This window comes from Rattus rattus, chromosome 1 (genome assembly GCF_011064425.1).
Source record: "Rattus rattus isolate New Zealand chromosome 1, Rrattus_CSIRO_v1, whole genome shotgun sequence".
In the NCBI taxonomy this organism is placed as follows: Eukaryota; Metazoa; Chordata; class Mammalia; order Rodentia; family Muridae; genus Rattus; species Rattus rattus.
In genome coordinates, this window is record NC_046154.1 from 236,828,517 (window position 1) to 236,900,605 (window position 72,089).

At 40.4% G+C, this 72,089-nt stretch overlaps 1 protein-coding gene across 1 annotated transcript; it reads right to left on the reverse strand.

The window, feature by feature from the left end:
* Positions 1-5,663: 5,663 nt before the first annotated feature.
* LOC116889250 (chorion-specific transcription factor GCMa-like) lies at positions 5,664-57,386 on the reverse strand. Its single transcript, XM_032890419.1, is given in 2 exon segments — positions 5,664-5,879; positions 55,074-57,386. Coding segments are annotated over 2 exon segments (975 nt in total). The 5' UTR covers positions 55,833-57,386.
* Positions 57,387-72,089: the final 14,703 nt, after the last annotated feature.

Here is a 72,089-nt window from a genome sequence, read left to right on the forward strand (position 1 = left end):
ATCTGCAGGTCCTGCTTTGAGTCTACCCTACAGCCCTTTTAACCCACCTGTCCATTTCTTGTTACCTGGCAAATACATGTTCATCTCCATATTCAATTTATACAGGCCCTATTAATGGAGGGGGATTAGTGTGTATGGAGCTGTATTGCTCATCTTCACCCCCAACTTAGCACATGAACTGTGGAGGATAAACTTGGTCATTGTACCTGGTACTTTGTTTGCCTCATGAACAATGGTCAGGGGGTGGGAAGATAAAAAAAGATGCAATATCACCCTGAGTGAGGTAACCCAATCACAAAAGAACACACATGATATGTACTCACTGATAAGTGGATACTAGTCTAAAAGCTCCCTAAAAGACTACTCAAGGTACAGTTTACAGACCACATGAAGCTCAAGAAGAAGGAAGACCAAGCAGTGATGCTTCAGTCCTTCTTAGAAGGGAAAAGAAAAATATTCATAAAAGGAAATACGGAGAAAAAGTTTCGAGCAGAGACTGAAGGAAAGGCCATCCAGAGACTGCCACGCCTAGGCATCCATCCCACATACAGTCATCCAACCTAGAAAATATTGCAGATGCCAAGAAGTGCATGCTGACAGGAGACTGATATAGCTGTCTCCTGAGAGGCTCTTCCAGAGACTTACAAATACAGAGGTGGATGCTCACCGTCAACCATTGGATTAAGAACACAGTCCCCAATGGAGGAGTTAGAGAAAGGACTGAAGTAGCTGAAGAGGTTTACAACCCCACAGGAAGAACAACAATATCAACCAACCAGACCCCCCAGAGCTCTCAGGGAGTAAACCACCAACCAAAGAGTGCACATGGAACAACTCAGGGCTCCAGTTACATATGTAGCAGAGGATGCCCTTGTTGGACATCAATGGGAGGAGAGGCTCTTGGTCCTGTGAAGGCTCAATGCCCCAATGTAGAGGAATGGCAGGGCAGGGAGGTGGAAGGAGTGGGTGGGTGGGTGGGTGAGTACCTTCTTAGAATTTGGGAGAGGGGGATTAGGATATCAGGTTTTGGAAAGGAAACCAGGAAAAGGGATAACATTTGAAATGTAAATAAAGAAAATATCCAATAAAAATAAAATAAAATAAAAAAGAGAAGGCTAAGTCAGTGTCCTCTCTATTGAGGATCTTGACATCTTACTCTGCAAGAAGGAACGGACTCTGTAGAATGTGCACACTGACCCTGGAGTCAGAGAGATGCTTTATCATCTGTGCAACTCATCATGCCTAGACCCTCAGAGCCTCATCTACTTTCATTAAGCCTCAATTTCCACATACATAGAAAATGCATCCATGTAGCCCAGTGTCCCAGTGACATACAGTGAGGACTGTGCCACTACTGACCGTGTGTCACTTGTTGTCTGTGCTTTTCTCTGGGGACAGTCCTGATTCTCCTTCACTCACATACAGCATTGGAGGAAAGACCTCCCCAGTGATCTTTTGTTTCCTTTCTCACTCCATCACTGTGGGAACTCTCTCTTTCCTGATATTTCTTGCACATCATTGCGTGCAGCAGGGAATATCAGTGGGCTTGGCATACAGGTGCCTCCTCAGAAATGCCAAATGGTGTCTGGGACTTAATGATCTTCCCTTCGGAGAGCAGACCTCCATCAGTCTGTGTCTTGGGAGCTGCCCTGCACTGCCTAACCAACCACCTGTCGCTCATAGCCCACAGTGTAATCTGCACCACGGTTCCCACAGTTCCCAAATGGATAGCAGAGGCTCTGTTCTGGTGTTTGATGAATAAAGTTATTACTACAGAAAGGCTCCATCCAGGAATGCTAAAGGAACAGGAGAGAAGGGAAGCCCATCACGATTAAATATTCATTGAACAGTCACACTGCTAGTGTCAGAAAATGACAGCAATGCCACATAAAATAAAATGGATGCTGAGGTTCCTGGAGTTATAAGGGAATGCAGCTTCCTTCTGCCTCCTTCTCCACATCTTTCATCAGATGGGTATATTTCTCTATGTACTAAAATATTCTTGCTGTCTGAAGCAGCTTTTCCAAAGACCTACTCCTGACTTTTCAAATTATAGTCAAGTGACAGCTGAATATTCTTCATGTTTTAAGAAGCCACATTCACAGTATGGACAGATGGCTGAGCAAAGAGGTCACCCTGAGGCTTCCCATGATCAGAGGATCTGGTTTGGCCAGACCCTGTAGTGACACATTCACACTGCTGCTGCTCCATGCCCTCCTTGCTGAAGTTATGGATGGTCACCCACTCGAGATAGTGTCCTTCAACTCTTTCCCAAGTTCTGATCATTTGATTTTTTTGGTTGATAATTTTATACGTGGATTTATATCCTCTCCCCCATTCCTTCTTTTTCCTTCCTCAATTTTTTATTGCATATTTTTATTTACATTTTAAATGTTATTTCTTTTCCCAGTTTCCCCCATCACATCCCCCTCTCCTTTTTCTATAAGGGTGTCCCTCTCCCCCTCCTCCTCCCCTTCCCACCCCCCCGACATTCCCTTACACTGGGGGTCCAACCTTGGCAGGAACATGGGCTTCTCCTTTCATTGGTCCCCAACAAGGCCATCCTCTGCTACCTATGCAGTTGGAGCCACAGTTCAGTCCATGTATATTCGGTAGTGGTTTAGTCCCTGGGAACTCTGGTTGGTTGGCATTGTTGTTCTTATGGGGTTGCAATCTCCTTCAGCTCTTTCAATCCTTTCTCTAATTCCATCTACGGAGGTCCCATTCTCAGTTCAGTGGTTTGCTGCAAGAGTGCTGTAACTCTTATATGTACATGTATGTATATAACATATGTATATATCAAGTTCAACTGGTGTTGCTCTTCGCTACATTTCCAGGGTCTAATACTTAGCACTGGGAAACCCAAAAGGGGACTTATTGCTGGAGAAAACAAAGCTTTCCCTCCTCAGCATCTATTCATGGTTGTGGGTCTTTATCGATTGGTGGGGCTGTGTGAAATTCTTCTCCATTCCTTGTTGACATGTTGATAGATGTCATATTCTACAGACTTTGTGCAAGTGTTCACTCATGGCAGCAAGCTTGCACAGCACCTTCTCACACTGGAAGAACCAGTTCTCAGTGAGAAAGCTTCCAGGTCAGTTCCAGAGAGATGCTTCGAGAACTGTGACCAAATTGTGTAGTGTCTCAGCAATAGGTCTCACATTCAAGTTCTGGGAGGCAAGTAAGGTAAGAACTTATATTGTTTTGGGTTTTTTTTAGAAGCATATGATCAACAACTCTAAGGAAGGTATCTTTTGCCTAGCATTGGGGTTTTCTTAGATCGCCTATGACTGCTTGGAGAAACATTACCCTTCGTAGAATAACTCCATCTAAACTATATCTACATATCTATATCATCTACATGTACACACAGTATTTGCTTATAAAATAATATGTCTTAATATGTCCCTTTCCCCAAACTCCCAGTGTTATTTGTCCTTTTCTCCTCTCCTTTTGCTTTACCCCTCACACTCCTTCCATGCTTAACGCCTGTCACTTCTACCTTTTCCCTTCATAGCACATATGTCCTACTATCCCCTTGATGCTTGAGAGTGCTGCTAATTCCTGAATCTTGAAACGCGGTTATCTTGGTTTACTTAATTGGGCCCCAAAGGCTTCCTGTAAGAAGGAATCCATCATCTTCTTAATATAAAATCTGGATCCAAGATTCTTTTTCTCAGGTACTAAGAGAGAGGAGAAGCCATGAGAAAGGATGAAGCAGAGTGTGGGAGGTGAGCATGTGGAGAAGGTGGATGTGGGGAGAGGGCAGAGGTGCGGAGAATGCAGAGACAGAGTAAAATCCTGAGAAGGAAGAAGACAAGAGAAGAAATGTAGAAGGTGGAAAGGTACAAAAGGTATGGCAGGAAACTACAGTTCTCTTCACCAAGGGGTTGTTATTAATATGATGAAATGGAATTATGTATGTTGATGACTGAGAATATATCACAAAAATAATATTAGAGTCACTCCTTGGTATCTGGGGATTTGCTTCAAAACCCCACCCCCACAAGATGCTCAAGTCCGTGAAAACTTCTGCCCATGTATAAGATAGTAGAGTGCTTACATGTGACCATGGATGGTCTCTCATATACTCTCAGTATTCTCTGGGGGATATCAACACTAAACACAGTGTAAGTGCCATTAGGCAGTAGTTATCCTACACCGTGAGGGAAAATGATGGGAACAAAACATACATATTCAGTATTGACAGACCATACTAGTTCTAACTCCAATCTTGACTCATGGTTGATTGAAATTTTGGAGATAGAATCTAAGGATGCAGAGACTCAATCATGATATGTCTATTGAAAAAAATTTTATATGTATATTGTATATAAATCTTATTTAAGGTTTCTATTGTTGCAATAAGACATCTTTCCCAGCTAGTGGAGGAAATGTTTTATTTCAGTTTATACCTGTAGTCTATCACTAAGGACGTCAAGCAGAAACTCAAGACAGGAATCTGTAGTAGAGGCCTGGTGGGGGGGGGATGTTGATAATTAGCTTGCTCCTAATAGTTCATTCAACTTGACTTCTTATAGGGCCAGAACCACAAGCCCAGGTATTCCACCACCGATGATGGCCTGATCCCTTCTACTTAAATCATCATTCAAGAAAATGAACCACACACTTTCCCACATGCCATAGTGGGACCATTTTTCACATAAAGCTAGCCAGCACAATGTGTATGGGTGATTGGCCTGTATGCATATGTATGTGTGGCAGGTGTATGCTGGTGCCCATGGAGGGCAATTACATTATTTTTTCACAACTGCAATTATGGATGTTTGTAAGCTGCCATGTTGGTGCTGGGAATGGAATCTATGTCTTCAAGAACAAGCACACTTAACCACTGAGCCATCTCTCCAGCCTTAATCACCATATTTCTTAGATGTGACTGTAGCCTTTCTTTTCTTCTCTGTGCATATGTGTACAGATGTGCAGGAAAGTGCACATGTGTGTGTGTGTGTGTGTGTGTGTGTGTGTGTGTGTGTTTGGGAGGGGTGCACATGTACTCATGTTCTCACATACACAGAGACCAAAGATAAAGTTTGATTGATTTTCTCTTTGGCTTGATTTTCAAGAGAAGGTCTTTCACTGAACCCGGAGAATGTGAATTTAGAAAGGCTTGCCCCAGTGAGCCCCAGGAATGCCCACCTGTCTCTGTGCCCATAGCACTGGATTGCAAGCACATCAACACACCCAGACTTTCATGTGCGCTCTGAGGGATCAAACTTAGGTCCTCATGTTTATGCAGCAAGCACTCTACCGGTTAAGCTGTGTGTTCCCGATTCCTCTAAATTTCCTGTTTGATGTCAGTTTCCTGTATGTTTGGTCCAATTTTCTGTGCACACTTCACTAGCAGCACAAAGCCAAAATATTTTACTCATGAGTCATTCTTTTCCTGCCAAAGCAGCTCCTGTCTTCTCTGCTACCTCAGAGAATCAGTGTAATAGTAAAACCTCCTCTCCTTCATGCAGCACTTCCTCATCTCAAGCTCAGTTGGCTGTCAGATCCTGCTGTACCTTCCTCCACAGCAGCTGCCACCATGGGAAGCCCTGACATTTACCTCCTGTGCTCCAGAGGCGACCTCTTCCCGGTGACTCTTCTTCAATTCCAGCCTACGTGGTTGGAAGCTTGGTCTTGACAGGACATATGTTCTCTCACCTCGCGTTTGTGTTTAAGAGCATTTTCTGATAGGTTTCCTGCAGGACACAATGCAACCTGCACAGCACGATGCCGAGCTCCGGCAGGCTGTATCCTCGGCCGTTCTTCCATTCTCTATCTCCACACGTCTCCTTGTCCTTGGAGAACTTCATGCTGTTTCTTAGGTTCCTTATGCTCGTATCCTTCTTTTCTTTCGTGTCCGCTGAGCATTTCTGTGTTTTTTTCCCCCAGTCTGATTTTAGGAACGTGTGCTTAATAGTCTCCCTGTCCCTGTCTCTCCTTCCCTCCCTCCCTCCCTGCCTCCCTTCCTCTGGTCATTAACATAAAAACTTTTTTGACAATATAATGTAATTACAATATTGTTTCTCCCTTTCCATTTTTCAAATCCTCCTCCCCCACACATCCCACTATCTCTCAAAACCATGGCATCTCTTTTTTATTCATTTTTAATGCATGTGTGTGTGTGTATGTACACATACATATTTCTGAATATGACTTACTCAGCCTGTACAATGCTACTTGTATGTCTGTTTTCAGGGCTGACCCTTTGGCACTGAACAAACAGTTTTTGTGCTCTTCCTAGGGGAAGATCATCTCTCATGCTCCCAGCTTTCCTCAGTTGCCTGTAGTTCATTGTGTAGGCTTAAGGCTCCTGGGTTTCTCTTTGCAATATTCCTTACTTAACACTCTTGCTCATGGCTTCTGCTTTTCTTCTGGAAGTTAACTGACACCTTTGGTTATAATTATTTACTTTTCTTTCTATCCTTCAAGTGCAATAGATGCTCTTTAAAATGCATACTTCGTCGGCCTTGTTTTGTTTTATTTCCAGTGTTTAAAACAGGAAGAGACAGAGGCTACAGTACTTTGGATGAATAATGCAGACCATAGTTTCATGTTTAAACTAGACAGGTGACCTTGGAGTTGAGACACAGTCTTGGGCTGACAGGTACCCTGTGTTACCTGCTAGTGAAAAGGTACAGAGCAACGGTCCAGGCTTCAAAGACACAGCCAAAATTAACAATCTGCAGGACCAGGAAAGCAAATGTTCAGAGTTTTAGGTTACTTAAGACTTTCAAGGATAGTTTTACAACTATCTGTGTCAAGTTGATATATAAATAATAAACAAAGGAAAGAAACCTATATGATGAAGGACTTGTATTAAAATGCTAATGATAACCCCCTGCTCCCAAACTGCTTACATGAGTGTCTACATGTAGCTTCTGGGAACCTGATTCTAGTTGGTTCTGATTGGTAAATAAAGATGCCAACACCCAATAGCTTGGGAGGACAGAGGTGGGATTTTAGGATTTCCTGGGCTTGAGGCCAGGAGCAGGAAGTGAGAGATCCGCCATGCTTCCTCAAGAGTGTGGACAGGGGAAAGTCACAGAGGTTGCAATGGGATAGAAAAGCAAGGAGAGTGTCCTGGGCTCTGAACTAAGAAATTGTGGCTCAGAGGGTGCCATATGTAGGTCTAAAGTAGCCAAGATAGAATAATGGATTAGTAAGTAATAACTCGGGATTAACAGCATTGAGGTTAGGAAGTGGCCCAGCTATTGTGCTGTTTAAGTTTTATTAAAATATAAAGGTTGTGTCTGTGTCTTCCACTTGGGTATGTAAACCATTGGGGCAGGTAGCAAACCACACTGTTGGGATTTATTAATAATTATTTCTACATCCTTGTCATCCCCGTGCTTCTTGAATTTAATAGTCATGCTCTTTTCTTGTATTCCTCATGTTGGGAAGGATAAAACAGAGATATGCAGTGAGCTATTAAAGACTTTCTAAGTAAACTCTACTCTCCCAGGATAGGGACTGTCAGTATGTAAAAGACCCAAGAAAAGTGGATAAAAGCTTTATAGCAACATCCATCTGGTTCCTCTTCAAAGGAGATACATGGTCAACTTCACACCTGGGTCAAATTTGACCCTATCCATGGCGAGCCAGAATTCCATAGCGTCCCAGCACCAGGCCTGGTGACCTTCAGATTGCTTTTTAGTGTCGGTGTGGTGAATTCCCAAAAGTACTATTAGGGCTTCCCTAATTAGATAGTAAACTGACTAGCTCATTCCTAAACTGAAAGCAGAATTCATTGTGAGGTATGATGCTGGAATGGGCTCAGATGAGACAGTGATAAGGTCTGAAGATCTTCTCCTATCTCCCAATAGCTTAGGAAGATGCTTTGTCAGATCCAAGAAGGATTTCTTTTCTTACTTCCACTAGGTGAGGGAAAATACAACATTAAAAACTAAGGACTTGGCTTTCTTAAATCACATAGCCTGTGGCACATGACTTCCAACAGGAACATAGGATTCTCCCTGGTTGGGTTATCTTCCTGGAGATCAAAGTTTTGATGGTTCTGTTCCCTTTTCCCACTGGCATCTATGAAAGACAAGTAGGCCTTGTTAGTTCATTGTTCCTGATTGCTGAGCTAACAGGAGTTGACAGTCAGACAGTGTTCCAACCAATTATCAGATAATATTTTCTAAGTTCTCACTGCTTCTCTACGTGGTAGATGCTCTCAGGAAGACTACCCCAAAGATGAGCAAACTGAGTGTCGAAGATCACAGAGTTTTGGCATTCAGAACTTTGAGTTTGACTGTAATGCCTGTCTATGCTCTCTATTGTAGCTACAGATTTTATTTATCTACAGCTCTGAGATGAAACAGACCCAATGGGGGTGATGTCCTCAGCTACAAACCTCACTGCAAGAATAAGTTGTTTTCGCTCTATGTACTGAATGGCAGAACTGAGTATCTAGTGGCCAGACTGGTGAGCGGTATGTGTGAGGTTCAGTTAGGGAATTCCTACCCAAACACTAATCATACAGATGGGATATGAAACATATTTGGAGGTAATTCTCATGAGGTGTAACTTCTGTTTATTTCTTCCTCTGTCTATCTGTCTCCAAAGCACAGAAAAGCAAGTGTGATATAATATAAAATGGTTTTAAGGAAAATAGTTTGTCCAATGTACATACTGCTCATTAAATCACTACAGCCGAAAGTAAGATGCTAACGGTTTGAATGCTGTTGCTTGGCTTAGAAATTATTACTCTGAGCCTTACGTCTGAACATTTCCCGACAAATCAGGGGAAGAAAAACAGCTCAATGGCAGTTGCGAGCTCTTCACTTCAGTCTGATATTCATGATGGATTTAATTGGCTTCAGAATTCTTAGGAACACACTGGGTATTTTGTATAATTCACACTGCCACACTATCCTCCAGGGCAGAATTCTATCAACTCTAGAGAGCTTGGCACTTGAAATTGCTTCATGTCTCTTGGGTACTTCCCCTCCCCCTCAATAGTACCTGGAATTAAAGCTTTTAAAATTGTGATTTATCAAGCATGTGTTTGGTATATCATTTCAAAACATAGCAGATAGAGAAGAATAATTAACAGGTTGTAGAGATGAAGGAAATTAGACAATGTGAGAGCTCATATAATATAAAGTTTACACAACCATTAGTGTCTCTCATTTTGGAGCTCTTTGTGCCTTCGTTTGTCTTTCTCATATCCGACTAACTTGTTCCACTTCTTTCCCAGCTAAACATAGACACCTCAATGGGAAAAGCTACATTACCCTTACTTTATCCCCTTTGTTAATGTTGCTAGAATAGAGCTATTAGGTGTGATAGCCCATTAAAATAATGACGATAATAATAGCTACCACTTACATTGTTGAAAGCACATCGTATATGTATGAACTTGAATCAAACTTGCTACATACTCTAGGAGACAGGAATTATTATTTCACTTATTTTATAGTTGAAGAAATTCAGATACATAGTGCGTCCCGTATTCAAAGCCATATGACTAGTAAAGAAGCAGTATCGCCTGTTATAACAGATTATCTTAGTAACAAAGCTACCAATGAGCCAGCCTCTGTTCAGCTACCCAATCTGAGCCCCTGTCACTTCTCTTGCCACCTCATATACCGTTGTCAAGCACACAGTTTAGAATGTTTCCAAATTAGAGTCCTTCCCTGTTCTCTCTTTGACAGCCTGATGTCAACACTCCCGGTTACAGGAATAGCTCTTGGAAAGTTCCTGCAGCCACTGCAGAGAATTCTTCCCCTCCCTCCCTTACTGGCACGATTCCAACTCTTAGGTTATGTGTTTGGGAGTCTGAGCAGTGCGAGCCTGAGGGCTGGGACAGAACTTGGAGGTTCAATAGGGGGCTTTCCTCCAACATTTGGCATCAGAATGGAGCAGCCAGGATACCCGTGCCCCTCCGGAATTCCTTCCCTCAAAAGGATACAAGTGCTTATCAACATATCTTATTTTTTTTTTAAAGCAATGCCATTCAAAGATAAAGAGGAGGGTCTTACACCCGTAGAGGGATGTGTGCATAGCCTGTCCTCCAAAAGCTGCATATATTAAGTTAGGAAAGCCATGTGACTTCACTGGAACCTTAATGTCTTTATGAAATAAACCTAGATTTGCTTTCTTATAGTTGTTTCTGGCTGGTGTAGGGCCAGCAGCCAGCAAGTGCCCCTCAGCTCTGATGGTTCCTTTGTTTATCCTCTTCCCATAGGCCAAGCAATAGCCTTTCCTTAAATTGGATACATTATCACAAAAGAAAACAACTCTAGAAAAATGTATGCTGGGTGTATGCAGATGTATTTCCACAGATATTTCTCATGGTCTTAGAACTATTGTAACTTATCCAACATAGAGGCAAAAAAAGATGCAAAATGGGAATGAGAATTATTTTTTGAACATAAAGAGCTTATTCACATAAGAGCTAGGTACACATAAGGGCTATAATGAAAACAGTTTCCCAAGACTTTACTGTAGGTAGCTCTGCAAATTATGGGAATTATATTAATAAGCACTTGTTAGTGTCTTTTTCGCTTGGAAGCACCTTCCTTCAGCATAGACTCTTGAGGCTAGTCAAACACTTATCCTATTCTGACTTGTCTAGCATATGGGCTCCCAGTGCTTTTGTACCAAATAGGATAGTGCTACCCAATTGAATATCAATTTATTGCATATATCATTGTACATTTCCCAGCTGCCTTACTTAAACTTGTAAAGAGAAACAGATAAAATTGATTTCAATAATCTGTTTTTATTAATCACGATTTATTCGGATACAGTTTGCTCAATTGTCAATTAATATAACAACTAGAATAGCATTTTACATGCTTTTCAGGGGAATTGTTTTTTTTTTTTTAATGTCATTTTTTTTTTATTAACTTGAGTATTTCTTATTTACATTTCGAGTGTTATTCCCTTTCCTGGTTTCCGGGCCAACATCCCCCAACCCCTCCCCCTCCCCTTCTTTATGGGTGTTCCCCTCCCCATCCTCCCCCCATTACCGCCGTTCCCCCAACAATCACGTTCACTAGGAGTTCAGTCTTGGCAGGACCAAGGGCTTCCCCTTCCACTGGTGCTCTTACTAGGATATTCAATGCTACCTATGAGGTCAGAGTCCAGGGTTAGTCCATGTATAGTCTTTAGGTAGTGGCTTAGTCCCTGGAAGCTCTGGTTGCTTGGCATTGTTGTTCATATGGGATCTCGAGCCCCTTCAAGCTCTTCCAGTTCTTTCTCTGATTCCTTCAACGGGGATCCCGTTCTCAGTTCAGTGCTTTGCTGCTGGCATTCGCCTCTGTATTTGCTGTATTCTGGCTGTGTCTCTCAGGAGAGATCTACATCTGGCTCCTGTCGGCCTGCACTTCTTTGCTTCATCCATCTTGTCTAATTGGGTGGCTGTATATGTATGGGCCACATGTGGGGCAGGCTCTGAATGGGTGTTCCTTCTGCCTCTGTTTTAATCTTTGCCTCCCTATTCCCTGCCAAGGGTATTCTTGTTCCCCTTCTAAAGAAGGAGTGAAGCACTCACATTTTGATCATCTGTCTTGAGTTTCATTTGTTCTATGCATCTAGGGCAATTCAAGCATTTGGGCTAATAGCCACTTATCAATGAGTGCATACCATGTGTGTTCTTCTGTGATTGGGTTACCTCACTCAGGATGATATTTTCCAGTTCCAACCATTTGCTTATGAATTTCATTAAGGCATTGTTTTTGATAGCTGAGTAATATTCCATTGTGTAGCTGTACCACATTTTCTGTATCCATTCCTCTGTTGAAGGGCATCTGGGTTCTTTCCAGCTTCTGGCTATTATAAATAAGGCTGCTATGAACATAGTGGAGCACGTGTCTTTTTATATGTTGGGGCATCTTTTGGGTATATGCCCAAGAGAGGTATAGCTGGATCCTCAGGCAGTTCAATGTCCAATTTTCTGAGGAACCTCCAGACTGATTTCCAGAATGGTTGTACCAGTCTGCAATCTCACCAACAATGGAGGAGTGTTCTTCTTTCTCCACATCCAGAGGAATTGTTAAACTGCAGAGTGTTTTCTACTTACAGTTCATCTCAGCTTGGCCTGACTGCACGTCAAGGAAGGGCTCAATGTGTATATGCAGTTGGTGGCTCCTGCATAGGACAATGAAATGCTGGACAATGATTTATCCAAGTAAAGACATTTATTGCTATTCATATCTCTACTACTCACCTTTATGTCCAGGGCCAAATGCCAAATTGGTGTTCTGCTTTTAATTAATTAATTAACTAGCTAATTAATTAATTAATACTAGTTAATTGATTGACTTTTGTTCTGAAATTTCTGCACACAGAAATACATCCCAGCCCTAATGCTCAATACTTTTTATCTCAGGGATGGGAGTTACCTTTCCCTTCTGAACAGATATACTACTTTACATTTTTTTTTCTTGACACTGCTTCATTGGGGAGGCTGGGGTCTGCTTTCACTCTTTGATATCTTCACATTTGTCATCTCCACTAAGAATCAATGAGAAATGTACTTTGATATAGCAGGGAGTTAATCAACTCAATGACTCCGTAGATTCAGAGTCTCCCTGCAAATCCACAGACACCTTGGCCTGGATATCCTGCTGAAGAGTGGCTGCCTGGGAACTAGAACTGGCTAATGGAGAGACACTGAAGGTGATGTTAGTTTCACAGACCGGCAGGTCTGGGAAGGGGTTGAGAGGAGAGATGTTTGACCTTCAGAGAAGGCATTACAAACTAGAGAATGAGGTTGAGGCAGATATCTGGCAGGGCACGCTGCAAAGCACAGGTGTCAGTTATTCTCATATCCAGGAGCCTTGATTCTCTGACATACACAAAGATCAACACAGGGTCAGAACTCAGCAGTTTTCCTTCTCTGATCTAGTGGAGTCTCCGCTTACCATGAAAAGTAGGATCATCCATGAACTGACATGATGCCCCATGTTTATAATCTCGGAATTTAGCTTGTCAAGGGAGTAGAGGAGACAGAGAAAAAGCAAGATAAGAAAGGAAGGAAAGGAGGGAGGGAGGGAGGAAGGGAGGCCAGAAAGGAAATAGGGGTAACCTTTTGAGGTCTGCATCCCGAAAAGCCTGGAGGCTGGAAAGACCAGTTATTGGAGGCACAGAATTAGGAGTATACTGTGTCCTTCCAGACAGAATTGGAAATTCTTGGCTCTTACCCACAGAGCTCAGTTCCACAAATCAGAATCTTGGGCGAATTTGTCAGAGGTGAAGATTTTGCAATGTCCTTGCCTGACTTAGACTAGAACAGAGGCCCTTGAGGATTTGAACAAGACCTGATTTATTATAAGTGTTAGAAGAATAGAAGAGATCAGAAGTTCTGGAGCAGCTCAGGGCAAATTAGCGTGGATAGAGCTGGGAAACCAAGGAGAGAAGAGGAAGGGAAGGGGGAAGGGAAAGGGAAGGGGAAGGGGAAGGGGAAGGAGAAGGGGAAGGGGAAGGAGAGGGGAAGGAAAAGGAGAAAGGAGAAAGAAGAGAAAGAGGAGTTGTCTGTTGTGGGGCGAGTCCATCATGGACAACTGTTTTCCTGTTGGATTCTAACAGTGACTATGATTAATTTCATAAGTTTATCCTTTTAAATATATGGTAAATGGGCTCAGGGACATTTTATGACCTGCTTCATGCCAGAGTGCAGCAAATCCACACCTGACTTTGATGACCATGTTCTTTCCACTGTCTCCCAATATTTGAACAGAATGGTAACAGGTTGAGGTTGTGAGACATCGGCTTAATTCTCTTTCAATCATTTGGAGTAAAGTCTCAGCCTGGAATGATTCCTTAATCTTTTCCAGCATTTTCTTCAGACTAAAAAGGCAGAAGAAGGCTACAGCAGAACTTTGGGTAGACAATGTTTTACCTAAACTTGGATGCCATCTTTACACATAATTTTCTATTTATGGAAAGTGATACTTATTTTTTATTTACCGTACTGTAGTGTGTGCATGCACGTGTGTCTTTATATGCATCATTTTCTTTCTTTTCTTTCCTTCCTTCTTTCCTTTCCTCCTTTCTTTCCTTCTTTCCTTCCTCTTTCTTTTCCTCCTTCTTTCTTTCCTTCCTCCTTCCCTCTCTTCCTCCCCATTCTCTCTCTCTCTCTTTCTCTCTCTGTCTCTTTCTCTCTCTCTCTTTCTTTCCTACTTTCTTTCTTCAATTTACATCCAGATCACTGACTTTTCCTATTTTTTCCCAGTTCCACTCTTATAAATCTCCCCCTATTGTTCCCCTTTCCCCTCAGATAAAGGGAATCCTCCCTTGGGTACCACTTTACCCTGGGACATTAGGTCCCAGCAAGACTAGGCATAACCTCTCCCACTGAGGTCCAATCAGGGAGTCCAGGTGGGGGAAAGGGGATCCAATGGCAGCAAACACACAGAAACAGCTCTTATTCCACTTCTTAAGAGGACCCACATCCAACCAAGTTGCACTTTTGCCACAAATGTGTAGAGAGTCTCTGTTCAGCTCCTTCATGCTCCCTGATTGGTGGCCCAAGCTTAATGAGCCCCCAGATTAGTTGGCTATGCAGGTCCTCTTGTGCTGTCCTTGACCCCTCTGGTTGGCTTACTTCTATTTCCCATTCTGCCAAGCTCCACCTGATATTTGGCTGTGGGTTCTGCATCTACATCCATATGTTGCTTGATGAAGCCTCTCAGAAGACTTTGGTTCCTGTCTACAAGCATAGCAAAGTCTCACTAAGTGTTGGATTGGCTCTCTCACATGGGTTGGGTCTTGAGCTTGAGTGGTTGTTTCCTCAGTCTCTCCTCCATCTTTATCCCTACACATCTTGTAGGCAAGGCAAAATTTGGATTGAAGATTTTGTGGGTGGATTCATGTCCTCACTCCTCTGGAAGTTATGCCTGGTTACAGGAGGTAGCTACTTCAGTCTCTGTATCCCCTCTCATAGGAATTCCAGCTACAATTAACCCCATAGATTCACCGAATCCTCTCCCATCCTTTGCCTGCATCTAGTTACCAGAAATGACCCCATCAATTTCCATTCTCAATTCTTCTGTTCCCCTCCTCACCTCCTCTCTTACTAGTTCCTTCTCTTCATCCACTTTACTATTTAGTTTCCTCTTCTAAATGAGATTCCTGCATCCTTCATTGGGACCTCCTTATACCCAGTTTCTTTTGGTCTGTGATTTATAGCATGGTTATCCTGCACTTTATGGCTAATGTCCACTTATAAATGAGTATATACCATATGCGTCTTTCTGGCTCTGGGACTATCTAGCTCACACTTGGGATAATATTTTCAAGTTCCATCCATTTAATAGCTGAATAGTATTCCATTGTGTAGATGTACAATATTTTCTTTATCTATTCTTCAGTTGAGGGACGTTTAGGTTGTTTCCAGTTTTTGGCTATTACACACAAAGATGCTATGAACATAGATGTGTTTATGCTCAGAAGTGGTGTAGTTAGGTCTTGAGGTAGAATGATACCCAGTTTTAATTCTGAGAAACCACCAAATGGATTCCCAAAGTAGTTGTATAAATTTGAACTCCTACTGGCATTGGAGGAGTGTTCCCCTTGCTCCACATTCTCACCAGAATGTTCTGTCACTTGAGTTTTTGATCTTAGCCATTCTGATGGTGTAAGATTGAATCTCAGTTATTTTGATTTGTATTTCCTTGATGACCAAACACTTTGAACATTTTTCTTTTTTTTCTTTTTTTTAATAATCTTTTTTTAAATTTAATTTTATTTTTTTATTAACTTGAGTATTTCTTATTTACATTTTGAATGTTATTCCGTTTCCTGGTTTCGGGCAAACATCCCCTAATCCCTCCCCTCCCCTTCTTTATGGGTGTTCCCCCCCCCTCCCCCATTGCCGCCCTCCCCCAACAATCACTGAACATTTTCTTTTTTTTTTTTATTATTATTAACTTGAGTATTTCTTATATACATTTCGAGTGTTATTCCCTTTCCCGGTTTCCGGGCAAACATCCCCCCCCCCCTCCCCTTCCTTATGGGTGTTCCCCTCCCAACCCTCCCCCATTGCTGCCCTCTCCCCAACAGTCTAGTTCACTGGGGTTCAGTCTTAGCAGGACCCAGGGCTTCCCTTCCACTGGTGCTCTTACTAGGATATTCATTGCTACCCTCACGAGGTCAGAGTCCAGGGTCAGTCCATGTATAGTCTTTGGGTAGTGGCTTAGTCCCTGGAAGCTCTGGTTGGTTGGCATTGCTGTGCATATGGGGTCTCAAGCTCCTTCAAGCTCTTCCAGTTCTTTCTCTGATTCCTTCAACAGGGGTCCTGTTCTCAGTTCAGTGGTTTCCTGCTGGCATACGCCTCTGTATTTGCTGTATTCTGGCTGTGTCTCTCAGGAGCGATCTGCATTCACATTTTGATCATCCGTCTTGAGTTTCATTTGTTCTAGGCATCTAGGGTAATTCAAGTATTTGGGCTAATAGCCACTTATCAATGAGTACATACCATGTATGTCTTTCTGTGATTGGGTTAGCTCACTCAGGATGATATTTTCCAGTTCAACCATTTGCCTCGAATTTCATAAAGTCATTGTTTTTGATAGCTGAGTAATATTCCATTGTGTAGATGTACCACATTTTCTGTATCCATTCCTCTGTTGAAGGGCATCTGGGTTCTTTCCAGCTTCTGGCTATTATAAATAAGGCTGCGATGAACATAGTGGAGCACGTGTCTTTTTTATATGTTGGGGCATCTTTTGGGTATATGCCCAGGAGAGGTATAGCTGGATCCTCAGGCAGTTCAATGTCCAATTTTCTGAGGAACCTCCAGACTGATTTCCAGAATGGTTGTACCAGTCTGCAATCCCACCAACAATGGAGGAGTGTTCCCCTTTCTCCACATCCTCGCCAGCATTTGCTGTCACCTGAGTTTTTGATCTTAGCCATTCTCACTGGTGTGAGGTGAAATCTCAGGGTTGTTTTGATTTGCATTTCCTTATGACTAACGATGTTGAACATTTCTTTAGGTGTTTTTCGGTCATTTGGCATTCCTCAGCTGTGAATTCTTTGTTTAGCTCTGAACCCCATTTTTTAATAGGGTTATTTGTCTCCCTGCTGTCTAACTTCTTGAGTTCTTTGTATATTTTGGATATAAGGCTTCTATCTGTTGTAGGATTGGTAAAGAACTTTTCCCAATCTGTTGGTTGCCGTTTTGTCCTAACCACAGTGTCCTTTGCCTTACAGAAGCTTTGCAGTTTTATGAGATCCCATTTGTCGATTCTTGATTTTAGAGCATAAGCCATTGGTGTTTTGTTCAGGAAATTTTTTCCAGTGCCCATGTGTTCCAAATGCTTCCCTAGTTTTTCTTCTATTAGTTTGAGTGTATCTGATTTGATGTGGAGGTCCTTTATCCACTTGGACTTAAGCTTTGTACAGGGTGATAAGCATGGATCGATCTGCATTCTTCTACATGTTGACCTCCAGTTGAACCAGCACCATTTGCTGAAAATGCTATCTTTTTTTTCCATTGGATGGTTTTGGCTCCTTTGTCAAAAATCAAGTGCCCATAGGTGTGTGGGTTCATTTCTGGGTCTTCAATTCTGTTCCATTGGTCTATCTGTCTGTCTCTGTACCAATACCATGCAGTTTTTATCACTATTGCTCTGTAATACTGCTTGAGTTCTGGGATAGTGATTCCCCCTGAAGTCCTTTTATTGTTGAGGATAGTTTTAGCTATCCTGGGGTTTTGTTATTCCAGATGAATTTGCAAATTGTTCTGTCTAACTCTTTGAAGAATTGGATTGGTATTTTGATGGGGATTGCATTGAATCTGTAGATCGCTTTTGGTAAAATGGCCATTTTTACTATATTAATCCTGCCAATCCATGAGCATGGGAGATCTTTCCATCTTCTGAGGTCTTCTTCAATTTCTTTCTTCAGAGTCTTGAAGTTCTTGTTGTACAAATCTTTTACTTGCTTGGTTAAAGTCACACCGAGGTACTTTATATTATTTGGGTCTATTATGAAGGTGTCGTTTCCCTAATTTCTTTTCGCTTGTTTCTCTTTTGTGTAGAGGAAGGCTACTGATTTATTTGAGTTAATTTTATACCCAGCCACTTTGCTGAAGTTGTTTATCAGCTTTAGTAGTTCTCTGGTGGAACTTTTGGGATCACTTAAATATACTATCATATCATCTGCAAATAGTGATATTTTGACTTCTTCTTTCCGATCTGTATCCCTTGACCTCCTTTTGTTGTCTGATTGCTCTGGCTAGAACTTCAAGAACTATATTGAATAAGTAGGGAGAGAGTGGGCAGCCTTGTCTAGTCCCTGATTTTAGTGGGATTGCTTCAAGTTTCTCTCCATTTAGTTTAATGTTAGCCACTGGTTTGCTGTATATGGCTTTTACTATGTTTAGGTATGGGCCTTGGATTCCTATTCTTTCCAGGACTTTTATCATGAAGGGGTGTTGAATTTTGTCAAATGCTTTCTCAGCATCTAATGAAATGATCATGTGGTTTTGTTCTTTCAGTTTGTTTATATAATAGATCACGTTGATGGTTTTCCGTATATTAAACCATCCCTGCATGCCTGGGATGAAGCCTACTTGATCATGGTGGATGATTGTTTTGATGTGCTCTTGGATTCGGTTTGCCAGAATTTTATTGAGTATTTTTGCGTCGATATTCATAAGGGAAATTGGTCTGAAGTTCTCTTTCTTTGTTGGGTCTTTGTGTGGTTTAGGTATAAGAGTAATTGTGGCTTCATAGAAGGAATTCGGTAGTGCTCCATCTGTTTCAATTTTGTGGAATAGTTTGGATAATATTGGTATGAGGTCTTCTATGAAGGTCTGATAGAATTCTGCACTAAACCCGTCTGGACCTGGGCTCTTTTTGGTTGGGAGACCTTTAATGACTTCTTCTATTTCCTTAGGAGTTATGGGGTTGTTTAACTGGTTTATCTGTTCCTGATTTAACTTGGGTACCTGGTATCTGTCTAGGAAATTGTCCATTTCCTGCAGATTTTCAAGTTTTGTTGAATATAGGCTTTTATAGTAAGATCTGATGATTTTTTTAATTTCCTCTGAATCTGTAGTTATGTCTCCCTTTTCATTTCTGATTTTGTTAATTTGGACACACTCTCTGTGTCCTCTCGTTAGTCTGGCTAAGGGTTTATCTATCTTGTTGATTTTCTCAAAGAACCAACTTTTGGTTCTGTTGATTCTTTCTATGGTCCTTTTTGTTTCTACTTGGTTGATTTCAGCTCTGAGTTTGATTATTTCCTGCCTTCTACTCCTCCTGGGTGTATTTGCTTCTTTTTGTTCTAGAGCTTTTAGGTGTGCTGTCAAGCTGCTGACATATGCTCTTTCCTGTTTCTTTCTGCAGGCACTCAGCGCTATGAGTTTTCCTCTTAGCACAGCTTTCATTGTGTCCATAAGTTTGGGTATGTTGTACCTTCATTTTCATTAAATTCTAAAAAAGTTTTTAATTTCTTTCTTTATTTCTTCCTTGACCAGGTTATCATTGAGTAGAGCATTGTTCAATTTCCATGTATATGTGGGCATTCTTCCCTTTTTGTTATTGAAGACCAGCTTTAGGCCGTGGTGGTCCGATAGCACGCATGGGATTATTTCTATCTTTCTGTCCCTGTTGAGGCCCGTTTTTTTTTACCAATTATTTGGTCAATTTTGGAGAAAGTACCATGAGGAGCTGAGAAGAAGGTATATCCTTTTGCTTTAGGATAGAATGTTCTATAAATATCTGTTAAGTCCATTTGGCTCATGACTTCTCTTAGTCTGTCTACGTCTCTGTTTAATTTCTGTTTCCATGATCTGTCCATTGATGAGAGTGGGGTGTTGAAATCTCCTACTATTATTGTGTGAGGTGTAATGTGTGTTTTGAGCTTTAGTAAGGTTTCTTTTACGTATGTAGGTGCCCTTGTATTTGGGGCATAGATATTTAGGATTGAGAGTTCATCTTGGTGTATTTTTCCTTTAATGAATATGAAGTGTCCTTCCTTATCTTTTTTGATGACTTTTAGTTGAAAATTGATTTTATCTGATATTAGAATGGCTACTCCAGCTTGCTTCTTCTGACCATTTGCTTGGAAAGTTGTTTTCCAGCCTTTCATTCTGAGGTAGTGTCTGTCTTTGTCTCTGAGGTGTGTTTCCTGTAGGCAGCAGAATGCAGGGTCCTCGCTTGCGTATCCAGTTTGTTAATCTATGTCTTTTTATTGGGGAGTTGAGGCCATTGATGTTGAGAGATATTAAGGAATAGTGATTATTGCTTCGGTTGTATTCATATTTGGATGTGAGGTTATGTTTGTGTGCTTTTCTTCTCTTTGTTTTGTTACCAAGACGATTAGTTTCTTGCTTCTTCTAGGGTATAGCTTGCCTCCTTATGTTGGGCTTTACCATTTATTATCCTTTGTAGTGCTGGGTTTGTAGAAAGATATTGTGTAAATTTGGTTTTGTCATGGAATATCTTGGTTTCTCCATCTATGTTGATTGAGAGTTTTGCAGGATACAGTAACCTGGGCTGGCATTTGTGTTCTCTTAGGGTCTGAATGACATCAGTCCAGGATCTTCTGGCCTTCATAGTTTCTGGCGAAAAGTCTGGTGTGATTCTGATAGGTCTGCCTTTATATGTTACTTGACCTTTTTCCCTTACTGCTTTTAATATTCTTTCTTTATTTTGTGCGTTTGGTGTTTTGACTATTATGTGACGGGAGGTGTTTCTTTTCTGGTCCAATCTATTTGGAGTTCTGTAGGCTTCTTGTATGCCTATGGGCATCTCTTTTTTTAGGTTAGGGAAGTTTTCTTCTATGATTTTGTTGAAGATATGTACTGGTCCTTTGAGCTGGGAGTCTTCACTCTCTTCTATACCTATTATCCTTAGGTTTGATCTTCTCATTGAATCCTGGATTTCCTGTATGTTTTGGACCAGTAGCTTTTTCCGCTTTACATTATCTTTGACAGTTGAGTCAATGATTTCTATGGAATCTTCTGCTCCTGAGATTCTCTCTTCCATCTCTTGTATTCTGTTGGTGAAGCTTGTATCTACAGCTCCTTGTCTCTTCTTTTGGTTTTCTATATCCAGGGTTGTTTCCATGTGTTCTTTCTTGATTGCTTCTATTTCCATTTTTAATTCCTTCAACTGTTTGATTGTGTTTTCCTGGAATTCTTTCAGGGATTTTTGTGTCTCCTCCCTATGGGCTTCTACTTGTTTATTTATGTTTTCCTGGAATTCTTTTAGGGATTTTTGTGACTCCTCTCTATGGGCTTCTACTTGTTTATTTATATTTTCCTGGAATTCTTTTAGGAATTTTTGCGATTCCTCTCTGTAGGCTTCTACTTGTTTTTTATGTTTTCCTGTGTTTCTCTAAGGGAGTTCTTCATGTCTTTCTTGAAGTCCTCCAACATCATGATCAAATATGATTTTGAAACTAGATCTTGCTTTTCTGGTGTGTTTGGATATTCCTGTTTGCTTTGGTGGGAGAATTGGGCTCCGATGATGCCATGTAGTCTTGGTTTCTGTTGCTTGGGTTCCTCGCTTGCCTCTCGGCCATCAGATTATCTCTAGTGTTACTTTGTTCTGCTATTTCTGACAGTGGCTAGACTGTCTTAGAAGCCTGTGTTTCAGGAGTGCTGTAGACCTGTTTTCCTGTTTTCTTTCAGCCAGTTATGGGGACAGAGTGTTCTGCTTTCGGGCATGTAGTTTTTCCTCTCTACAGGTCTTCAGCTGTTCCTGTGAGCCTGTGACCTGAGTTCCCCAGGCAAGTCGTTTGTAGCAGAAAAGTTTGTCTTACCTGTGGGCCCCAGGCTCAAGTTTGCTCGCGGGGTGTTGTCTATGAGCTCTCCGCGGCCTCAGCAGCCAGGAAGATCTGCGCCGCCCCTTCCGGGAGGTTCCGTACACCAGGGTTCCAGATAGCTTTTGTTTTCCTCTGGGGTCAGTACTGTGTGCAGCGTGCAGTCTCTTCTGGTTTCCCAGGCGTGTCCGCCTCTCTGAAGGTTTAGCTCTCCCTCCCACGGGATTTGGGTGCAGAGAACTGTTTATCCAGTCGGTCCCTTCAGGTGCGGTGTCTCAGACGCAGTGGATCTGCTGCTCCTGGGCCCTCCTCTACGGGTACCCAGAGGCCGTATACAGTTTCCTCCTGGGCCAGGGATGTGGGCAGGGGTGGGCAGCGTTGGTGGTCTCCTCCGCTCTGTTGCCTCAGGAGTGTCCGCCCGACCAGGCGTCGAGAACTCCCCTCCAGGGGGCCTGAGAGCAGAGAGCTGCTGAAGGCAGGGATCCTCCGCTGGTCTGAACATTTTTCTTAAGTGCTTTTTGGCCATTCGATATTCCTCTCTTGAGAATTTTATATTAGCTCCGTACCCCATTTTTAAATTGGGCTATTTGGTTTGTTGGTGTCTACTTTTTTGAGTTCCTTACAAATTTTGGATATTAACCCTCCATCAGATGTAGAACTGGTGAAGATCTTTTCTCATTCTGAAGACTGCTATTTTGTCCTATTGATGGTGTCCTTACCTTTGCAAAAGCTTTTTATTATTCATGAGGTCCCATTTGTTAATTGTTGATCTTAGTGCCTGAGCTATTAGTTTAGTGTTCTGTTTAAAAAACACTTGTGCCAAGCGTTCAAGGCAGGTTCCCATTTTCTCTTCTATTAAATTTAGTATATGCAGTTTTATATTGAGGTTTTTGATCCACTTGAATGTGAGCTTCATTCAGGGTGATAATTATGGATCTATTTTCATTCTTCTACATTCTAAAACATCCAGTTAGTCCAGCACCATTTGTTGATGATTCTTTCATTTTTTTCTTTGTGTGGTTTTGGCTTCTTTATAAAAAATCAAGTGTCCAAACGGCAACCAACAGATTGGGAAAAGATCTTTACCAATCCTACAACAGATACAGGGCTTATATCCAAGATATACAAGAACTCAAAGAAGTTAGACTGCAGGAAGTCAAATAACCCTATTAAAAAATGGAGTTCAGAGCTAAACAAAGAATTCACAGCTGAGGAATGTCGAATGGCTGAGAAACACCTAAAGAAATGTTCAACATCTTTAGTCATAAGGGAAATGCAAATCAAAACAACCCTGAGATTTCACCTCACGCCAGTAAGAATGGCTAAGATCAAAAACTCAGGTGACAGCAAATGCTGGCGAGGATGTGGAGAAAGAGGAACACTCCTCCATTGTTGGTGGGATTGCAGACTGGTAAAACCATTCTGGAAATCAGTCTGGAGGTTCCTCAGAAAATTGAACATAGAACTACCTGAGGACCCAGCTATACCTCTCCTAGGCATATACCCAAAAGATGCCCCAACATATAAAAAGACACGTGCTCCACTATGTTCATAGCAGCCTTATTTATAATAGCCAGAAGCTGGAAAGAACCCAGATGCCCTTCAACAGAGGAATGGATACAGAAAATGTGGTACATCTACACAATGGAATATTACTCAGCTATCAAAAACAATGCCTTAATGAAATTCATAGGCAAATGGATGGATCTGGAAAATATCATCCTGAGTGAGGTAACCCAATTACAGAAGAACACACATGGTATGCACTCATTGATAAGTGGCTATTAGCCCAAATGCTTGAATTGCCCTAGATGCATAGAACACATGAAACTCAAGACGGATGATCAAAATCTGTAATGCTTCACTCTTTCTTTAAAGGGAACAAGAATACCCTTGGCAGGGAATAGGGAGGCAAAAGATTAAAACAGAGGCAGAAGGAACACCCATTCAGAGCCTGCCCCACATGTGGCCCATACATACACAGCCACCCAATTAGACAAGATGGATGAAGCAAAGAAGTGCAGGCTGACAGGAACCGGATGTAGATCTCTCCTGCGAGCACAGCAAGAATACAGCAAATACATGGGTGAATGCCAGCAGCAAAGCACTGAACTGAGAACGGGACCCCTGTTGAAGGAATCAGAGAAAGGACTGAAAGAGCTTGAAGGGGCTCGAGACCCCATATGAACAACAATGCCAAGCAACCAGAGCTTCCAGGGACTAAGCCACTACCCAAAGACTATACATGGACTGACCCTGGGCTCCAACCTCAGAGGTAGCAATGAATAGCCTAGTAAGAGCACCAGTGGAAGGGGAAGCCTTGGTCCTGCCAAGACTGAACCCCAGTGAACGAATTGTTGGGGGGAGGGGTAATGGGGGGGAGGATGGGGAGGGGAACACCCATATAGAGGGGGAGGGGAGGGAAGGGGAGGGGAGGGGAGGGGAAGAGGGAGGGAGGGGGAGGGGAGGGGGGGAAGGGGAGGGGGAAGGAGGAGGGGTTAGGGGGTTAGGGGGATGTTGCCCAGAAACCGGGAAAGGGAATAACATTGAAATGGGAATAACATTGAAATGTAAATAAGAAATACTCAAGTTAATAATAAAAAATAAACCCTTATTTCCACTCAAAAAAAAAAAATCAAGTGTCCAAGGTGTGTGGGTTTATTTCTTGGTCTTCAATTCAATTCCATTGATCAACATGAATGTTTCCATACCAATAGCATTCAAGTATTTTTTTTTTTAAATATTATTGCTCCATAGTACAACTTGAAATCAAGGAAGGTGATACTTCCAGAAGTTATTTTTATTGTACAAGATTGTTTTACCTAATTGTTTTAGAATTGTTTTTTCTAGATCTGTAAATAATTATGTTGAAATTTTGGTGGGAATTGCATCAAATCTATAGACTGGTTTCATAAGATTCCTATTTTACTAGGTTAATCCTACTGATCTGTGAGCATGAGACATATTTCCATCTTCTGATGTCTTTCTCAATACCTTCTGCAGAGCCTGGGAATCTCACAACAGTCTGTGGAGTGATCCTAGTTGAGACTCCTAGGCTAGCTATGAAAAGTAAAGTGGCCACCTCCTGTAGCCAGGAGGAACTTCCAGTGGAAGGAGAGGGATATCAATTCTCCCACAAACCCTTGAACACAAAATTTGTCTTGCCTACAAGATCCACAGAAAAAAAAAAGATGAATCAGAGATTGAAGGAATAGTCAATCTATGATTGGATCAACTTGAGACCCATCCCCTGTCAGAAATCTAATCCGTCATGGTATTAGTGGTAATCTGCAATACTTGCACAGAGGAATCTAGCATAACTGTCTTCTGAATAGCTTTATCCACTAGTGGATAGAAAGAGATATAGACATTCACAGCCAAACATCAGGAAGAGCTTGGGAGTCTTGTGGGAAAGTGAGGGATTAAGCCAGAGGGGTCAAGGACACGAAAAGAAGACACACAGAGTCAACTAACCCAAGACAATGGGAGCTCACAGAGACTGAATTGCCAGCCATAGAGCATGGAGGGGCTGGATGTAGGCCCCCTACACATTTGTAGCAGATATGCATCTGTCTTCATGTGGTTCCTCTAATAATTGGAGCTGGGGCTGTCTCTGATTCTATAGCTTGCCATTGGATTCCCTTCTCCTAGCTGGATTGCCTGGTTGGGCCTCATTGAGAGAGGATGTGCTTAACCCTGCTGTGATTTAATATCCCAGGAAGGAGTGGTACCCAAGGGTAGCTTCCCCTTCCAGGAGCATAAGGGAAAGGGGTAATGAGAGGAGGGATTTGTAAGGGTGGGACTGGGAGGAAAGGAAGGAGGGAGTCTATGATCAGGATGTAAAATGAATAAATGAATAAATTAATGAAAAATTACTTTTACTATTTTAGAGTTTTGTGTATTTGTGTATGCCTATGTGCACATGTGTGCAGTGTCCATAGAGTCCAGAATGTGCCATCAGTTACCATGGTGTTAAAGTTACAGGTCATTTTGAGCTGCCTGACATGGACCTGGAAATCAAACTCTAGTCCTGTGTTTTAAGACATGTCATTAACCACTGAGCCATCCCCCCAGCCTCATCACCTTAAAGGAATTGTAGAAAAACTAAAGCCTAGGAAACACCAATCTGGGCCAGTCTTATCCTTTCATAGCATGAGTCAAGAGTGGTAATGAAGGTTAAGTTTCCTGTCTGATTAAGAGCAACATGGCCCAGCATCCTGTTTGAACAAGTCTTCATTGTGTTTGAGTATTTGCATGATCAGCTCTGCCTTCTACCATCACAGGTGTTTGTTTCATCTAAGTCACCTGCTGATAACTCTTTCCTTTGTATTACATTGATATCTGGAGTCTGAGTATATCCTTTCCCTTGACACTTAAGGGCCAGTTCTACCTTCTGTCGGTGGAAATGAGAGATGCAAGGATATTGAAAACAGGCAGGGTTTCCTTAGCTTCACCTGCATTTTTAAAAAAAATTCTTTTGAAACAGCCTCACTGTGCATGCCACACTGATATTGAATTTGCCACTCTTCTACTCGTGTCACTGCATAGTGTTGGGCTTAGATGTGTGTACTGCCATCTTCTTATTCTGAATTGATTCGGTTGTCCCTGAAGACTATGTTAAAGTGGCAGCTCTTCGAAACCAGCATGCCACAGATTCTTAGTGGATTATGGGGGATAAATCTCTCAGATAGCAAGCAAACTTTCCCTGGTGGTTTTACTCACAATGTCTGCTTTTATCTTGATGATAGCTTCAGTTTTATTAGAAACATCCGAGATGAAAGAATAGGGTTGTCAATTTGCCCTGTAAATGTTTGCATATCTGTGAGTATAATTTGGTCATTTTTCAAACATTTTTTCAGTTTTTAAAGCATGACTAATCAGAAAACTCTTTTTAAAAAGTTTTCAATCCGGATTTATAATAATGCAATTATATATCTACCCTAATAGAAGTGAGTCTATGGACTTACTGTTTTTCCCCCTGAAGGCAAGATGATAAATAGGGTAGGCTTCTGGACTGTATTGCCTCGATGGTACTATTGAACTTGAATACAGCTATGAAAGCAGACATAAGTAATATATAGATAAATAAGGGCGTGCTAAGCAATAGAATGTATTTATTTTTCTACCCTTTCTTTCACCCAGCTTAGAAATATATACTAGCATTTATTAGGAATTGTCATTTTGGGAAATAAGATAGCAGTTAAGAAGGGTTCAAACTAATATAACATGGTTTTCCTTTACCTACATTCCAAATAATAAAATGAGTAAAAAATAGCCATACAGTATCCAGGACTCTTGCTGATATTACAAGAAATGCTTATGTAAATTTCCTGACAGGTGGTACTTGGTGAATCTGATCCTTACCATAGCATGTCTGTCTCTCACTAACTTCGCAAAGCCCTTTTTGGACAACGTTTCTTGCCACATGACTTTGGGTCATGCAGGTGCAATGCTCCCTTGTGCTGTTCTAGACTTTCTCGTCTACAAGTCTCGGTGTGACTATGTCTGAAAATCAGGCAGCCTCCTCCAGGAATTTGGTAGAAAAGAATTTCTAGGCAGACTGCCTAAAAGCTTCTCTGTGTTCTTAGAAAGCAGCCGTGGCATCTGGTAAGAGTTGACTACGTGAGATCATTGGCAGACTCTGTTCTTTGAGGCTTGACCTTGAGCCTCCGGGCTGGGAATGATATCACCAACACCTTCTCTATGAGCAAAGCCTAGACACTGTGCTGCAGAGACGAACCCGACAGAGTGTGGGACACTTCCGGCACACTGGGACACTTTAGCTCTGCCCAGTCCAAAGCTATTAAACTAGGCTCAATGCTCAAGAATGGCAGGGGGACAAAAAGGATCTCAGCAGGTGGATTTTATCTCTCTGCCCTAAGTACTCCATTGAATAGTATGTTAGACAAACTAAGTTCTGTTCCTACCCTGCTATGTTGGGACATGATTCGCATCAAGCTTGCTTGGAACCATTGGAAGTTAGATCTCCATCGGGCTTGGAGCACACATTGCTTTTTATCCTTTGCTTTGTAGCAAAGGATGCTGTGGTCTGATGAGGAGATTTCATTGGCCTTATACTCATGCAGTTCTAAAGAAAGGCAGTTCAAAATTTCTTCTTTGGAGTAGTATTTGAATTTGTTATGAGAGTTTATAAGGAGTACTACATACAGAGTATTTTAGATAGAATGTTTCTCTTCTTTTCAGGACTTAAATTTTTAGGAAGATTTTAACATCTGTATGCCTTTAAAATTTATACCTATTTATACGTAGCTTACATGTTTATGTATATTTGCAGATACATACATTTATATAAATGCACTTTATTATTGTTTATCTATTTTGTAAAACAGAGTGTATTACATGTTATAAGTAATATAATTAGGATGCATATACTATGTGTGCCCATATGCCATGTTTTCTAGGTTGTCCTTGAACTCTCTCTGTATCTATGAAGGACCTAGAATTTGTCATCCTGTTTCTACCTCACTAACACTGCGATTAAAGGCATGAGCCATCACGCCTGGTTTATAACATTCTGAATATAGACACCAGGGCTTTTTGTATGTTAGGCAAGCACTCTACTAACTAGGCTACATCCTTTTTCCAGGTACAATAGTTGATTGGCTAGGACTATCCAGAAATTCAAATGGGAGGTGGCTATAAAAGGGTTAAGTACCAGTGTCGAGGATTACTGGAGATTACATTGTAGACCTGATCTCACCATGAGAAACAGAAGAATTACAATTCTCAGTGGTATGAACCATAAGAAAAGAAGTGAAGAGTTTAAGGAATAAACAACAGGTACAAATAAGTTTCACTAAAGCCAGGAGAGCATGATGGAAGTGTCACTTTTAAAGATTTGCTGGATTCACTCCTTCTTTAAAAGGGGAACAAGAATACCCTTGGCAGGGAATAGAGCGGCAAAGATTAAAACAGACACAGAAGGAACACCCATTCAGAGCCTGCCCCACAGGTGGCCCATACATATACAGCCATCCAATTAGACAAGATGGATGAAGCAAAGAAGTGCAGGCCGACAGGAGCTGGATGTATATCGCTCCTGAGAGACACAGCAAGAATACAGCAAATACATGGGTGAATGCCAGCAGCAAACCACTGAACTGAGAATAGGACCCCCGTTGAAGGAATCAGAGAAAGAACTGGAAGAGCTTGAAGGAGCTCGAGACCCCTTAAGAACAACAATGCCAAGCAACCAGAGCTTCCAGGGACTAAGCCACTACCCAAAGACTATACATGGACTAACCCTGGACTCTGACCTCATAGGTAGCAATGAATATTCTAGTAAGATCACCAGTGGAAGGGGAAGCCCTTGGTCCTGCTAAGACTGAACCCCCAGTGAGCGTGATTGTTGGGGGAGGGCGGCAATGGGGGAGGATGGGAGGGAACACCCATAACGAAGGGGAGGGGGAGGGGTTAGGGAGATGTTTGCCCGGAAACCGGGAAAGGGAATAACACTCGAAATGTAAATAAGAAATACTCAAGTTAATAAAAAAAAAAATAAAGATTTGCTGGAGAAAGCAGTATCAGAGGTGAGGTACAACAATTGAATGAAGTTGGTCTGGCTTGGGAATGAGGGTGTGGGAACCGTACTTCAAGCAGAGGGAAGAACATTCTTTAGGTTTCATCTAGAGTGACATTTCTTCCAAATCTCTAGTCCCAGGAGATACAGGACAAAAACGTTCTGTGCTTAAATAAAGTTGGGAAAATGTAGCATACCTCAGTTTCTGTGAGAGATTTGTGGTTCTCACCGATACTGAAGAGCCTGAGAAAGTCCGCAGTACAAATACTCTTTAACAGCCTGAGAAAAATGTAATGCTTGGTGGAGCACATTTTGGGAAAAGTTGCATTAGACAAACCAATCAGGCCTTCCAGCTGATGCCAAATACTTATTAATCTCTAATCCACTGTAGGAGTGGAAAGTTCTGTAATTTTAAGAGAGGCAATCTGAGTGAAGAGGCTTGAGCTGCAATTGAGGAATTACAAACCTACATATTGAGAAGGCCAAGGGTAGTAGGCGCCTCTTGTGTTTAAACTCCATCCTCAGCAACTGGGTTGGCTCAGGCTTTGCTTACAACATGGCTAGGAATCCGACCAGCAAGGCTGGTTGATTTGCAGTCAAGAATGATGACTGATCAGGCAAATGCTGAAACATAGCATTGACTAGATGGGCAAAGGTCACAGGCAAGAAGAGTGAGACATCACACTTGCTCAAAGCTACCTTAAAATACCGAGAGCTTTGGGACACTTCTCTCTAGACTACTTTGGGAGAGGAGAGAAAAGTGATTCAGCAAACAGTAGGTATAAAAACATTGTTGGGAGAATGTCCCTCGCGCTCCTTCTTGCCAGCAAGAAAACACGCGTGGACATAGGAATCCTAGCTGCGACCAAACTTTATTAATATCTTTAAGGAGAAGCCCCTGCGCGCCTGCATGGCGCGCTTATATACCCCCTAGCGCGGCACATCCACACCTGATTGGTTGCTTACTCATGATCTCATAAGGCACGCCCCCGAGTGGGCAAAGACCTGGCACGAAGGCACTCTTGCACATGCGCACACAGTTAACATCCTGAAAGGAAGTCGGCTAGCGCGGCGAAGGCCGGCACCATCTTGTCTAGCTCGGCCTTCCACGTGGGGCGCAGTGGAAGCCAGCGCCATCTAGTGGTGGCGAATGTTATTGCGGCCCTCTACATCTCCCCCTATTTATTTATTTTATAACAGTCCTGATTTATTTTATATTATTTTATAATAGTCCTGATCACCCTATCACGTGCAATGAGGAAACCTCAGCGATGTGGAAGGGCTGATCAAAGGATCAGTGAGTCTCTCTCATCCCAGTGCAATGGATCCACAGATCCATGGGGTGCAAGAGCAGAGAACTCAGATACAGACTATTTCCTGAGCATAGATAACCAAATTCCAGGGGAGGCCCCTTGTACAATGGCCACAAGTGCTTGAGTGATAACGGTCTTGTCACGTTTCTGTTGAGATCTGAGTTTGCAAACCAACCATAGTATGAACACTAATCCACAGCATAGGGCTGCACCAAACAGAGCCACTCCCGATAAGTAGTGGGCACCTCATCTGGTTCACCTCAGCTGTTACCACCAAGGGCCGTAGTCAAGCTGCTCCTATAATAGAATTTAGAATTTCCAATTGTTAGTAACTACTCCAGAAAGTTTACCCACTGTGCTTGTCTAACAATAGATTGGGGGAGGATAACTCCAGATACTGCAGACACAATGTCTGCAGCAGTAATGGCTGCTACAATAGCAGCGAAAGTGTCAAGGTCTTTTCCAGGACAGTTCAGGATCAGTCATTTTTCTCTGGAACAACCAGCAGACAAGGGAAACATGTTTGAGATCTGTATAACCAGGACAAAGTTCCCCAGTCCACAGCAGCTTTACGCAGGTAGCATTCCTATGAAGCTACCGTCTGTAAAATGACCAGTTAAGGCAGCAAGAGTCACCAGGGAAAATGAGGGGGGCAGCAACGGTTGGTGTCCAGTCTTCTCCCGCAAGCAGCAGTGCACAGAGGGTCAGAGAGCGGGCCATAGTGGGACGGGACACATGCAGCGGTAACACTGACTGCAGCAACGGCAAAATCTCTGTGATGACAAAGGATGAAGGAGAATCTTTCATCTTCCTCTCAGGGTAGAGGGATGACTCCAGGGACCCGAACCACGAGAGCTGAATCTTTATGCAACCAGGATCAGCAAGTCTCAGCAACCACTCAGGCAGCTGGCACACTCTTGTAGCATCCTGTAGAAAAAAAAACAAACATTCCCTCTTCCCCATATAAAATATCTGGACAAGATCATGTCAATATGTGGATCTCTCTATTTCACCTAGGCAGAAGTATGCCTAGTTGTAGGGTGCCATAAACTTTGGCATCCAAATTTTAAAATTGAAATAAAAGGAGCATTATTTAGCATACAGGGATAATTCCCCCTTTTTATTTATTAAGATATAGTAAAGATATTATTTATTAAGGTAAGTCCTCTAGGATTAAATTGAGGACACTGAGCACTTGTATTTATAAATTGACTTGTATACCAAATTATTGTCTCCAGCATTATTGTTTTGGATATATAAAGAATGAGATTTTTTGACTAATTGTTCCTATGTAAGGCCTACAATCTGTCTGGTATCATTGTCCTCCCTTGTTAAGGAGCCCAGGCAATCCAGTTTGAGTTCTTAAATGGTCTATTAAGGAACAGTATTTAGTGCTCTTAACCACTAAGCCATTTCTCTAGCACCTCACAAACTTTATTTACCTAAACATAAGCATTAATTAGAAATGTCAAATCTTGTAAATATTGTCCAGATTCAGTCTTACTAGAAATCCCTGAGCTGGCAGGGTGAGGCTGGGAGTTGAAAGTAAGCAAATGGAGTCTTCCTCTTTTCGTGAGGGTGTGTTATCAACTCCATTACCATTTTCAAAGAGCTGGGTCTATGGTTTTGTTTAGTTGTCTGAGCCAGAGCACTGAAAGGACAGTGAGTTGTCAGACAATTCACACTGAAATCATCACTCACTGATTTTATGTAGAAAACTTGTCTCTAGTAAAGCATTAAGTAATTGAAATCAATTGTAAACCACAAGGCACACATTGGCTATCAGTATATGAATTGAAAGTTTGATTTAAAAACAGTGGCTAAACTACGGAATTTAATAATCTGTGTTGAAGCAATAGAAACTCAAGAGAATAAACAAGTGATGTAATCATACATGTAGCCTTTTCATTAGATGAACCACCTATAAATACACTAAGCACATTTCCTATGGGTTGTATGCACAAATATACAGGAAGTACAAAAGCATGTAAAGAGTAAAATTATCAATTTTGTCTGAAAAATTTGTATCTGTAATAGGCAAAATATCAGTATTTTGTAATAACCAATTAACTGTTGTTTGGAATAAGATGTTTTACCAGGTTTCTTTTTAAAATACTTCCATGACTCTAGTCCACAACTCTATACTAACACAGCTGAAGCTTTATCTCCAATGTGCATAACAAAGACCTAAGTCCTCTGGTAGGGTGAGGTACTTAGCCAATTAGCATATCCTTAGAAGCTTAAAATTAGCTTCAAATATTCTTTTCTGGAGTAGTGTAACAGCTACTCCCCAAATATTAAAGCTCATTTTGAGAGCAAAGTTTTGTAGTAAAAATTTCCATATACACTGAAAGATTTAAGTTCTAACCTTTTACATTGAAGAAGCAACAAAATTACCTAATACAAGGCTGTTAGCAATCCTCTAAATCTATCTTGAAATGGCAGTTGGAGTAAGTAAACTGGCTGTAATGCTCTCACAAGTTCTAAAACCTCATCAATCTTTCATAAATCTTGTAACAATCTCTACCTGTTTGATTTTTTTCTTAATTAAAAATAAGTTTGAGTTAGTCAATGTAACACTGGCAATCCTTAATCACAATCTTTAAGTTCTCTTTGTAACACCAGAGCACAACACAAGGTCACCTGAGTTCTGAGTACGTGACTAGGCAGCTGTCCTTAGGGCAGTGGAATTAGCATCAAAATACAGTAACTTCAGGGCAAACCACAACTTTGGAAAGCAAAACTCGATCTCCAACAAACTAGTACAAAGTGTGACTGCCAATTCCTATATATGAACGCACAATGGTGTAGTCTCTAGTACCTCAACAAAGAGACATTGTCCTAAATTCTTTTAGAAGCCTGGTTTCTAGGATAAGAATTCCATAAAAATATTATCTCAATTTAGACCTGTTTCCCTGGGTTGGCTCATGCCACATGTTATCCAGAATGACTCCATCCAAATTATCAGCTTTATGTCAACTTTTTGTTACCAATGTTATACCTTTTTAACCATATCCAATAACTTGAAAGCCAATAGTCCATAACCCAGGCAAGTAGAGCATATTTATACATTTAAAACCAATCAGAAACAAATTGAAGTGGCTACACATATCTTTAATATTTAGACCAAACACCATTTTTACCTTTTTAGCTATGATTTTAAGAGAAGCACCTTGTCACCTGTTGAGTCAAATAATAAGTCAGGGATTTCTCTAAGAGAAACAGCTCTCAACTCTTGTACCAAGGAAGCTGAGAAGCTGCTGGCGCCTTTAAGATCAGCTCGTGCAGACGCTTAGCCTCTGGGCAGCTTCTCCAGCTAACCTATGTTCCTAGCTACAGGTGCAGGGCTCTAAAGGCCTGATTGAAACTGTTTTTTATTCATTTGTTCCCTTTTTGAAACGAGTTAAAACCAAATCAAGGTGTAAACGACCGGCAGATAAAGTTTTTACCATTTTTTTCTTTTGAACATGAAACATAAAACATTTAAACAACGAGAAACGAAAACCACAGACATACACTGACAGACATGGGGACATCCTGGTGCACCAGGGACAAACAATAGACAAAGAGGGGAAAAAACCAGATGGTGTTCACGGTGACTATCCACTCGAGTGGAGTCGATATGGACGATGGATTGTCTCAATTCCTGGACTAGTCCATCAACGTGTTGAAACCCAATTCCTGTAAGATACTGAGATATATTATCTGAGCAGCACGACTGACATTCGCCAATGGTATGGAAGTGAAACACAGTCCTGAATATTTTTACTCACAACCCAATTACATTAACTCCATCAACCTGTGCATGGGCATTGAGATGTCCTTTTGTTTGATTCTCCTGAATAAATTTTCAGGCGGTCTGCCTCTATCAAGCCTAATCAGTATAACTCTGCAAAGCTGTCGCGTCGGCGCACGGACGCCGAGGCGTTCCTCGGGCCGGCGCGGGAGCTTAATCACACCTTTCTCCCAAAATACTGTGTTCCTTTTATCTCCTCCCTTTTTCTCACCTGGGGCGTTCTTTCCCCAACCTTTCGCCTCCGAATTGGAGGGGACTATCTTCTCGTAATTTTTCCTTGAGCTCTTTTTACTCAACCCTGTTTCTGACACGCCACCTTGCCCTTCCCCCAATGCTCTCCGCTTTGCTGTTACAGCTGGGCAGTTCCCACGCGACCTCTGACGCCGTTTGAGGGTAACTAGAAACTCAAAGGTCAATAGAAAAAGCCCGAGGGCTGCCAGAGCAACCATAGAGGCTCCTTCCGCATCCGGCAAAGGAGTGAGATGGAACAGATCAAGGCTAAACATTGTCTCTCAGAGTCTCACCCGCGTTCTGCAGCTTCTGGATCCCTTCCGTGAAATGGAGGCCCTCCTTGGCGCCTGGCAATGGTGTGGCTTTTGTCCCAGGTTCTCGGCACCAAATGTCCCTTGCGCTCCTTCTCAGGAGAAGGAATCCATGTTAACACAACAACAGCTTTGTACTACAGTCTTCTTTCATCAATCAATCATGTATTCACTGTTCATTTCTTGGAACACGCAGAGTGCAGATGTTAATGTTAATCCTCCCTTTAAAGAGTTCAGGGTGGTTACAGACATCAAACATTCACCCAGATCCAGGCACCACCAATCAGTTCTCCATCTTGTCTTCCAATTCATGGCAGGGAAACTGTGAATGACTCTGGCTTATAAAGATGATATAAAGGGTGTTTGTTTTGCTGTAGGTAACCATGATTTCCTACAGTTAGTGATCTAGTCTAACTAAAGCTGAATGAAGGGTAGAGAGAAGGGATCATGTGTTTTTCCTACATCAGATGTTCTTAATCCTCTCTAGGTATCAGGATTATCTGCGGGAATTGAAATCAATTTGGGTTCTCCCTTCACAGGTTAATTTAGTCTGTTTTGGGATGACTGGGAATGGAATTTTGTATTTTACTAATTGCAAAAAATTATGGGATTTGTTGTGAAATGATTGTACTGTATTTTGATCATATGGTGGGTGTACTTTGATCATATTCAGCATCCCACTCTCCCAGTCTTGCCCTATGTCTCTTTCCTCTTCTCCAATAGCTTGTTCCCTCTCCTACTTATGTGATGTGTTTTTCCCCCTCAGGATCCATATCATGGAAAACTTGTACCATTTTTCTTCCTGAGCATGACTTATTTCACTCAACATGGTGATCTTCAATTTTATCTTCTTATAAATTACATGATTTTATTCATTTATAGGGCCAAATAACATTCATTTGTGTACATGTTAATAAGCATGCAGATTAGTGAATAACAGGCTACTGAGATATGAAGCATGGATGGATAGACAACTCCTACTATAAAGACCTGACATTAGCTACTAGAGCTCAAGACCTGCATTCTGTTCCAAAGTATTTGAAGGCCAAAACAGTATCTGGCAAATAGTAAGTGTTCAAGGATTAGCTATTGGATGAAAGGACGAAGAAACAAGAAACTTACACAAGGGATGCTTCATTGATAACGTTGGTTTTCATTTTCCCTCCCACATGCTGTGAATCCTAATGCATCTTCACAGTAAGAATATGAGTTTCCTGAATGTTCAGAACATGGTAGAAAGGAAGGCATTTCCTTTTTCCCTACTGAAATAACAGCACCAGCCCTATCAGCTGGTTCACAAATGTTTTGTCTGCTTCAGGACCTCCAGAGGTTGTTTTGGGGTCATTAATAAAATTGCTAATTCATTGATGAAAAGTTGTCAACTATCTGAAGACACAAAGGGCAATCCTTAAAAGTTAGATATTTTTGTCCCAAATATGATTTCCGAGATAGTCAACTAGTTCTAGATTCACATAACTTTCTGCTGAGGCTCTTGTTTATTTATGTGAATGACAACTGGATCCCTTGTCAGTTTCTAGCTGCCTTTGCTTCTGCAGGTTTTGAGACAAAACTCTTGAGATGAAGTGAATCTCAGCTCACCCATCCTGCAGACTCACAGACTCATAGTCCTACTGGATTTATAATTAGTTATTCTTTTGCACAACTTTTAAAGGTATGGCTGCTGGTGTCAGCATAATGACAGCTTCCAGGGGTGACGATCCCTAAGTTAGGGAAGGGATGCTTCTGTTATCCCTGCTTTGCTGTAACATTTAAGTTCTTGGTAATTATTTATCCACATTTTCCTTTGCAGAGACACTCACGGGCTTTTGAGCAAGATGTTTTCATCTGTGGCCCAGCCTCATTCGACATTTGGTAGAATGCCCCATTGGTAATCTTTGGTAACTTATCCCATTTCTCAGTTTTTCTCCTACCCAGGTACAAATGAAGTAGTATCTATTTCATAGTATTGTTATAAAGCTTAAAGAACTCTATATACATACATACACAAATACACATATATACATATGTCAACTACACTAAGATCATATATTACTACACTAAGATATATGTGTATTTCATATAATACATATGCATGCTTGTACATAAGTACATTCTAGGAGTCTAGAAATTGTTATCCATGCAACATAGCTGATTCTTGCACATGACTACCTATCACCATGCCCGTATGCCTTTGATGGAACTGAATCCTGTTGTCTTTTCCACAACCCACCCCAGAAAATTTCTGCAGGGGAGCTTATCTTATTTTAGTCACAGGTTGTGACTCTAGGTGAATAGAGACCTCTGGAGTTTGAGCATTGTACACCACTATAGCTATCCATGGTATTTTTCTTCTTCTGCATTGTTTGAAATTTAGACTTATGTTTCCTTAGAGGACCCTTCTTAGTCTGATGGTTAAATTGGAGTTTGACTTCACATGCCAGGATCTTCAGGGATGTGACTGTAACCAGCCATTCTGTTCTGTAAAGCATCTGTGTCTTTCAGCCCCATTTCAGCAAATTATTTTCTGCATCACCACGTATTACCCTTTATTCCCAATGATAGTTGAAATACTCTGAAGAATTATTTGGAAGTAGCCGTTTCTAGGGATAGACTACAAGATCCCTCAGGGAAGATATGTCTTTTTTAGATCTGAATTCTCCATGTCAGCTTGCAGTGCCTGAAATATGAAACATCTCATTCACACTTTTAAATTATCTGAACACATTAATGGGGGCTGGGGTCATTCCTGGCTAGTACATTGAATCTGAGCAATAAAGACAAGAGGAAGGAAGAGCTAAAGAAGTAGTTGGAATTAGAGAGGTACGAAGTCAAAGTTCACACACTCATTTTGGTTGTGTTCCCTTAATCCATACGGAGGATGAGAGAATATTAACAACCATTTCTGCTGCTCATGGCACCAGAGATTTTCATTTCTGATTCAGACCCTGGTGTATTGGCTTGTTTTGTGAGTCAATTTGACACCAGCTGGAGTCATGAAAGGAGCCTCAGTTGAATAAATGACTTCATGAGATCCAGCTGCAAGGCATTTTGTCAATTGTGGGCGGTGCTATCTCTGGGCTGGTGGTCCTAGGATTTTTAAGAAAGCAGGCTGAGCAAGCCATACGAAGCAGCTATCCAGCATCCCTTCATGGCCTCTGTATCAGCACCTGCCTCCAGTATCCTGTCCTGCCTGAGTTCCTGTTCTGACTTTCTCCAATAATGGACTTGGACCTAGAAGTGTAAGCAGAAAAACCTCTTTCTTCCCAACTTGATTTTTGAACATGGTGTTTTGTCGTAACAGAAACCCTAAGACACCTGGTCCATCTAGCGACCCTGGGCTCTTTTACAGCTAATGCCTGAAGTAGAGTCTCTTTATAGAATTTGAAAGGATTGATAAAATAGTGAGTTTAAAAAACAGCATAATTCTTTTTGCTCAGAGAACATTCGCTTCCATGGATAAATGCACTTCCCTCTAAGTATCATCCTCCCATGTTTTATTTATTTACTTATATATTTATTTTGATTCTAGTACCACAAGTACTTGTATAAATTTGGGCAAGTTTTTTCATTTTTCTGTGTCTCAATTTCCATATCTATGAAAAAGAAATGCTAATAGTGTCTCCCTCGATGGTTGTAGTGAGGACTCAATGGTGAATGTGCCTGATATGTAATAAGCACTTGTAAAGTGTTAGCATTTTGGTCTCAGTATAGGGTTAGGAAATAAGTGTGGAGGATTGAATATCTCAGAACACAAATGTGAGGTGTAGGATGAAATGATAATTTGAGAACAGTATATATGTAAATGATAGATTTGAGAACAGTATATATGTAAATGATAGATTTGAGAACAGTATATATGTAAATGATAGATTTGAGAACAGTATATATGTAAAGACAAAAGCTGGCACCTTCTGAGCTCTATTACCATGCTCAAATTCTTCTCACATAGAGCTAAAATAAGGATAATACTTGGAAAGTTTCACACACCTTCAAGATGGTAAAAAATGAGGTGAATAAAGCAGGACTGAGCAAGGAAGGCAAATCATGGATTTGTTGGTTTAACCTGGGCCATGGGTTAGGGCTGATGAGGGGTCATGGACATGAAATGCTCTAAGAAGGAATGAGGGTCAGGAATGGGACCGGATTGAGCAGCTCTCCACACAGGCCTAGAAGGCACTGCTGTATTCTGCTTTTTTAACATTTACTTCTTTGCTTCTTGGGGCTGGAGAAATAGCTTAGTGGATAAATTTTTATTTTTAATTGTATGTGTCTGTATGTGGGCATATGCATTATGTGAATGTGATATCAGTTCAGGTCAGAGAAGCTAAATTCCCTATAGCTGAAGGTAGAGAAAGTTAAGACCCCGGCATGGGTGTTGGGAACTAAACCTGGATCCCCTGTGAGAGCAGAGCATGCCATTTAAATTTTTTTGAAGTTACACGATATTTTTTTATTATATACTTTCCCCCACCTTCAACTTCTCAGGTAATATATTGATCATATTCTTTCTTCTCCTACTCCCAGATCCCCCTTAACTCCCTATATACCCAGTTTTACTCTCTATCTCCCTCCCTGTCAAAAAAGAAATAAAAACCACAAACCACTCCCCAAAACCAACCAAACAAAAAGCTCAATTCATGTTTTTATCCCCAGAAGTCATATTTTTTAAATTAAATTGATTTTAAGGAATTATGCATACAATGTCTTCTGATCAACTCCACCCTCTACTTTCCTCTTCCAGCTCCATGTCCCAAATTCATGATCTGTTTTCTGTTTCTCCATCCACCTGTTTATCCATCCATCCACCCTTCCTCCAATTCGTCCCACTGAACCTATTTAATGCTGTCTCCATATGCACGGCAAACGGGTTGGAGCCTCCTACTTTAGCATGGACCATCTGTTTAGTGGCCACATCTGCAAGGAAAACAGATTCTTCCTTCCTCAGCCTAGATCCACTGCTGATAGTTCCTCAGTGGAAGATGAAGGTTAGTGCCTCCTTTCCCCACAGATGCTGGGATTTTGACTGATTTGATCTTGTGCAGGTAACCACAATGGCTGTGAGCCCATGATTGCAATAGCTATGTCATTTTCAGAAGATAGGATGACACAGCTATCCTCCCCATATTTTCCCTCTTAGATTCCTTTTATTCCCTCTGGATGTTCCTCAAGCCTTGGAGTGAGTATGGCGCTCATGTAGATGTCCTATTTATGGATGAGCACTCATAGTCACTTGTTTGCAATACATTGATTGCTGTCCTCTGCATAAAGACTCTTTTGTGACCAATGTTGAGATCGGTATAGATTGATGCCTACTGTAGTGGCTGGTTTTATCTGTCAACTCGACACAAATTGGTGTCATCAGTGAGAAAGGAGCCTCAGTTGAGGAAATGTCTCCATGAGATCCAGTTGTAAGATATTTTCTCAATTAGTGATCATTGGGGGAGGGTCCAGCCCATGGTAGGTGGTGCCATCTCTGGGCTGGTGGTTCTGGGTCCTATAGGAAAGCAGATTGAGCAAGCCATGGGAAAGAAGCCATTAAGCAGCAGCAGCAGCAGCAGCAGCAGCAACAACAACAACAACAAACACACACACACACACACACACACACACACGCACCATCACCACCACCACCGCCACCCTCACCGCCCCCGCCAACCCCCCCATGGCCTCTGCCAAAGGTCCTGTCTCCAGGTTCCAGCTTGAGTTCCTGTCCTGACTTCCTCAAGTGATCTGAAAATGTAAGCTAAAATCCCCTTTTCTTCTCCACCATGTTTGTTCACAGTATTTTGTTTCAGTTACAGAAATCCTGACTAAGACACCTATTAAACTTTCCTGTCCAGCACACTATGAGGGAGAAACAATTCTTATACATACTTTCCTCCTGGCTACATGTTAAAAACCTACCTGGGGATGTAACTCAGTGACTAGAATGCTTGCCTAGCATGCATAAAGCCCTGGGTTTAATTCCAAGCATTGCATAAAACCTGCCATGGTGTCTTACACCTGTGATATAGCACTGGGGAGGTAGAGAAAGGTGGTCAGAAGTTCAAGATCATTTTAGGAAGTGAGTGACTGTGAGGTCAGTCTTGGTTACATGAGACCCTGTCTCAAAAGGAAAACTAAATCTAAAATCCAGACTTCTGGAAACTAGAAGATGGTGGTAGTCTAAAACAAAGGGAGGTGCCTGATACACCAGCCTTTAAGATCCGCTCACCTGCGACCTTCTCCATGGAAACAGAAAAAAGCAAAACACAGAAAAAAACAAAACAAAAGAAAAATCAACAACAAATTGTAAGTAAAGCCTTCTAGGCAAGTACTCAATAAAATATGCATCTATCTAGTTGTAGACCAGCTGTAAAATGTTTTGGTTCTCATCCATATTTAGTATTTGATTTAGTATTCTCTTAGATGAGAAAGACCAAGTTCTTAATGTGTAGGTTCACAAAGTCAACAGTCCTAGATAGTCACAGTGCTTTTTAATGTGTGAATACAGTTGTTTCCTTTAACCCTTTCCTTCTGTAAATACTAATTGTTTCCTTTAACCCTTTCCTTCTGTAAATACTAATTGCATGGGCACATTTGGAGGAAAGGAGATATTTTGAAAGGCTAAGGGGAAAACCATTTAATATATTACATGAAATGCAAAAAGTAATATTCAAAACAGACATGGGATAAATATCACTCACATTTAGACGAGTGAAAATCTGCATAGCCTGGAGCCAAGAAAGCTTGCTTACTGAAAAAAAATGAAACTCTTGCTCTTCTTTAATTATGCAATTACAGAAAAGAATAAGCATATATTATTACACTTCTACCTATCCTGGCAATTAAGATTGTAATCTGGGTGACTACTAGAGCTTGTAATGAGATTATATCCCCCTATTACAGGAATGATCCAGTGGTGCAATAAAGGATGCTTCAGTTCTACTTACTAAGCTGTTGATCTTAGAAGAAGGCATAAAAAGGCATCCTAGGTGTGCAACATCCACACTAGAATGTTTTGGTGCTTGTGATATTCAAACTATGCAGGCAAAGCATGGTACCCCAAAGTTAGACATCATCTTTCTTAGTGTTTTATTTATTGTGAAGAGATACTATGACCATAGCAATTCTTATAAAAGGAAGCACTTAATTTGGGGTTGCATTTTGCAACATTTGAAACATTTGCAAGGGAAGGAGAAAAAGTTTCAGAGGTTTAGTTCATTTTCATTATGATGGGGAGCATGGTGATACATCGTAGGTAGACATAGTGCTGGAGAAATAGCTAGGCGTTCTACCTCTATATCCACAGGTAGCAGGAAGAGAGGTTCTGGGTCTAGTTTGGGCTTTTGAGATCACAAAACCCTCCCCCTAGTAACACACCTCCTAATTCCTCCTAGATAGTGCCACTCCCCAATGACTAAATATTAAAGTCTATGAGCCTATGGGGGGCATTCTTATTCAAACTACCAGACCACTGTTGCATAACCTTTGTTGTGCAACATGGTGCTATTCTGTTCCAACTTTTACCTCTCCTCTTTCTATTACACTGATCTGTGAGTTCATAGAGACATTCCTGCCAGCCGCTCATTGATATAGGCAGTGTTCCACAACACTTCTTGTAACATTGGGAAAGAGTTAACCTAGCTTTGTAGACTCCCTTCCATTCTGCCTGATCATTTCCCCTCTTGTTACTATTGAAACAAGGCTCCCAGAATTGGGTTCAGTTATTCTTCCTGCATTGTGATGTGTTGATAGGAAGCAAAGCATCAGGATCCACCCCCCTCCTTCCTGAATTCTTTACTTTAATTAAATCAACTTGAGATCAAATTAATGTTTATATTAGATTCGGCATAATGTGTTTTTAATTGACATAATTCCAAGCTAAAATATCTAAGGACATTTTTTTCTATCACTTTTCTTCTTGCCCCACACGTTTTGTGCTTAATTATCTGTAGATGTTTCTGAGTAGTTTCTAGATGTACCACTCTAATGTCTTTGCTTGTTTTCTTTTATGATTGGGAGAAAGTTGAGAATGAGTTAATAAAACATGTTATGTTGTAAGTAGGCCATGTTCTGTAACTTACTACACTACCATCATTCTTCTGAAGAATGGTCTTCAGTAATTTTATGATAGTGATTTCTTCTTTTTTTTTAATTGTTTCTTTTTGCGGCCAACTCCACAATAATAAGGAATTTTAGTCTCTAGAGGAGTATAGGAGATGCTTGGTGACAAGTTTTGTTGCTATAATATTTATATTTATATTGGGGTTTCTATTAGCATTTAATGGGTAGAGGCCAGGGATGCTGCTAACACGTAGAATTCACAACAAGACTTCAAAACAGAACCATCTTGTTCAAACTCTCAATAGTGCCAAAGCTAAGAATCATATTTAAGAGTTTAAAGCTGCCTTTCATCACAGCAAAATGCTCAGTAGAAATTATACAAATCCTTCAGGTGATGTATTCATCAGCTCTGGGAACAGAGCCCTCTACCTCTCCACTTCAGACTTCTTGTTTTCTTTCTAATGCTTTGACACAGAAGTTGCTACTTCATGGTTCAAGGAGGTAAAAAGAAAATAATTTATTTTTTGGTTTTATCTCTGTCATCACTTTTCTTTTTATGTGAATGCACCTGAACACAATTGTTTCCACACTTGTCACTAATACTGACTTCTCGATGAATATTGACTTTCATTTTTTTTAGTTGAGTAGCAATTCACTAAGAACCCAATTGATACATGCCAGATACTTTCTAGACTTTTTAATTTTTGTAAGTTCATTTATTCATTTGTTTGTATGTGGGCATGTGCTAACCATAGTTTATATGTGCGGAGGTTCTCTTCTTCTGGGATGTGGGTCCTGGGCAGCCAAACCTCTGTAGCCAGGCCCCGCAGCAAGGACCTTTACCTGCTGAGGCATCTCACTGGCTCATGTTGAAGTTTAGAGTTTTCAACATGTGTTATGTTACTGGATCTTGCACAAAACATTATATCATTTACCAACAAGATGGTTATAAATAATGTTAATTCAACAAATATTCTAATCCCCTAGGTGGAATAAGGGAGTGAGACCCCAGGACTTTGGTTAGCTTTGGGCTTACGATGTGCATCCTTTTATTTGAAGAGCTCACCATCCTGTGATGATGGAGACACATAGACAGAAAAACTTGAATACAATCATAAGTTTAAACAAAGGCTGTGAACATCAGGGTTTTTGATAACTCAACACACGAGCATCTGACTGAGTTGCACATGCCAAGAAGGATTCTAGAGGGTAGTGATAGTTGTACTAAGTCTGAAAAAAAAATAAACAATGATCAAGGTGCTGGTGGACAGGGATTCATTTTATCAAAGCCCTCGGGGAATTGAATGTAGAAGACAATTATGTACTATGCTGGTTAGTTTTTATGGCAAGTAGATCACAGCTAGAGTCAATTGAGAAGAGAGACAATCAACTGCAAAAAAGGCCTCTTGATGATCAGACTGTTGGTAAGCCTATAGGACATTTTTAAAATTAGTGACTGATGTGGAAGGACCCAGCCCATTATGGGTGGAGCCACTACAGTGATAGCAGTCCTGAATTCAATATGAAAACAGAATGACAAACCTAAAGGAGCAAGCTAGTAAGCATCACTCTTCATGGCTTCTGCTTCAGATCCTGCCTGCAAGTTCTTGCCTTGGTTGCCTTTAATGATGAGCTGCGATATAGACGTATAAGCAAATAAAAACCTTTCATCCTTCCATTGCTTTTGATTGTGGTGTCTTCTCATGAAACTAGTAACCCTAAGATGTATGCCCCTCTTAAATAGAAGCTTGTATTGCAGCCATTTCCTGGCTTTTGTGCCTCAGAAAATTTGGATCCTTTTCTAGATGCATATGCTAAGGGGGGGGGTACTAACGTTCTATTCAAGAGGATTCTGGATTTTCAAAAAAATCTATATATTACATTTGGCCTACGTGATAGCTATTCCTTGTTGTTAGCTTGACTACACCTCAACTGAGTCCAGAAATGAAGGATGCACCTGTGATCCGGATCTTGAGAAATAGCGTTCATGAGAAGCTTAGGCCAAGGCAAGGTAGTGCATACATTTAATCCCAGGAGACAGAGGCAAGCAAATCTCTGAGTTAAAGGCCAACCTGAAACAGAGCAAGTTCTACAGCCAGGTGTAGTGGTACACACCTTTAATTGGGCCATCCCTTCTTCTGAAGGCCTGCATAAGGACAATGGAAAAGGGAAGGGTTCATTTGTTTTCATTCGCTTGCACTTGGTAGCTAGCACATCTGTTGGAACCACCTTCCTCAGGATTCTAGCTTCCGCAGAAGACCAGCTGAAACACCAAGCTTCGTGGGATGGAACAGCTACTAGAGTCTTGTATTTCTCACTCACAGCTGGCCATCGTTGGGGTAGTTGGACTGCAGACTGTAAGTCATTCCATTAATGTCCCTTAATATACCGAGACATTCCATAAGTTTTGTGAGTCTGTAGAACCCTGACTAATATGGCCAACTTTTATTTACTACCTTCTATGAACTAATTGTTTTTTTTAATGTTTCACACCCATGATCGCCTTGTGTTCCCATAACAAACTCTTTGTATTGTATTTCTGATCAGAGCCTGGTAGTTACCTCAAATTTCTGTCTACCATGTTTTATGCACTGACAGAATTTTCCATGCTGGAAAATTAGCAGTCTACAACAATACTAAAAGCTCCAGCCTCTCTTGCAGCTATATTTGACTATATGACTAAAGAGATATAGAATGAAGTGTTATGTAAAAGCCATTAGATATTTATGTAACATAGATTTTGTGCTGAAATTCTTTTTTTTCCTTTTTTTTCTTTCTTTCCTTGTTCTAATATATTTGTTCCTGTGGATTGAGATGGGTATATAAAACCTGATGTCAGTGCTGGCCTCAAAGATTATGAAGTGATCTTTGGGGACAGATACATATACCATGAAAGAAAGTGTCCTAGGTTCTGAAGTCAAGTTGAATATCCATAAGTTCTTGGATATCTACATTTGAATATTTTGTAAGTTAGAAAAATAATCTTCTGTCTTGCCCAGGCCACTATTATTTTGGGAATTGCATTAATAGCAGCAAAAGCAGTCATCTCCATTCACAGATGATGGAATAGGCTTAGAAAAGGAGTCATGTCTGCCAATAATGCTCACATTGTAAGTGCTTCAGACATAAGTGTTTTAATTCTAACACTAAGGCTATTACTATTTTAGACTCTTTTACATGGTATGTTTTTCTTGATTCTGCTTTAATTAAATTATGATTGCCTGTGGCCCTTAATATAGTTTGACCCCAAAGTCCTCTAATGTTCATCCAATTTAACTCTCATCTTCAAGAAATGGCTTCTGGGGTTCTTTAGGAATTAAGGCATTGAGTGATTGATAGGGCAATAGGATAAAGAGTATTCATTACACACCATGACAGGAAATTTTGCTATCTTCATCCTATAGTACGATCCATTGTTTATCCAATCATCTTTTAATTAATTAGCAATTAAGCTTGCTCAGGATGTGAAAAATACCCATTAATAAAACATGGCAAATTACTCTCATGGTCTGGGTAAAATGGATTTCTGCTCTCTCTCTAACTCTCTCATTATCCCTCCCTCCTTCTCTGTCAGTAGTAGAAATCAGTAGTTACCTTTTTTATTATAATTTACTATTCATTTTTGCCAGGGCAAACAAGCATGAGACCTATGATTTTGTCCTAGATATGTCTTTGTGATCTTGAGAAACATATTAGTCTTAATTGACATACAATGCCTAAATTACTGAGCCATAAAATAAAGTATAATTATTTTAGCCCTGTCATAAGTCAAAAATCACATGTCACAGAACGTTAAGGACTTAACTTATTCTGTTGAATTTCCTCACTTTCAGAACATGTTAAAAAGTAATGCAGAAGGAAAACCAGCATGAATACCAAATAAGTCCCCTTGATATTTGGTTAAACGGCATAAATTTATATAATTGAACTTCAAAATGGATTTATCACTGGCTAGCAAAAGCAAATGCACCATAACAAAAGGGACCAAAGTATGCTTCTCGAGGTGTCCTTATGTATAGTACATTGACCACAACACAGTTGTCCCCTCTCCTTATCACTTTTGTTCACACCTGTGGACCCTAATATCACTAGTCAGTTTGTGCCAGTTATGATCTAAATTTTGTCTAGACATGCTAGAGTTACTGACACTCTCTATCCCTGTCATTCTGCCCCCAAGAACCACCATTTCTCAGAATCTTGGTGTATGTGGGTTTCTCAAGATAGAAGCTCTCCCACTCCCTTCCAATCTCAACCTAGATCTTACTATATAGAGCTGTGATCTCATTTCCGTAGAACTGTCTCTGATTTTTGTAAAGCCTTTGAGAATCCGATGGGATCCTGGTTAAATATTAGTTGCTGGGATGAATGGAAAAGAGATGACTCTTATTGTAAACTCTTGTTCACATTTTTCTATTGCTCTGGTGACTGTCCCCCATATTTGACAGAGATTGTTTAGTTAGAATTGCTTTATAATGCCATAAATTACTTGGACAGAAGATGCAAGCATAAATACTCTGCAAACTATAGGGCTTGGGTCTTTACTTTTTGAAGTAGCTGATGCCCTCTGTTTTGATTTTACCATGTCATGCTTGAGGTTAGCCAGGTAACCCTTTCAGCAATTTGTGTGCAAAGTACACTTCTATTACAAAAGCTGCAATCCAAAACTCTGAAAGCATTACATGTTGATAAGGGTGTGGAATGAAAAGGACTCTCATATATTGGCCGTGGGAATGCCAAATAGTCTGATGACTTTAGAAAATCACCTTGCAGTTTCTTCTAAAGCTAACTAGACTGTTACTATGAATTCTTTGCTTGCTGTTTATTTAAGTAAGTTGGAATTTTATGTCAACCCGAAAACTTCTACTTGCTTTACTTATCATTTCCAAATGTCAGAAGAAAGAACTTTCACTTGGTGAGAGGGTCAACAATGGTTCTTGTAGACAAAGGAAAACTATTTAATACTAAAATGAAATGAACTCTCAGGCCAGGAAATACAGAGAAATACCTTTCCTGTGTAGTATTAAGTAAAAAATTTAACCTGTATGATTTTACATGAATGACATCATGGAAAGGAAAAATTGAGAGATCATACAAAGATCAGAAATTGCCAGGCCCTAACAGGGAGAATAGGTCACACACCTAGCACACTGAGGATTTTTCAAGACAATGAAAGTATACTCATGACACTATAATTCTGGATATATGACAGTAGAAATTTGCCCAAGTCTAAAGAATGGAGAGTTTCAAGTGAACCTTAATGTATAGATTTAGTGTGCTAATCACGAGTCACTATAAAATTAATTATATCAAATGAGTCACTCTGGCTAGACATAGGTAGTAAGTGAGGATTCAGGTGTATGCAGATGCAAAGGCTACAGAAACTTTGAACTTTCTGTTCAGTTTTGCTTAAAGAATAAAGACCATTTCCCAAAGGGAGAAAAGATGTTGAGGTTTGGTGGGCACCTCATATATGCTGTTATTCATTTCTTCAACTAGTTTCTTTAGTGGCTGATTAAAGATCTCAAGTCCAGAAAGCTGAAGCAAATCCTTCAATGTTATAGAGAAAAGTCAGTAAGGGAGAGACATGAATTCACTCTGATTAGGAGCCAAAATTTGTGCTTGTCTCCCCTCAATAGTGTGCTATCTGTCAAATAATAATGTTTACCCCACTGGCCTTCCTCTGCTCCCTGCCAGTGACCTGTGTTGTACTTTATGAGCAAGGCAAGTCCTGGTCCAATGTGACTCATTGGCAGCAGCCGGAAACTGGTATTTGAAAAGTCTTATAAAAGTCAGTCTGGCATGGTGCCTCCCTCATTACTGCACTCAGAATAATTAAAACAGCCCTTTGTGTGTGGAAACTAACATCAAAGGTCTTGACAAAGAGTATCTCTGGTGGGAACTATGATTATCACTGTTTTATGGCTGGGGAAACTGAGGAATGGATTTGTTAAGTGGCTTCCCCCAGTCCATTGGTGAATCAGGGGCCAGAGACTACAACAACCTCTTGCATCACAATTTTCTTCTCGGTCCAGAATGCTAGCCACATTTATTAGACTAATATTACCATTTCCTGAGCAAAAATTAAGGGATTAAGTCCATACAAATCATAGCATCTGTATAAATGTGAGGGAAAGGTTATGGTCTCTCTGGGAACTAGGTCAGCCAACTAAGGGTTTTAATTAAGCTTCTGGAATAGAAATGCTAGAAACAAAATCACACCAGGGCAAGCCACATACTTCTTGGACATTCTCATTTATGAGATGCTCAACTTCTTGGTTTTTTGGAAGCCTCTCACCATCTTACCTTTGGCTAATCTTGTGGTTCTAAAGCACAGTGAGTTGCCTGCTATTATGTGACAAGAAAAAAGTCATGTAGGAAGACACCTCAGTGTATTGAGAACGTTGGCTGCCTTATACTAATCATTCATTCATTGTACAGGGAAGTTAAAGCATCAGTGAGTGGGTTCATGTATTAACGAGTGAAGAATTCTACAGCGTTTCGTATCTAGGAAACATTATATGAGAGAAACTTGTCTTTAAGGCTTAAAACTATGTTAAATCTATTTGCTGAGAGTTTTTTCCCCATCTGGTTATGAATCCTGTGATTTTGAGAAAGCCATATCATAGAGCCTTGGGTCCAGGAGCAAAGTCACTCTTGTTAATTCAGCCATGAGAAGGAGAGACTGAATTGGACCCACTTGAGGACTGGGTATATGGGTAAGTGTTCTTTGTCTACAAGCATGAGTACTGGAGTTCTAGTCCTAGACACCCATAGAAAAAGTGAGGTATGGCTGTGTGAACCTGTAAGCTCAGCAGTGTGGTGCAGAGACAGGAGCATGTGCAGAGCATGCTAGCTAGCTGGAATACTTGAAAATGATGATCCTCTGCTTTAGTGAAAGACTGTTTCAAGACAAAAAGGTAGACAGGAAGATACCTGCTTTAGCCTTTGTATGCACATAAATGCATGTATGTACCCACCGACTTATGTACATGGATCTATCTTAGCAGCAGTAGAATTCTAACTAAGCAGAGAGCTAAAGAATATCCAGCTAGTCTGCAACAACATCAGACAATTAACTGTCCATTGTCACCTAAGGGACTCTGTGTGTGTGGGAATGTGAGTTCATAGTGTGTGTGTGTGTGTGTGTGTGTGTGTGTGTGTGTGTGTGTGTGTGTGAGTGCGCTCAGGTGTGCATGTGTGTGCATGAGTTAAGTATAGCTTCAACTGGTGGTTGAAGTTACTAGATTAGGGCCTCAGTTTCCTATCTATACAATGGTCGTGGACACAGGTATCTTATAGGTTTGAGAAGGTCTAAAAATTATATAATCATATATAAAGGGACAGGAGATATGGCTCAGTGGTTGTCTAGCTTGCATTTGGTACTGGATTCTATATCCCAACATTTGTGTGTGTGTGTGTGTGTGTGTGTGTGTGTGTATGTGTGTGTGTGTGTGTGTGTAACTCTCTAGGACAATAAATATTTAGCTCACACATCACATAACATTAGACTTACTTTCACTTTCCTTGATTGCTTTCTAAGCCATTCGGTTGTGAATGTAGACTATTTCACACTGAATTTTGAATTTTATTCAGTCCTTCCTAGATATATAGAGTGTAATTCACCTCAGTATGACCTTCTTTCTTCTATAAGATAAGCATATGACTTCATTACAATCAAACATACTTATTGACCTGAAAATGAATTTGATCGTATTGTGGCAGAACATGTGTATCAAAAGTTTGAATTCCTGACCTTTGGGTGTTAGTTGAGGAAAGAACTCTACTTTAGAATTTTGCCTTGAAGTTTCAGATTTAATGCACACAATTGTTCACTTAACCATTGATTTTATTGCTACCTATTCATTTTTTATGTTATAATAAACCACTGACATATTTAAATGCATAAACCAGTGGGACAGGCACTGTTTGTATTATGTCTAGAGGGGCTAAGACCAGGGTCTTGTACAAAGAAATATGATTTCTTTGTTTATTATAGCACTCATTTCTTCTATTCTACCTGCCCAGTGCTGTAGCTGTCATGTCAAACTGTTGGAAATTATTAATCCCCACTTAATAAATATAATATTAAATGAATCTACCCAGTGTTGAAAAACCTGGCGTAGCTCCAACTTCAGGGTGAACATAGATCTTCCTGTAAATTGCTTATTCTTCCCTCGAAGGGCCTGTTGTGTATGGAAAGTACATTTCATTAAGCTTGCTGAAGCCCCATTTATTTAACAGCTTTCTTCCAATCTAATATCTCTCATCTAATGGCTCAGGTGCTGTGATGGTCGACATCATGGAGATTCAGAGCAATGGAAAAAAAGTAGTTAAATACATGAGCGTGTGTGGGGTAAATTATACATTACAATGACCTTTCTCCATTCACCTGGAAGTTCCTTTCTTCCCCCAATTCACCTCTTAAGGGCTGCTCCATTTTAAAGTCATCTTTCACACAGGGAAGTGTTTCCATGGCTTTGTGTAGAATAGATTTAGGTAACTGGTTTATTTCTGAAATAGCATTTTTCTTTTAGAATAGTGTGCTTTGAGGAGTTCTTATCAACATGCAAATTGAAATTCCTAGAACCTAGGGCAAAGGTGATTAGAGCTTATACAGAACTCAGTAAAGAAGACATTAAGGAATTTATTCTAAAAATAAGTGGCTTCAATTTGCCCATCTATTCTATTATCTCTGTTGTCTCCTCAATGCAGCTTTTTCCTGTCTGTGTGCTTTTAGACTGTGTCACATTTTAATTCAAACTTCAGGCAAACACAAAAGCTCCTTTTTAATGTCATTGATTATTGAATTCTATAATCAATTTTACATAGAATTAAGTAGCACATACTACTTGGGTGACTGGTATTGATCTTTGGAAATAATTAACACTTTTTCAGTGAGCTACTAATATGTCTTCCTGCCCATGTACCCAGCAACTCTTCAACATAATCATTTCATGATATAATTTCATCATTTTCTACCTACATGGATGCCTTTATATGAAATGCTCAGCTTTATCTAGCTGCATCTTCACAGGATCACATTCCTTATTTCTTTCATCATCGGGCGTCAAGGGCCTCTCTCTATTAATGTACACAGCTATCTTGATTCCTTGTCACTGTGGACTATACCAGAGAAGGAATATGGCACTAGAAAAGTTGGGCACTTGGATGGGTTTCAGGTTGGTTGCTGATGTATAATGCTCTTAAGAGTGAACTTGACTTTGTTGGTGGTCACTGATACTGAGGAATGATAAGCGAGGAACAATGATCATTTGTGATAGCTTGTCTGCTTGTATGATGAATCTGGACAAATCCCCACTAGAGTCCACAACTACCAATGAGAGTTCTCATTGCCCTGCAGTTCACTGACACATTCTCACTCTTCTTTTATGGTTGAAATCGTGACTCATCCAGGTGGTTAGCATTCATAGTTCTTGTTACTAAACAGGTTGAGCACGTTATAGGTTGAGACCATTTTCATGTTTTCGTTTTTGTCTCCATCTATAACAATTTTCTATTTTTATCAGTCTGTCTTCATAAAAAAAGTTACCTTGATAAAAAATCTTTATATATGTCAAATATAAAATCTGCATCGATTTTCCTTAAAAAGTCTTTATTTAGCCTGTCCTTTTGCTTCTTTGTGGCATCCTTAAATGAATGTTAAGTTGGATGTAGTAAAGGAGGTCAATCTTTTCCTTTAAGATTAAAAAAAAGATGTGTACTTTTTATACTTTCTTTATGTCAAAGCCATAAATATACTCTTTTAAATGGCTCCTAAAGGCTTTATAGTTAGGCTTTTCACATTTACATTTTGATTCAATCTGAAGTTGAAGCTTGGATCACATATCATTTTGGAACTGGTAAATAACCATTATCCTACTGTAATTTGTCAACTAGTTTATCCCTTCCTCATTCTGTCTTTATTTCTTTATTTCTTTATTTCTTCCTTGACCAGGTTATGATTGAGTAGAGCATTACTCAACTTCCATGTATATGTGGGCATTCTTTCCTTACTGTTATTGAAGACCAGCTTTAGCCCATGGTGGTCTGATAGGACGCATGGGATTATTTCTCTCTTTCTGTATCTGTTTGAGGCCTGTTTTATGATTGATCATATGGTCAATTTTGGAGAAAGTATCATGAGGTGGTGAGAAGAAGGAATATCCTTTTGTTGTAGGATAGAATGCTCTATAAATATCTGTTAAACTCATTTGGCTCATGACTTCTCTTATTCTGTCTATGTCTCTGTTTAATTTCTGTTTCCATGATCTGTCCTTTGATGAGAGTGGAGTGTTGAAATCTCCTACTATTATTGTGTGAGGTGCAATGTGTGCTTTGAGCTTTAGTAAGGTTTCTTTTATGTATGTAGGTGCCCTTGTATTTGGAGCATAGATATTTAGATTGAGAGTTCATCTTGGTAGATTTTTCCTTTGAATATGAAGTGTCCTTCCTTATCTTTTTTTGATGACTTTTGGTTGAAAATTGATTTTATTCGATATTAGAATGGCTTCTGCAGCTTGCTTCTTTAGACCATTTGCTTGGAAAGTTGTTTTTCAGCCTTTTACTCTGAGGTAGTTGCTGTCTTTGTCTCTGAGGTGTGTTTCCTGTAGGCAGCAAAATGTTGGGTTCTCATTGCGTATCCAGTTTGTTAATCTGTGTCTTTTTATTGGGGAATTGAGTCCATTGATGTTAAGAGATATTAAGGAATAGTGATTGTTGCTTCCTGTTATATTCATGTTTGGATGTGAGATTATGTTTGTGCTTGTCTTCTCTGTTTTGTTGCAAAGTGTTTAGTTTCTTGCTTTTTCTAGGGTGTAGCTTGCCTCCTTTTGTTAGGCTTTACCATTTATTATCCTTTGTAGCGCTGGATTTGTAGAAAGATATTGTGTAAATTTGGTTTTGTCATGGAATATCTTGGTTTCTCCATCTATGTTAATTGAGAGTTTTGCTGGATATAGTAACCTGGGCTAGCATTTGTGTTCTCTTAGGGTCTGTGTGACCTCTGTCCAGGATCTTCTGGCTTTCATAGTCTCTGATGAGAAGTCTAGTGTGATTCTGCTAGGTCTGCCTTTATATGTTACTTGACCTTTTTCCCTTACTGCTTTTAATATTCTTTCTTTGTTTTGTGCATTTGTTGTTTTGACTATTATGTGACGGGAGGAGTTTCTTTCTTTTTTTATTTTTTTTTATTTTTTTAAAGATTTATTTATTTTATGCATAAGAGTACACTGTAGCTATTTTCAGACACACTAGAAGAGAGCATCAGATCCCATTACATATGTGGTGTGTGCGTGCGTGCGTGTGTGCGTGTGTGTGTGTGTGTGTGTGTGTTTGTGTGTGTGTGTGTGTGTGTGTGTGTGTGTTAGTGTGTGTGTTAAAAATGAAGAGCACACAATCTTAGCCCTAGTGGAAGATTCTAGAGGAGGAGATGGAGGAGAGGCGGCTCCCAATCTCTTCCTCTGTCCCCTTGTTTTCTGTTTTTCATAAATAGGATAAGGTCGTGCTTCTCGTTTTTATTCGTCACACATCTAGAAATCCCATTAAAAAAAAATAAAACTAAGCAAAGAATTAAACACTTCCTTGGTGAAGCGTTCGACCTCACATCTCCATAGCTCTTCTGTCGTCTTTCTGTTCCTTCATTTTCCGCTCCCAAAAAGCAGAAAGGGAATGCCAAGCTGACATTCATAAGCCATAAGAAGACCTCTCCATCGAGTCTGAAGTCCACATCATTAAAAAAAAAAACAAACAAAAAAAAAAAAACAAACAACAAACAAACAAAACAAAAAAAAAAAACAAAAAACAAAAATCAAAAGACCTCTTCAGATAGCTCTGCTGAGGACCTAAATCAGCACTCGGACCGATCCACCAGAGACCAGTTTGCCCCAAAACCAAGTGCTTTTTTAAAAAAGACTTTTTCTTTTTCTTTTTCTTTTGTTTTTCTCCCCATCTTTTTCTTTCTTTCTCTTCTTTCGTTTTTTTTTTTTTTTTCTTTTTTTTTTGTGGGAGGAGTTGTTGAGACAGGGTCTCTCTACATAGTCCTGGCTCTCCTGGAACTCACTACGTAGACTGGACTGGCCTTGAACTCACAAAGATCCAACTGCCTCTGTCTCCTCAGTGGTTCCCCCCAAGTCATAACTCTTGGGGAAGGACAGGCAATCATTCAGGGAGTTCTGCTGGGGAGCGTTAGCTATTAAAGGTGTGCTATAACCGCTGGGCAGTTGGACGCCTTCCTGGAATGACCCAGTTAAAGGTAAACTTCCCTGACTCGGGATTTCACCTGGAAGACCCTTCATTTCTGGTCTCCCCTTCATCCGTAAGGAGCTGGAGGCAGAGGCCATGTGCACTTTCTTCACGGCTCTTCTTGTCTCTGCTTCTAGATTGGTCTCCGGCGTGGGATGATCGTGCTCTCCTTTGGACTGGAAAAAGATGAAGCGTCTGTCATGACTCTAGAAGTTGGTGACCGGGAAGCCGCCATGGCCTCTGCAGGGAATTAGTTTCAGGGGTCCATTGCAGTTGGGACAGCTTTTCCTCTGCTGCTTCTGCCTGGCTTTGTCACAGATGGCGGGTCTCGGGTAAATCTTGCGGCCTTCCTCCGTGGAACAGTTCCTGCTGCACACCACTACCCCCAGGCATGACTTCTTGAGGATCTGGGAGTTGTGGTTGTTGCTGTTGCGCATGGCCCAGCTGCTCAGATGGTGCTGTGCGCTCCTGTCGTCTGAGCTGTAGATGTGTTTCACATAGGAGTCTGGCCACTCCTGGAACCAGTCTGTCTTCTTCACATTCTGAGGCAGCTTCATGTCGTTAATATCCCAGCTCAGTATCTCTTTGTCTTCAGGATCACAGTCGTCCAGTTCCATGATGAGGTCGGCTCAACACAGACTCTTCTCAAATCGTCAGAGATGTCTCGAGAGCTCGCAGTCTCAGAACTCTGTCCACGAGAGCAGCTGAAGGCTTATTTTTCAAAGCCTTTCCATCTTCAGTGCTCCTGAGGCCTGAGTCCCTCCTTGTCGTTCAGCCTCTTGTCCAGGTGTCATACAAGTCTTAATGTATCTTTTATTCTGCGACAGTACAGTAATGTAATTATAGCATTCCCCTTTCCTCATACCTTTTTCTCTAAGGTTATGCATCTTTCTATTCCCCCTTTCGTAAATAGAAGTGCGTCTTTACATTTTATGTCCTTAAATTGTTTCTCTCTTCATTGATGCTTTGATTAATCTTGTTACCATGGTATCAGTTACGAGTTTCATTAACAGTCAAATCTCACTGATCCATGGTTTTCTCCTTTTGCAAATAATCTGTTTTTGAACATTATTTTGTAGTTTTCTAAATGTATTACTTTTTCAATGTAAGGAAATTAATTTATGAGTATCACTTAGCTATTATGCAGTATCTCACCTTGCAGTGTCTTTAGTCATATGTTTGTGAATGTTTTGAGTTTGTCACACAGAAGTTCAGACATAAACCTCTATGTCAGCTGTAACTAGATAATGCTGTAAGAGCTACTAGGATACCCTGTGTGTCCGTCAGTTCACACAGTGGGCTGTCTGGAATGAAATGATCAAAGCTCTTAATTGTTTTTCAAGTTATACATTGTGTTCATGTCTGTTGCTCACATCTCTCATTATTCTTAGATCAATAGACTGACTGGGACATGATATATCATTATTATGACAAAACTGTAAAGGATGAATTCCATTGTACAAACACTTATGTCTCATCATGGTTCCTAACTTGGCTATATCTGGAATCATCTAAATGGCACCCTTATGAAGGATTTTCCTGACTGTATTATGTTAGATGAGGAGAAATTCCCTAAATCTGGGCAACACCTTCTAGTGGCCTCAGCTGTACACAAAGAAGTATAGACAAACAAGGAATGCTGGGAATAGGATGGGCAGTCCTTCACAGGGAAGATCATACAAGTTAGTTGGCCAGTGCCAAATGGTCATCCCTGAAAACATACATACAAGTAATATTATATGGAATAATAGTTTATATTTAGTAACTTCCTATATGCATGCAATAACAAAGAAAAAAAGAGGTCATGAATTTGCAGGAGAATGGGAAGAGTTACATGAAAGGAGTTGACTGAAGAAAGGGATAGGAAGAGAAAAATGTAATTATATTAATCTCTTTTTAAAAAACAAGTAAAGAAGAAGGAAACAACTTTTACCCACTTGCTTTTACTCCCAATGGCAAGTTCATCTATCCTGTTGTTAAGGCACACCTAACTATTATATTAGAACCTATTGTTCCAGAGTGCCAATGTGGTCTGATGACCAGAAGCTCTCTAGGAATCTTCAGGACTCCTGTAACAGATTGAGATGGCTGGACATCCAGTCTCATGGCATTTAACAACTACTGAATTCTTGGCCTATCCACTGTGAGCCATCCACTGTTGTATAGCCACAGCCTGTGTAAACACACACACACACACACACACACACACACACACACACACACACACACACACACAATCAGTTCTGTCCTTTAGAGAACCCTGACTAATAAAAACACATTAAGGCTTTGTTACCATTCAACCAAACAGGACACGTTTACTGTGTTGTAAGCATGGTAGGATTGAGATAGGAGTGGATATTTCTGTAGAGTAAACGAAACTGCCAAAACTCTAAATACTGGTTTATTGTCATTGGTTTTTATTGCTACTATTACTGCTCACTAAAACCCGCTTTCCTGCCCATCTTAGCACACACAGCAAGGGAAGGTCATGTGCTTTCTCAGACAACAGGAGGTCACTTGTCGGCAAGGATGGCAGTCTTCTTCAGTACCTAAGTATACTGGCATCATTTTTATCTGTGCTTTTGATATTCAAGAGCTGTATTTGGGCTCATTAATTCAAATGTTTTCATAAATAGTATGGAATGCTATATTCATTGCCATTCTTATGACCATGGTCAAATGTCTCATGCAAAGTAACCTAGAGGAAGAAAGTCTTAACACTTTACAGCTTGAGGGGATGTAGAACATCCATGTGGGGAAAGGCATGACCACAGGTACATCAGGCATCTAGCCAAGTTCTATCTAGAGACTGGAAGCAGAGAGTGAAGAAGTTGGTGCTCCTGTCAGCTTTTAAAAGTTCATCTGGCAACCCCAGGCCATGAACCAGTGCAGCCACATTCAGGGTCTTTCTTTCCACTTCAGTTAAACCCACTTGAAAGACATCACATACCTATATAGAGGCATGCTTTCATGGTGATTTGAAATATAGTACTCAAGCTGACAATGAAGATTAGCCATCACACATGCCATCTAACAGTTTATTACTTGTACACAATATTTAAAGCAGAGGCAAGATATCTGTCTTCTCAAATGTTTATTATCTCAAATATTGTCCTTCCCTCTTTCGTTGCTTCCTTCTTCTCTTCCTTCCCTCTTTCGTTGCTTCCTTCTTCTCTTCCTTCCCTCTTTCCTTGCTCCCTTCACTGCTCCCTTCCATCCTTCCTTGCTTCCCTCACTTCCTCCTTCCTTCTTCCCTTTCCTTGGTAATGCTACCCTATATCTTTACTTTATTGTTCCTAGATCTCCTTGTTGCCCCAGCGATCCTGTTTCCTCTTAACTTTTAATGGCATGACTTCACCGAATCTTGCTTTTCCCTACTTTTTAGATAGTCAGGAGATAAACAGAACTGTAGTTTCCACTCTTTTGGGAGCATTCACATTTACTCTTTACAAATAATTCTACAGAAAAGCACTGGTGAATTTCTGTTCTTTTAAAATACGTAAATCTGAGATTGTTCCTTTGCTTTTAAATGTCTGAACCATCTCTATACAGTTAATTGTGATTACTAAATAGTTGATTTTATGAACTTACAATATTTATTGATAACTAATATTTAATGAACTTATAATGCTTTCATTTAAAATAAAACTGGTTTTATCACTGGCCTGCCAAGTACTTCTGGTCTTTTACTCATTTCCTACTATTGTTTACTAGTCCTCTTTTTCTACAGAGACATACTTGTCTACTGCTCTGAAGTTTCTCTACTATAGATTTCAAGGGGTTGAATTAATTAACATATATAGCTAAACCCTGGCCTTCATTGGGGTGGGAGTAGTAGCTACACAGACTATCTCACCTTCTCAGTGCAGGTAGTAGGCACAAGTTCAACGAACATTATGGAGGGATGGAAAAGATAAAACAAAGCAAAAACAACAGCAGCAGCAACAACAACAATCACTACCACCAGTGTGGTACCTACATGGAGATACCCAGATTTGTGATGTCTTTGAGGGACTTTTCTGGGTTCCTACTGCAACCAGAGGCCTCGTCGGTGAGCAGAAACCATGTGGGAGCTCCTGCTGATGGTAAAGAACAAGGGAGTAACTTTCACAGTGATATCAGTGATTACATATTACATAGTTGAGAGAGCGAGCTCTGGAAGGCTTTCATAACAATCCTCCCTCATGAAGTAGAAACCTGTCTGAGTCTCCTTTTCTCACCTGTAAAAAGAATACTGCATTCTAATGAAGAAATGAGATACTTTATTGTTAATCACAGTATTTAGCAACACAATTTCTATTCTTAAAATTATACATTGGTTAAATGCACAAGGTAAACTACCATGGAGTATAGTCGTCATGAAAAGGAACTCTTAAAAGTGGGATAAGAATGCTGAAGTATAGCTCTCCACAATTAATGGCTTCTGGTAGAGTTATGGGAGGGGGACTGCTCAGTTTTATTTAAGAGGCAGACCACTGAGAGTTTGGCTATGTGCCAGTGAGTATATAGATAACAGAAATTGAATTTGTTTTTGAAAACTCTGGGGGAAGGTCACAAACGTGGAGTGTGAGTGGACATGGAAGGACTGGGAAATAGGTGTGATTGGGATGCATGGTGTGAAATTCCCAAATAACCAATAAAATATTATGTTAAAAATAGCTACCTTCATTGCTTTTTTATTATTAATATATGTATGTATGATTGTGTGGAGAGAGAGAGAGAGAGAGAGAGAGAGAAAGAGAGAGAGAGAGAGAGAGAGAGAGAATCTACATAGGCCAAGCCTATATAGGCCAGGAATCTCAAGCCCCTTTGAAGACTTTTAGTATTGTTGAAGGTTTTCCATAAATGTTACTACTTGCACATTTTGAACAGTATTGTGAATTGTTTCACCTTGACACACTCTTGTCAGCATATATGATGTTAGCTTAAAAATATTTTCCAACTTTGTTCTAATTAGGGATTTGATCCATAACTGGTCTCTTTTTGTTTATAGATTGGTTCAATTCTGCTTTGTTCAGATACTTATGAGTAACATCAAATCCTTCCTTCCTTCCTTCCTCCCTTCCCTCCCTCCCTCCCCTCCCTTCCCTCCCTTCCTCCCTCCCTCCCTCCCTTCCTCCTCCCCTCCTCCCCCTCCCTCCCTCCTCCCCTCCCTCCTCCCTCTCCCTTCCTCCTCCCTTCCTCCTTCCTCCCTTTCCTCCCTCCTTCCTCCCTCCCTTCCTCCCTTCCTTCCTTCCTCCCTCCCTCCTTCCTCCCTCCCTCCTTTCCTTCCTCCCTTCCTCCCTCCTTCCTTCCTTCCTCCCTCCCCTCCTCTCCTTCCTTCCCTTCCCCCTCCTTCCTTCCCTCCTTCCTCCTTCCTCCCCTCCCTCCCCCCCCCCCTTCCTCCCTTCCTTCCTTCCTTCCTCCCCTCCCTTCCTTCCTCCTCCCTCCCTCCCTTCCTTCCTTCCTCCCCTCCCTCCTTTTCCAACCCTTTCTCCCTCTCTCCCCTTCCACTTTCTTCCTTATTCTTTTATGAGAGGACCTTGCTATGTATCTCAGGCAGTCCCAGAATTCATGCTGATTTTGCCTTAAGCTCACAGTAGGTAAGATGACAGATTTGAAATAGGATGCTTGTCTGTCTTTCCTTTTAAAATTTTATTTTGTAATAAATTTAGGCTCATATAAGGACTGAAAAGCAATACAATTTCTGTTGACTGTTCACCCAACTTCCTCTAATTACTGCCTTTTATGCCCATAATGCCATTTTTAAAACAAAACTAACTTTAACAAAATATTTTCTTTATTAGGTGTTTTCTAGTTCTTTCTTGACTTTGCCATCCACTTGCTGGTCTGTGTAAAGAACCCAGATATTTAAATGACTTTGTTTTAGGCAGATTTATAATTTTAAACCTGTTTATCTCAATTAGCAAATTAACTGTACAACTTATGTCATTTAACAAAAATTTCCAAAAAAATACCGTATATCAATCAAAAAAGTCTGTGTTAATTTTTGGTAAATATTGTATTTTATAAATAGTCCTCTTCTTAAACATTTCTTTTAGAAATGAAGATTTCCAGATGGTAGTCTGAAAGATTATTCTTTTAAGTAAATTGTTTCTGGTTAAATGGTATGGTAGTTTATCTTGTGTGTATAATTTTAACAATAGAAAATTTAATGGTGAATACTGCAATTAATAATAAAGTATTTTATCTATTAATTAGAATGTATTCATTTTATAGGTAGAAAAATAAAGGTTTGGTACATGGTCTAAGGTTACAGAAGAAACAGGGACTGGAGTTTAGATTTATACCAATACTTATCTGTCTATGAGGGCCATATTGTCCTATTGCCTAATAACACTTCCAATTGGTACTGTTTGTCTGTGGCTTCTGTTCAGACCAAACTGAAATCTGTCATTTTTCTCACTTCCATGACAATCTCAGTTTTCAGCAACAAAAGACAGAAACCCATTCCTTTTGGTCAAGAGGTCTCATTAGCATTGACAGTGGGTCATGTGGCCATCCTCTCAATAGCATCATTTTTATATAAATCACTTCCCAGAGTCCTTCCTTGTACAAGGGAGAAAATGTCACTGAAAATTGGGTAGGTGTGAGAACAACAAAAGCTATGATCCATCATGCAGTGAAAAAGACGAAGTTATCTTTCTCTTTTCATTCTTTTCTGCATCACTTCTCTAATTTTTTTCTGTTGGATAAATAACTGTCCAAGTCATTTCTGGAGATGATCCAGGCTTGAGGAATGTGACACTTGGCACAGTCCTAGGTGCTTCCCCTTTCTGACAGGTGTCTTAGAGTCAGGGTCAAGTTAGGGGGATTATTCCAGGATCTTTCATGTGCTGTTATACTTGTCTCCGGTCCAGATGCTTTTTTCTAGGGGTCTGAAGGATGATGATTGAAGGGAGATCCTCTCTTGCCTGGAAAGGGAAGATCACAGTAAATTCTCCTGTAACCAGTGATACAACACAATCATTTCCTTCATGGAAAGAACGCAACTTAGAAATTCAATCATCAGCCTGGTTGACTGAACTATTTATGCTCCACACTAGCCTTGTCCTTAGAAACCAGCTGTTTCACTGGCTGTTCATGTCCCCCAAAGATTCATCTACCCTACTTACCTATTTATGTTTGCACCCATAGTTGTCACATGTTAAACTGGGGCCTTTGCACATACTGTGCAGAAGGCTTGACCTCTCAGCCAGCTTAATTTTTTCACTTATAGAAGCCCTTCCTCCACTTTTGTGGAGCTTCTCTTTATACCTCCAGTTATTCTCAAGTAGAATGAGTGTTTCTCTAGTTGGTGTTCAATATAGACATGGTCCACTTATTTGCCTGCTGACTTTGCTTCCAGTCATTTCTACTCATTTCTGAATCCTCTTCCACATAGACATCACTCAGACCACTTTTGTGTGTTACTCTGTAGTGAATTGATGATCTCTAACATTTGTAAGGTATTTTGCGCCATTAGCAGATTGTTTTATGCTTACCACAAACCTGTGAGTAGGATTCATTCTTTATCTTTGGACAGGAGAGCACTTGCCTCTTGAGTGTTGACACTAAAAGTAGGTGGACTCATGACCTATGTATGGCTCCTGATTCTTAATGAGTTGGAGTCAGAACAGAACTTAGCTGATTAAACGATCATGTTGTTCAAGGGCCACATTGGTAGAAACTTTTCAGTTCTTTACCTTTCTGCATATATAGAGAATGGTTTTATATTTGAGGGTATTAGGGTGGGACTTCATTGCCCATAGAAACAAAGCAAGGGATTAAAGCCATTATTCCCTGTTCACAGGACTGGCTTTGTTACTAGATGCTTTGTAGGTGCTAGGTGCTACATTCTATTCTTTGCTGGAAAATGATTTTCTGTTAAGGACTAGGTTGCTGACATTTTGTGTTTTATGTCAGGCAAAGTTTGTTCCAAATTAATCTTGCTATGATGGTATAATGATAGCCAAAAAAGATCCCTTAAATTACTAGAGTTTCAATAAAACTTTATTTTCCTAGGAGACACATACCTACTCTTCCAAAATATTCCCTGAGCCTTAGATGCTGGAGTGTTTTTTATCTATTACTATTGGGCTCTACAACATTGCATTTTGACTGGTTGTGTTTTCTGTTTTGATGAGGGATGAAGGCTACTCTTATCTGTCATATAGAGACAAATATTTAGAGTGTAGTTAGAGATGATGCTGGTTTAGTAAAATGTTAGAAGGAAGCTCTTCTCCAAGATCCATGACTTCAATGGCCCTGGGTAGTTTGACTAAGTTTCCAGTACTGGCCATGATTTGATTCTTAAGTTCAATTAGAAAGCTGTTAGCTACTACCAATATATGTATGTATGTAAGTGTGTATATATATATTATTAGAGTTATCGTGATACCCTGGTGGTAGTAGTGATTCATAGATATCAAAGCTGGTAGGACTGTTGTTTCTGTTCTCCTATGGAAGCTTGCATAGCATCATCAGATATATCCTTGAAGTCTCAGCAACACAGCTGTCTAAACAATAAACTTCTAAAATGAATGGGGAATACCCAAGTGACCTCAACCATATACAAAGAACTATAGAATTTCAAGAGTAGGATAAATAATCTTCTCTAAGGAAGAGCATATCAACTGGTTATCTGATATCAAATGGACAGTTCTGAAACATACATATAAGTAACTTTATGCAGACTGAGTTTGTTATACATATGTATTTTAGAATATCTATCTATCTGTCTATCTATCTATCTATCTTTAATGAAATAAAATTAAGGAAAAACAAGACCATGGATTTGAAGAAAGGAGAGTTATACAGGAGAGGTTTGGGGGAGAAAGGAAAGGAGAGAATGACGCAATTATATTATAATCTCAAAAGAAACTATAAAAGAAAACCACTTTATTTTCAAAACCATGTGGGATCTGGATTTGGTCCAAGAACCACAGTTTGATCGCTTGTTTTACAGAACCTACAAAGGCAACACATATTATTTTATTCCTCCTTGTTTCTCAGTTTCTTCCCCTCATCTGTGTTTCTTCCTTCTCTCTTATTTCCTTGCTGCTTTATTTCTTATCTTTTGACTGTGTGCTCAGCATGTATCCATTCCAACAAACTGTCTTTAAGTTATGGTGTTTTCATATTGCTGGTTTTATGCAATGTATAAAATTGAACACTGGGCCTGGAAAGGTGGCTCAGGCAAGAGAGTTCTTGATGCTCAACTCTGAGGACCTGAGTTTGCTTCCTCAGATCACTTGTGATGATGTGTTCTTGAGATCTCAGAGCTGGAGGGACAGAGACATGAATATCCTTGGGGCATTCTGCCCAGGTATTTTAGCCAAATTGGTAAATTCTAGGTTCAATAAAAAACCTATTTCAAAATGCTGAAGAGAAACACAACAGAGAAAGACATCTACCTTTAACATCTGGCACTCTACATGCACATATACAATCATGTATATAAACACACACACAGAGAGAGAGAGAGAGAGAGAGAGAGAGGGAGAGAGAGAGAGGGAGAGAGAGAGAAAGCTCCATTAGAATCTCATTGCTGAGTGCTCTTAATTTTAAGACACTTGTTCCACATAAATTTTCATACTGTATTCTATTTCATTCTTGATGCCTTTTCTGACAACCTAGTTTGTGCTCTTTCTCTTTCTCTCTCTTTGTCTCTGTCTCTCTGCCTCTCTCTCTGTCTTTCTCTGTCTCTCTCTCTCAGTATGTGTATGTTTCTGTCCATCTCTTTCTGTGTATGTGCAGTATGTGTCTAAATATGTGTGAATGTCACAGGATAACTTCAGGTGTCATTCCTCAGATGCTGCTCTTTTTGACCTGGACCTTGTCTCTTTTTGACTTGGGAACTTTATTACTAGGTGAGGCTGCATGACCAATGAGCCCCAGAGGCTTACCAGCTTCTACCTACCCAATGTTAGGGTTACAAGTACATACCACCACACCCAGTGTCTTCTTCTTCTACATAGGCTCTGAGGATCAAATACAGCACTTTGCAACTTAACCAATGCCACCCTGCCCCACCCCCATTTCTCTTGCTAGAGTTGAGTGTTTGCTACTGTCATTATGGTGATTCACACTTTCTCTCTGGTAGGATCAGATTTTGCTCTTCTTGTCTCTATGAACCAAGCCATCTTGCATGGCTTCCTACTTTCATCTTGTACAGAGATAGCTGCTTTGGTGACATTATTTCCATGATGTGTATCTGTCTGATGATTGTAATTTTCCTTCCAGCTATAACTGGGACTGGTTCTGCCCAGTCTTGTGAGAAGTGACAAGAGAATATAGAGATTTGAACGACAGAGTTTGTCTTATTGAATGGCCAGTCTGATAGAGAAGAGATGGCAGAAATTCTAATGCTGTGTCAAAAACATGCTGGTGGAGTCAGACTTGGGAAAGTTGATTTCAAGATGAGAGTAACATCAGAGACAGCTCTAGTTTTGCCTCTAAGTTTTATTTTCCTATTTATGAGTCCACTGTAGCTTCACTGTGTCTGGTGGCAATTCCAAAACCTTCTGCATCTTCAGTCTTCTTTTGAAAACTTTCATGTGTTTACTACATTTTTCAATCACACTTTTCACTAGTCCCAACTATTGGCTTCTGTTAGTCTTTCCTGCATATAGCATGCCAGTTTTGCCTCCATGCCTAATGTTCCTTATCATGTTACCAAGTGTGTCACCCCTAATAGGACAGTTAGCCTCAATGATTCACAGTTTCCTCATGTTTAAAATAAAAGTTTGAATATTTACTTTTATACTTGTTCATTTAAGAATTGTAAGAATTTTCTGAAATATTACACTGAAAACATCTTCCCCAACCTTTGACACTTAGTACGTCCACTGAAACCGCCCATTTTTTTTTTCTCCTTGGATCTTCTCTTCTTGCTTTCTACCTGTCTGAATCTTAATCACATTTCTAGACTGACTTAAGTTTTTGTAGCCGTCTGAAAATTTCTATAACCTTTTCAGCCAACTGCTGGCTTTTATCCTGTTCTTAAGAAGCTAATAAACAAAGGCTTAGGATACAATATGCTTATTTTTGGCTCTATTCTGCTATGTGTCTGCTTTATGCTTTCCGTTTATGCACACTTGAGTCTAAGCCTGCCTCTCTCAATAAGCAGTCCTAAGATCTGAAGCTGCTGACCTCCCGTGAGCTTCTATTGCCTCATTGGTAGAATTAGACTAAGAATAATGTCCCTGGTTATAAAGTTACCATCCAGTTTCTTTTTGGTTATAAGTCCTTAGAAAACTTATGATCAAAAATAGTTGTTATTTATGTGCATCTTTTTTGTTCTTTTCCCACCTGGCATCATGATGGGCATCAGAAGGCAATCCTGTTGGTACTTTTATTGTTCTACCACAGTATACAGAAGAGTGCATTAAACACTTTCCGAATAAAAGGTGACAAGTTACTTCCAGGTGGATTTTGAGGATTAGTGGGCCATGGGTTAAATCTTTGGCCAGATAAAGCTACCATCCCATCCCTCTATCTATCAGTAAATGTACATTTTTATAACATGGCTACCTTCATTTCTTGCACCATTGCCATCACTGTTACTATTGTCAACTAAGGCAGACAGACTGCATGCTCACTCCAACTCAATAATGCTGGATTGAGAAGAGAAAATCTACCACAGGGAAATCTCCATAAACGTTCTGGGCTTAAGACTAGGCGATTGAACCTTGGAACTAATGCAAACATCTATAAATGCAGTACCCTCTGGATGCTGGAAGGAAGCTAGAGCGATTGTGATTTCTTTCAGCAACTTCTGCCTTTTTGCTTCTATATTCTTTATCACCCTGGAAACAGATGACCATTTGGCAGTAAGTTTGAATTTAATGCTAAGTGCACTGACTCAAAATCAAGGTTGTCCTCTTATTTCATTGGCTGCTAGCATGTTTTCTTTCTCTTGACTTATCACTAAGCAGCACTGGATCACTGGATCCGCTTCACTGAAGGTACATAGTGCACATTTCTTTCAGGCTTTTATTGATACAGTACTAATACAATGAGTTACAAAAAAATGGGGTATTTTTTTTAGGTGGGGAGTGACTGGAAAATAAACTTATGATCTCATAATAAAATGTAAATTTCTACAACTGAACAATATCCTAAGCTCCTATTTAATCATGACTTCACTTATGTGTAAATAAAGTGCTTTCTCTTTCTAGATGAGAAAACAAAAGCACCCCAGTGGTTACTTATATGTTCAGGGTCATAAAGTCACACAATAATAGCTTTAAGATACTTGCGTTACCATTTTTGTATTCTTGTCTTCTTTTCTTGTAATTCAGATTTCCAGCTGAGATTAGCTACCCCCGAATCATTTGTTAAATGTGTGCCCCTTGTCAGACAGTGTAGTTGCTGCCTGTGATGGGGGAAACAGAAGAGTTAGGTGCGCTTCCTGTCCATTAAACTTCCAAGACCATTTGGGGTAGGAAAAACAGATTACTTCATCAGAATGTGATGCCTGTTCATTAGTCACATATCCAGAGTGTTAGAGCTGCAAAGGGAGGGGTGCGGCCTCCTGACTCTGCAGGAAATTGTCACAGCATAGCAATAGCAATTGAACATAAAGATGGATAGATGGGAGTGTGTCAAGTGGAACAGTGGCTGAGACATACCAAAAGACGGAAACTGGAATCGTGAATAAGCTCAGACATGGTAAAAGAAAGTCTCCTATTAGTGGAATACAATGAAGATAGCCATCTTCATTGCAAAATGTTTTCTTCAGTGGCTAGGAACCAGGCACAGATATGTCACATTAGGGGTGTGGCCATAATCCATTAGGGCCAAGGCAAATCGGACTTTTATTTCTTTTTCAACTTCCCTCAGTGACCTTGTCACCTGAAACGAAATTTCCTTGCCAAATGTGCTGTGACAATCATCCTTCCTTCACCTTTTGGAAACATTTGTCTCCTAGGAAGCATAGCAAATGTGTATTCCACCACACGCCCTAGCTTCTGCAAGAGCCTGCTGCTGGAGTAGGCACAATATTGTGTCCATATGTGTATCATATGCCCCAGTGTCCTCTGTCCTTAAGGAGCTGGCTGCCTCTTCCAGCTGTCTGAGAGTCAAGATGACAAATGGCATAGGCTGTGGCTATCAGGGAATATGACCCCAGAGAGGAGCCAGAATTCTCTAGGATTGCCCATAAAGAACTTCTGTGTTCTTGCTCAGCTCTCCTGTGTCTAATTCATTTATTAAGCTTGAGGGAGCCGACTGTTCACAAGGCTGTTTCCTCTACCTGTTGTATTGCTGTGTTGTAACATCAAAGCTGCTTTTCACTTGAGAGCTAGATGGCGCAATCACAGGGAGAGTGTTCAACTTGTGGCTTCCTTGTTTCCCACAGCCCTGGAGGAGGCCTCCTGGAGCCAGTGGAAATTTCAGTGAGGAGAGGAGTTTCCTGGCTGCTGTTTGCTTTGGAGCATACGGGGAGATCTTTGTGGCTATTTCAGTGTGTCATTGGAGGATACTTTTCTTTTCAATGACAATATGGGAGAGTAAAGAGCCCTGGATTAAAAATGAGAAAAGAGAAGTGAAAGAGAACCAAACGGGAAAGAAATATTGCAATTTTTATCTTAGACTCATTGTTCCTCTCAGGCAGTGTCCCAGGTTACGGTGCCCCACGGTGGGTCTTGTGAAACTGGCTTATTCCTGATGACTCTTAATTAATAAGATTTTGTTGAATCTTAAAGGACATCAGGTAATGAGGAAGACTTCTAGGTTGTAAAGTGGGGTTTTTTTTTTTTGAATTTGTTCAATGTTCAGTGTTTAATTTTCTTTTAAAACAGTTGAACATTGTCATGGTTTCCTGTCCCCCTGCCAGTAAATAGATCCCAACTAGTCCTTTTAGGATATTTTTTCCCCTTTGAGTCGATGGAAAGATAAAGCTTCGTCTTTTTTGAACTTAGACATAATGCTTCTTTTGTTATCTCAGTATTTATGTGTCTTATACATAGAGCGAAGCCCCTGCAGGTATCCGGTATGTCTTTATTTTCCTTTCTGCTTCGTGTGACATGGGCTGTAAAGAACACAGTCTGTTTTATCAACCTTAACTGAATTTCCACTTGCAGTCTTTATAAAAAAAAAAAAAAGAGAAAACTTTTCTTAACTGATCTCACTTGAATGAATAAAGAGCATATAGCTCTCAGAAAATTCATGAACTGGGATCATGTTTATTCTATGATTACAAACTACATAATGCCTTTATTTAAACTCAATGATCAGGGATTTATATTGGTCCTTAATGCAGCACAATGGGATATGATTGTTTACAGCATTTGTGTAGGAATATGTGTTCTTTTTATTCTCAGAGTCACAAGATGATAATTATCCTGGGACATCTGCCTCAAATCATGGATGTAGGATGGAGATCAGTGGTTGCTTCCATTGGCCACCAGTCTGGGTCTGTTGGCCTTCTCACAGCCAAGCTGGCCATGCCATTTGAATTCTTCCCAGGGAGATGGGAATGGCCACAGAAATGATATGTAGCATGTTGCTCCTGGGCTATTAAAACCCTTTGGTGTGAGTGGTCCCACCTTCTCTTTTAACTCAGTGGTTTACAGAAACAGAACACAGCATGAAGCTGCATGGAAAACAGAAACAATAGGGCTATGGCATCAAACTCCTTTAGGAAAGAGCACAAGAATGTATTAGGCCTTGTGGATAATGTAGTCTTAGTCAGTTGTTGTAGTTAGACAACACCAAGTTGATATGATAATGACCTAATGCTTAACACATCCAGGAAAGACCTCCCCCCGCCCCATGTCAACATTTAAGCTCAAGTTCTTAGTCCACACTTTCCAAAAGTACTCACTACTGGAACATTTCCTCTTTTTGGTTAACTTGGTTTTGAACCTGAGCAGCACTAACTCTGGCTGATTTCATGCAAGGGACATCACAAGGACAAATGTCTGATTTCAGAACAAATGTCTAGTCATTGGATAAGAGGTCCCTCAGCAGTTCTAGAATGGGAAACGGGGATGGTTCTCCTATTATTGTCCTAGTATCTTTGCAATCCTTTCTCATCTACTATGGGATAATTGATGGACTTGTGGGCAGATAAGTAAAGGGGAAATGGTTTCCTCTTCTGTTTCTTTCTCTTTATAGCAGAGAAACATATTTTCATTAACAACAATGTTGAAGAGTTCTTATTATAGAAACAAAAACTATTTTTTTATTTAAGGACCAGGGATAAGGGGCTCAACAATATCTTTCAGGGCGGCTGGTTGAGGAGGAAGAGGAAAGAGGCATATCAAATGTTGGATGCTATCTCAACTTAGCATCTTTAAAGAGAGGCACTAGAAAGAAATAGGAAATCCATGAAACCAAGCATGAGAGTGTAGAAAAGAGTTGTCACAACATTTTAGGGCATGCTGCAAGGCATGCCACATTTTTTATGATATTTTGAAAGCTCCATATGAATGGAGAACTCTCTGGTGTGCTCCCACACTCCTCAGGTTGTCTTCCAAGGTGACACTGATCACGGTTATTGATTTTTGTCATTTCTTATTTTCTGCTTGAGTCCAAAGTTCCTTGACGTAGGGTCCTGGTTATGAGCAATATAGTAACAATGGCTAGGTCTTCCATAGCCCATTCACTGATCATTTGTCCTGTAGTTATTCAGTTGTTGGCCAGGAATGTTCGCTCTCATATCTGCAGTAGCAGTTGACACTATTTATTCTCCTTCTGTTCTGCACTGTTAATTTTCCAGCTCACCTCTGACTGCAGTGTTCCTTCCTTGGACCAGTCTCATTTTCACCCAGGAGTGACATTGGTTCATCTCATTGGCCTGCCTGTGGTCCAACACTCTCACTGCAGGGCTGATGGTGCGTATCCCGATTGGAGATTGTAGAACTGTTTCACAGTGCAGTGCTGGGATGGTAATACAACTGCAATGACTCTATGTTCTGCTATGTCTACAGGACTTCCAATATGTGACAGATGCAACTCACATCAACACATAGACACACATCGAATCAGCAGCATTTGAGGTGCCTTTATTTTTCCTTGCCTCTTAAACTTGAGAAAAAGAGGGAAGGGACTCTGATAGGGGTGTTCATAACCACATGTCAGCACTGACACTAAATTACTGCTGGAAGAAGTTCTCTTCACTTTTATGGGTTAGGGCACTGAACTTAGAAAATTTGTAAAGAACGATGATTTTTTTTTTTGTTCTCTTTAAACTTGAGTTTGGTTCACTCATTCATTCCAAGGATACATAGAAGAAAATTTTATTCATATTGCTTCTCAGAGTCCTAGGTTCTAGATATATAGTTTTAAATTAAGTTATTAGGATCTGTGGGTCTCCCCAGTTTTGCTTTATGGAGGGAGACAGACCATGAAGAACAATATACTTAAAAAGCTAATAATATGTTATAACAGATAATGAACTTGAGGGGGGGTGGGGGATCAAGGAAAGTATGCTAGTGGCTAAGAGCCAAGAAGTAAAAACAAACCAAGGAAGGGAAGTGTGGGAGCTGGGAACAGCAGCTCTTGTTGGCAAAGACAATTGCCAATGCAAATGTGGGAACAAGCTGGGCAGGTTTGCAAACAGTGAGTCTGAAACACAGCAGAGGATGTAAGCAGCTTGGGTCAGGGCTCAGTCATGCCCTTTGCAGGCAGAGTTCTTACTTTGTTCTGTAATAGAAAATCACTGCGTTCTTTTAGACAGAGTGTGAAGTGATGATCTCTGATTTGTCAACTTATTACCATTCCCTGTGGAGACGCATTGCAGGATCAATGTTAGAGGCAGACAGAGGAAAGGTGTGGGCTTCATACTTGCTGAACATGAAGACATAGGGGCAGCACTACATTTTAAGGGGTTTCTGGAAAGAAGTGCTGGCATTAGGAGAATTGTCACATTCTATTTGGGTAAAATG